Source organism: Cibotium barometz, chromosome 45 (assembly GCF_041138505.1).
Source record: "Cibotium barometz isolate CiBa-2024 chromosome 45, ASM4113850v1, whole genome shotgun sequence".
Taxonomy (NCBI): domain Eukaryota; kingdom Viridiplantae; phylum Streptophyta; class Polypodiopsida; order Cyatheales; family Cibotiaceae; genus Cibotium; species Cibotium barometz.
This window is the reverse complement of record NC_141090.1, coordinates 36,591,599-36,654,773: the sequence shown is the minus strand read 5'-3', so window position 1 is coordinate 36,654,773 and position 63,175 is coordinate 36,591,599. Positions and strand designations below refer to the sequence as shown.

At 43.6% G+C, this 63,175-nt stretch overlaps 1 protein-coding gene across 3 annotated transcripts; it reads left to right on the top strand.

Annotated features, from left to right (window-relative positions):
• The first annotated feature begins 13,322 nt into the window (after positions 1–13,322).
• Positions 13,323–45,003, top strand: LOC147612705 (protein PHLOEM UNLOADING MODULATOR-like). 3 transcript variants are annotated; one of them, XM_086783280.1, is made up of 6 exons: positions 13,325–13,719; positions 38,570–38,657; positions 38,766–38,791; positions 43,716–44,110; positions 44,243–44,448; positions 44,534–45,003. In XM_086783280.1, exons 1-6 carry the CDS (start codon positions 13,352–13,354, stop codon positions 44,597–44,599), a joined length of 1,149 nt encoding a protein of 382 aa, XP_086639406.1. In that variant the 5' UTR covers positions 13,325–13,351; the 3' UTR covers positions 44,600–45,003. The 3 variants fall into 3 exon arrangements, with proteins under 3 accessions (XP_086639405.1, XP_086639406.1, XP_086639404.1); XM_086783278.1 differs by having other exon boundaries at positions 44,530–45,003; XM_086783279.1 differs by lacking the exons at positions 38,570–38,657; positions 38,766–38,791 and having other exon boundaries at positions 13,323–13,719; positions 44,530–45,003.
• The last annotated feature ends 18,172 nt before the right edge of the window (positions 45,004–63,175 follow it).

Sequence of the window (63,175 nt, the reverse complement as noted above, 5' to 3'; positions counted from 1 at the left end):
CTTTACTTGTGCTTCACTTTTACTTCACTAATTTCTCATCAATCTACTTTGAGTGTGTGTAAGTGACCTTATTATGTAACTTTAATTGTGCTTCACTTTTACTTCACTAATTTCTCATCAATCTACTTTGAGTGTTATGCTTCTATTTATATTTCCTTGCTTGCTGCATCTATGTATGTGTTGTTACATTGATCTCCACTTCTATTTATCTTTCCTTGCTTGCTGCATCTATGTATGTGTTGTTACATTGATCTCCACTTCTAAAAAAATGCATAGGTATTAAAAGGTGGAATGCATACGTGCATGAGAGAGAGAGAGAGAGAGAGAGAGAGAGAGAGAGAGAGGAGTGGAACATTCTATTTATTTGTGCTATTTATTTTGAGCTATTCTTCTTTTAAGAAAAAGACAATAGAGCATTTAGAACTATCTTTCTATAAAGGCAAGTTGAAAAATAAGGCACATGCATGCAATTTGCCATCACTGTGCCTACATCGATGCAACGACAATTAACAAGTTATTCTCTCATGAAGCAAGGTACCTTTCTCAAGCATTTTCAATTATTGTGGTGGCCTATTTGGAAGCCAGGGGTTTGGCTTCTAGATTAGCCACCATGGTGCCCCAATCCTTTCCACCTTAAAAACTTAGTTTTTCATGGTGCTTCTTCTTCTTTTGATTGTTGACTGATCCTAACATCAAGTAAGTCATACATCAATGGTGGTTGATCGAGTAAGTCATATAGTAGTGGTTGATCGGTGTTTTTGGTGCTTCTTCCATGATTGATGTTGATGTGAAATGAGGGTAGTTTTTCATGGTGTGAAAGACTAGAGTTTTTCATTAATGTTCTTCCATGATTGATGTTGACATGAAAAATGATGGCAGTTTTTCATGATGTGAAAGGCTATAGTTTTTTCACTATGTAAAATATCCCTGGGGAAATGGTTAAATGCGATGTGGAATGTTTCCCTTACACATCAATTTTTGTTAATCCTTACCATTTTTATGTCTTTCTTAATAGCATGAAAAACTAGTTTAGTTTTTCCACACGATCATGAAACTAGGTGATTTTCACAATCATGAAACTAGGTGATTTTCATGGCATGAAAATGAAGGTCACTTTCGGTGGATTTGAGTTGACCGATGAGGCGGAGAAGTAAGTATGATTTGTAGATTTCCATCAACTTAATCTTCAACTTTATGACAATTTTCTTGGGCATGAAAAATCATTTGTTTTCCATGTCATGAAAAACTTTAGATTTTCACAATGGTTGACTTTTTAAAGGTTATTCTTACAATGTATGATTTGTAGATTTCCATCAACTTTATCTTTATCCTTATGACAATTTTCATGGGCATGAAAAACTTGTAGCTTTTCATGTTGTGAAAAACTCCAGATCTTCATAGTGGTGAAAACGTTGACTTTTTCTTGCCTGATTTTGGAACATTGAGTTTGATCTACCTTTGTTGAATATGCCCAATGATAACTGAATGTTGTCCCTCTTGAATTAGAAGAGAAGATGTTAGTGTACATTATCCCATTTAGCCATTATAAAATTAAAGTTATCTTCCATACCATCTATCAAAGTACCATAGACATTTTGATAGGTTCTTATGTGCACATCTGAGTTGTGTTCTTGTAGGGCTATCCTCTTTTTTTTTTTTTGAGAGAATGGGTTATTATGTTTGTTGATAAGTTTATGTAGCTCTCTCAAATTTTGCATGTGGTTAACTCCATAATAGATGGGATAGGCAAGGATGTTAAAGCTTGGAAGTGGCCTTCATCAAGTGGTGAGGAAATAGGTAAGTATCCCACCCTTTCAAAGTTGAGTGCAAGCTTGTGGTTCCTCCATTTTTAGGAGAGAGAGTTCTTGTGGATTGCTTATTGCTACTTTGGCCTCCAAACCATGTGAGATTTTGGCACTTTTGCCACTAAGGTTGATGGTGAGGCTTTGTATACACCAATGTGAAGGAATTTCCTTTATTATACCCTTGAGCATGTAGTAGGTGCATGTTGAAACCTTCTAGATTAGGAGTTGTTTACATTGTTGTTGAGGTTTCTTCTTTTGTGCACTCTTAAGGGGTCTTATGGATCTCTTTGGAATCCACTCTTAGCATTACCTTCATATTATCCCTCAGTTACAAATAAGTTCTTGAAAGCCCACAATGCTAGTTCCTATTGGGAAATCTAGCCAAACTTTGATAGAGCCCTCAAATGGAATCATACATTTTTTCCCTATTGAGAAATCTAGCCAAACTTTGATAAACTCCTCAAATGGAACCATAGATGTCCTAGTTTCAACTTTAATTTCAATTTCAATTTTAGTTTCCCATTCCTTTCAAAGATAAGCATTGAATCTTCATTCCATGCTAGTTCACTCATAAAGACTTGGTCAAAAGCATAATTATCTTCACTCCTCTCTTAACATTGTCAAGAGTGCTTGATGTAGTGTCTAGTGTGTGTACAATGGCATTGTAGGTCCACTCATCATCCAGTTACTAAGACTTGTTCAAAATCTTGTGAATCCTTTTGGAGGTTCACATGTGGTATTAGGATACCCTTTTATATAGCCTTTTAGGTTTAGGTAATTACAAATTGTTAAGCTTAAAATTATTCTTTCTTGGATTCCGAAATGGTAGTATTTAAAAAAGGTAGCTTCTTTCACTTACAAAATAACAAATTTAATTAGTTAAAATATTATTTTTGCACAAATTCATTGAAATTAATTTAAAATAATGATTTTTACATGTTTTTTTGTAGATGAGATTCCACAAAACTACCCACTTGGATTCTAGCATCCAACCAATGGGTTTGTTGGATGCTAGAATCCACTTGATTAGTGTTGGGACTTGCCCAAAGGGAGGGGGGACTGTAGGGGTTATTTGACCCCCCTAGCTTGTAGGGCCAAGATGGTATACCCTACTTTAGTCTTTCATAGTGTCCACACTAGGAAATCTTTTCAATTGGGCTACTTTGGATGCCAAAATCTAGAAACTTGGATTTTGGTAGCTAGTTGAGGGGACTACTAGTATCCAACTATACCCACAAATGGCTATTACCAGTATCCAACTTTACCCACAAGTGGCTACTACCAAATTTTAAACTTTTTTGTATGTATGCTAAATTTTTGAACTTCTTGCTTTCTTCTTCACAACCTTTTTTGGATCTCAACATCCCAATAGTGTAAGTCTCGACATGCCCATGTAAGTTTACAATTTTCTTAGTTTTTTTGTTTCCAGTCTTCTTCTCATCTCTCTCTTTTGCTTAAACTTTTCTGCTATGTCTTCTTCCCTTCGCTTTTATATTTCATTGCTTGCCTTGCTTTTGTCACAATGGTTTCCATCATCACATCCTCATCACCATCAAGGTGTGTATCTAAAAAAAACGTTAGGCCCTACCGCTGCCGTTGGCAAAGGACATCACACAACATGCTAATGACTAAGTAAGTGCATGGCACATGTTTCCTTTTATGAGATCTTCTCTTTCATTCATGTGCTTCTTCTCATTTGAATGGATGCAAGCATACCATCTTATCACCTCAAAAAGTCTAAAAATTGAAAACCCTAACCAAGAAAAAAACATGCATACATGTGCATTCTCTTCTTCATGGAAATATTGACTTTACACACCATCATCACTACCAACCCTTAAAGGAAATCAAAGAAAACACTAACATGCTAAGCTATGGAAATTCACAAACCTGAAAAACTTGACTGTTTTTTTACATCCAAATTAATTCTTCCAAAGTGGTCCAAAACAAAATGTGATTTGGACATGCCAATTAATGATTTCAAGGCTAAAATCCCACCATGAAAAACAAAGTTTTTCATAGCTAAGGTATTTTACTGGTTTTCCATGCCATAAGGCATTTTAGTGGTTTTTCACACCTACTCAATTTGATAAAATGCAATCAAAAAACTTATTTCTTTACTATGTTACATTATGCTAAACCATTAATGAATGTAAATCAATCTGAAGCTCACTATTCATCGAAAAACAACTGGTTTTTCACGCCATGAAAAAGCAAAAAAAAAAATCATGTCACAAATTAATTACCTTTTGAAATTTATGGCTATGTCCTTAGAGACTGATTTAAATTTGGAAGATTGGAGTGTAGACTTTACCAAGTATATCATCCCATGCTTGTGTGTAAGGTTCCTCAAGAACTATAACTAGGGGATAAAAGGCCTCTTCCATTTCATGCTTCTTCCATGGAATCCTCACTTGATGATGTATATGTGGATTCAGCGCCCACACATGATGACTTAGTTGTGTTTCCCAAGAGTACACTGATCCTACACTCTATTGGTATAAAGATCTAGGGTAATTTGAAGCACTATCGTCTAGGTCAATCTCATCCCCTATAATGTATCCTGACCTTAGGAGCATCAAAAGGTGAAACCCCCTTGGTCTTACTTGCTTCCTCCATGGACTCCTCACTTGATGATGTATTTGTGTATTCACCACTCACCCACACATGATGACTTAGTTGTGTTTCCCAAGAGTACACTAATCCTACACTCTGTTGGTATAAAGATCTAGGGTAATTTGAAGAACTATCCTCTGTGCTAATCTCATCCCCTATAATGCATTCTGAACTTAGGAGCATTAAAAGGTAAAACCCCCTCGGTCATTAGATTGTACACAATAGCTTAAATTTCTTTCTGTTCTAATATCAAAAGGTGAAACCCCCTCGGTCCTCACATTGTACAAGCGCTTGAATTTTCTTCCAGTTCTAATATTTTTTTTATTTTCTTTGTTTGTTTTGTTTTTTTTTTTGTGGCTTTCACTTGGTTTGTTAAGAATCCTTCTCCTAGTCCTATGAGGGTTTGTCTAGTATGAGGGGTCGATTGGCAAGGTTTTTGTTTTTGTTTCATTTGTTGTTGTTTGTGCGGCTTTCACCTAGTTTGTTGAGGATCTTTCTCCTAGTCCTATTTCCATTGCGAGGGGTAAGTTATTAGGGTTTCCATTGCAAGGAGTCAGTTGTCAAGGTTCTTGTTTTTGTTTCATTTTTTGTGGTTTTGCCCATCTATCTAGCTTGGAGGGACAATTTTCCTTGGTTTATCTCTCACTAGTTAGCTCAGTTTGTTTGTACATTAACCTAGGTTAGTATTTAGTCTTTAAAATTATCTCAAGCTAAGCCTAATTTTCAACTAAGCTACGACACTAATTTGTTTACTAACTTGCTAACTATAAGGATTACTAATTATCCTTTGAAAATTAATTAGACTAGACCCTATCTCAAATGTGCTTGCAAATTTCTGGATCCAAAGCACCTTGCGAATCTAGCATTATCTCGTTTGACCATGTTATTTGATTTGTCCTTAATCACCTAGAAAGTTTGTTTCTTGACTGATTGTTTTTCACTTATCCTTACTATGCTCTTAGCTGGGGGGACAAGCTAGGAACTTAGTATTAGTGAAGGTATCCTTTATGTGTTTTAGGAATATTATGCTAGACATCTTAAAATAATTGAGTGATGAATCAAGTACTATTCTCACCACTTATGATAGCTTCAAAGGTGTAAAAATCATGTTTGGCCTCCTTAACCCTTGTATTGAGGATGAGTCATCCCCACCTCCGATGAAAAGACCCTCTCTGTCTCCTGGAACTCCTAACTCTTTTACCTCCTTTCTCACCTTGTCTACCTCCTCTAATAATAGCTAACCATCAGATGAGTCTTTTGTTAATTGCCTCTTTATTAATAGACTTTTTTATTTTATTCATCCCAAAGATGTGATAATGGCTACTTTTGATTGAGTGTTGCATAGTTGTGATATGATTAAAGATTTACGCTTTGGTTGGAAATATACTAACTCGCTCAAGAAATTTCTCACTAAGAATGATTTCCTAGGGATGCTAACATACCACAATGCTTTTGCATAGAATTCACTAAGTTCCGTAGGGACTTTGATGAACTTCGTTTGCATGTATGCACACCTAACCTTAAGATAATCACAAATACCAAAATTAGGAGATTATTGAGTAGAGGTTTAAATTATATTCCTCTTGAACCACTTAACCCAAATATGGCCATTGCAACACGAATTGATTACTTGGCTGACATTGCCAAAAGATTCCAATTGGAGTATAATTTCCATTAGGACTTAGCCCAAATTCTTCCATTTATATTTATGGAAAAATTAAAGGGCATTCCACGCAACTGGCTAGATGAGGAATTCAATTGGATGACACATGACATCCTAATAGAATTATCCAAGATTATAGATAAATTTATGATTGTTGGTGGGCTGGAGAAAGCACCCAACAATATGTCACTTATATGCAAACAATTGGCATATAGGGCGGGTTTGGCAAGACTAAAAGGTGAAGAATTTTACCAACTATCGGGCACACCATTTGATAATGCATAACATCTTGCTGAAGGGCTACAAAGGATGAGAATCCCAATGCTTAATACAAGATTACCTATTATGTTTTCTATCTTTAAAATCCACAAAAATAAACTTAAATGGATCTCAAATGCCTCCTCATGTTTATTCACGGATGTAAATTTAGTCCTTGTTGCTGACTTTCATGAAATTTGTGCTGATGATAAATAAGGGCATATTAGAGAACTCCTTGCCATAAACACTAACCCTTTCTAAGTCACTAAAAACATTATAGAAGTACTTCTGAATTTACCGAATCGAATCACTAACATATATACCACGGATATTACTCAATGTTATGAGAATATCCCCTTGGTGGACCAATATGGCTTGATTAATATCTTAGAGAAAATTTGTAGCATGATTTTAAAGAAAAGGTCACTATATAGCTTTAACAAAATATCACCTCAAAAGATAGATCCTACATGGGTGAAAAAATCTACTTGTAGATTTTGCTCTCCTATAATGTGTAATCTTTACTTTGCATTTTTTGAGTATAACATCTTTGCCACACATGCAGACATTAAACACAAAGCAACACTAGAAAGGTTATTACACTCTTTCCGCTATATGGATGATATTCTTAGCATCAATAACCCATAATTTCATCATATAATAAAGGGCATTTGATAAAAATAGAACAAACATCAGTTGAAACACTAATGATTGGAAATGAAACTTTTGTGGTTACAACAAAATATCTTAATCTTTAACTAAAACTATGACCACCCTTTATAGGACAATTCTCAATGAGGTACTCTTGAGAAAGGGATAAAATTTCTATTGTTCCTACTAATTTGTCAAAAGAAAGAGTAACATACCATTTTCTCAAGAAATTAACACAATCATTGGAACATTACATTTAATTATTTACTCTTCTTATGACCCATTTGCGGCCTTCAAAGCCTCGATTAAACTCATAAAGAAATTTTGTAACATTTAGAAAGAAGGATGTCATAAACTTACTGACTAACACTCTGGCCCTAAATGATTAGCCAAGACTTAATTTTAATCCGTTCTTTACTCATCTCTCTGATGAGGAAGTAGGCCCATACTCATGGGGCCTACTGCCTCATTTTGAGTATGGTGCTTGGGTTGGGGTAAGCGCGTGTGCACGCGCACACACACACACACACACCATTTGTGCTCATAATATGACATATATAATGGCACAAATTGCATGGTAGCCTAACTATATATTAACTAAATAAGGCTCATTGGACAAATCACTTGGGCTCATTAGGCCCTATGGAAACTTGACCTTGAAACTTAGGCTCATTGGGCCTTAGGGAAACATAATAGCGGTTTTTTCTGATAATAACTAGGGTTCTTTACTTCTGTAACTTTTTCACATTGAGCCTTTGGATTGCTACGACTCTGATGTGCCAGTCTTTCTGACTCTGTACACGAGTGTTCATCATAATCCTATAAGGGATAATGGTGGGCAGTAATGTTTTTGTGGCACCTCCTATTATGGTGAAGATGGAAGACTCATCCGCTCTACCTTAGTCCATGACCTATATATTAGAGTGGAGGTGAGTTCTTTAACTCACTTAGCATGTCTGCCTTCTTATTGAGCATTACACTATGTCTCTCACCCTTGCCTCTACGTAGGGTCCTTCTGCCCAAGTACACAAATACTCAACACAATATCTCTCACCCTTGCCTCTACGTAGGGTTCTTCTGCCCAAGTACACAAATACTCAACACAATTTTTTCATACTTTGTTTACTTGAATAAGTTGGGATTTTGCAAGTAATTAAACTAATCTATGGAACTATATTCATGGGCATCATTATGTGTTTTAGCTCTGAATATACACATAGTGTATCATGTGGATACATTGGCATATACAAGAGGCATGATACATAAGCGTTTATATATATCTTTTGGATCCCATGTAGGATTGATGAAATGAAATACTATTTACAAAAATTGAGTTGCATGTTGTATAATATGATTTTTCCCACTGCTGTGTTGCTATGATGGATTTAACGTGGTGCTTAGAAATGTAATGGCTAATGATATTGTGTGATGTAGTAATTGTTATAATGCACTAATGCCACTATTAATGGATTTTTTGATCATTAAGCAGCCTGTTTTGATTCTCTAGTTGAATGGGTAATGCTTGCATGTTTATAAACTTTGGTTTGTAAACTTTTTTGCAAAAAATGAGTGTACTATGTACTATGTAATTAGCTAGTTTTGATTCTCTGTGTGAAGCTTTACTATATACATGGGGATTAACTTTGGTTTGGGATGAAAATAGTTGGACCATCTCCTTCGCAAACAATGAGCATGTTTTGTCTCCTGGGCTAAAGGTTTACTGCTTACATGGTTATAAACTTTGGTAAAAAAATATTTCACCTAAACTATATTTGGACTGCTAACCTTATTATCCTTCTCTTTTATGGCTTAGACATGGGGCATTGGTTTCCTTGATAAAAATTTTACATGTATGAAAATTTTACTATACTTACTCCAGGATATAATAAAACTAACCTGATCCAATAAAGCAAAAAACTTTAATAAAAGGAATGAAAAGTGGCTCTGAAAATCAGTCATATCATCATGGCAAGAATGTTACAAATGTAGGGAAACCCTTTTCTCATTGTTTTGCAAGCTTGTGTAACTCTGCATTTATGATCTAATGCTAGATTTGCTTGATGGATGTAAATAAATTCCCTTAAATATGGAGAGTGTCAATTGGTGATGCTAGGAAGATCTTTTTGCATAACTGGTACTGTAAAAACAATACATAGGAAAAATTCTTTAAGTAAGATTTGTGTTTGATCTGTTGGGCTAATGGATATTGGGCTGCATAATTAAGGCTTTTAGTTGGAACCATGGCTCTAAATTTGACTCTGAACTATGTGAACTCTATGCATTTATATGTTGATCATAATCATAGCTGGCCTATATTTAGCCCTTGAATTCTCTATAGGAACCATGACTGTGCTGTTTTTATTCATTGTAGCTGCTCACTTATGAGGACTAATGTGTTTTAACTGAAATTAGAATACTGTACACATGATTGTTCTACAATTGACAGGTTGATGATAATTAGGTAACTCAGATTATACATATATTACTAGCCTCGGATGTTCTCTGCTGCCTGGCCTAGACGTAACCCTGAACTCTATGTAGGAACCATGTTTAGGCTGTTTTCTACTCATGGTAGCTGTTGTATACTGGTTTGTTCTGATTGAATTTGGAGACTCTCTTAGCTAGGATAAGATATTTACTTTATATATGAGTATTGGTAGCATGGGTTTTTGACCCTGTTGCCCTACATAAAGATGGGTTTTTACACAAAGCTATGGCCTTGACTCGGCCTTGAAGACTCCAATTTTCTAGTTGTTTGCTACCTGGCTTTGATTTTCAGACTGGGCTTTTTCTTGATATATAATTATGCTAATGCTCTCTTTGGGGCTGCATTTGGCTCTTGTTATGGGGATAGCTTTCCACGCAAGTTGTAGGAAAGTCAACCATGGATGGCAACCTTACTATGCTTCCACATGATGGGTTGGTACTATGTTTGAATGATATTTTGGCTAATATGATTTTATTGCTTTGCAAATGATTTGATCCTCCTTAGGCTGCTCTAAACCTTGATTATACTCTTTAACAGGGTCTGATGGCTTCAAAATGGAATTGTTTTGGCTACTAATTGGATTTGGTTATTTAGAAACCAAGCTATATGGCTACTTTGAATTTGGTTTATATATAAGACTCAAGAGATTGTAAGTAGATTGCCTTTGCCTAGATAATGCCAGTTGTCCACTAACAATCTTGCTGTATGGCACTATTACTTGGTGTTTGGATTATCTAGGGTTGGTGATTGGGCTGGTCCCGTGTTTTCTGATTATTGCAGTCTTACTGTGATTTGAGAGTTTGTTTCATGTTAACATCTTATTGAAACCTACAGAGTGTAGCTCTAGGGGTGCTTCTCCTTAGAAACTGTATGTAGCTTTTCTAGTTACATAGCAATGGATACTTAGCTATCTTTAGCTCACTTGGTCTACTCTTATTGAGAGGCAGTACACTCCCCTTTCACCTATTCGATCTGGTTCTGTTAAGGTCCTGATTTGGTTATGTTTTGTCCCGGGTACCAGGGAAAAGAGTTCCCAGGCCCCCTAGCTAGCGCTTCAAGCAAACTTCAAGATAGTCACACCACTTACACACCCAATATGAAATTGCCTGTTTCACAGATTCAGCTGCAAAATAATCTTTTAATGAAACCATAGTATCACTGATCATAATCCTCCAAAATATCCATCTTGAATTCTAATTTCCAATCATTCCTTCATCGGTGTACCTATGGCATCATTGGCAACCAGGTATCTCACCACCTATTCACTCAGGGGCCTTTTCAATAGTTCCTAGTTCATAGTACCCGGCAATATAATCACATAAGAAAATCCAGATGGACTATCCATTGAAGATCAGCAAGCTCAACCAACATATCCATATAAAAGAGCCATGGACTCACCCGTTGAGGACCAGCAAGGACAATCAACCAGATCCATGCCCGAGTTCAAAAAACAACTCTAACACCTTCTTCCATTTTCTTCCTCGGCGCACACGTGGGTATCTTCGGTGGCGATCCTCTCACTACAGTGGTTGGGCAGTTGGCTACTAACCCATGGGATTGGATGGGGTTACGCTGGACTGATGGATCCCTAAAATGAGACTCAATTCTGTTATGTTACGATAGATGAAGTAAATCTCGGATAGTCTTTGTTCTATGGAAAAGAATCAACGGCTGTGCCTCTTGATGAGGAAAAAAGCGTTGGTCTCTATGATCCAAGTGCAAGTCTCTTCCTTGATCTAACCATGTGACTTACGGGTTTGGTCGGATCAGTTTGGTTAGTTAAGGCTCTTGACTACGTTAGAATAAAAATATCCTAGAGGAATCGCTTATGTCTGCTGGGCGAGGGAAGTTTTTATGGGTTCGGTTTTGGAAGAACTGAGGGATTCGTCTCTTGTCCGGATATCCATGGGCGAAGCCCCGAGAGCGAGGTTCTGCCCTGCGCAAGAAGTGCTACTTCCACTGCTAGCACCCCGGAATTCGTTGCGTGGAGGGGGCAGGGATCTTTCGACAAGAAAAACCTTACCAACTCCTTTTACTGGATTACAAGGAGTTGTTTGCACATGTGACCGTTCCTCCATGAGGAGCAGATTGAAGTGAGGAAAATAAAGCACACTAAGAAGTAATGTGCTTCTGACATGCATGCGTCGTGAACAAAAGAACCATATCTGTAGTGCCCAATGAATGCCCAATCATCCTGTGTATAGTTTTGCAAGTGTGTACAACTGCTATGGTTGCCAATAGATAATTGATGTGACGAAGGAAACCTGCAAAGTGTATGAAAAATTGTAGAGTGTAAAGTGTGAAAATGATGCTTAGCAAGAATGCAAAAAAATCAATAATAATGTCGATGATGGTGTTGAAGATAAGCTCGAAGATGCGATGTCGAAGATAATGACGACCCTGTCTGCACGTTGCTGTGTAGAAAACCCAAAATCAAACAAAAACAGTTTGAACTAACACTCCCCCGAGATGCCTGCAGAAACCTTATATCATTTGAACGAGCCTCAAAACGCGCCTGAATTGCTTTAAAATATGCCAAAATGCTGTTAACAACACACTACATGGTATTCCATCTCCACCTAAGAGGATAGCCCAATCGAAGGTAATCAAAGGGAAACTCGAGGAGAAAGATGGCAAGGGGGTGAGAGCCAAGAGAACCTACTCTGATACTTGGAGAAAAATGTATCAACACACGTGTTGATGCAATAAGCAAGGAGAGAGATAGAAGCACAACACTGAGAAAGTAGATTGATGTTAAATTAGTGAAGTGAAGTGACATAATAAGGTCACTTACACACACTCATAAGAGTGCGTATATACGATCAGGTGTCTTGGCCCATTAGCCTATGTCCACACATCACTACCATATAAATGGCTACATTTTTTCGTACATGCAACATGGTGGTTGACCTTCTACATTCTACCTTAGTTCAACACAAAAAGCTGCAAATAAACTTTGAGGCCTTGAGCTTATTAGACATTCACACAATGTCCTCGCCAGACCTATAAACCAATAGGACTCATGCTCGTCAATTCAATAAAAAATCACCAAATAAAAACAAATGGGCCTTACTGTCTTTGTAAGGGTAGGTTCAAATGTAATTTTATGTGGCTTTAAAAAATCCTTTCAAACAATCCAAGGATTCCAAAGCTTTTGTTTGAGGGTGCCTTGGCATCACCGGAGAAGACCTCTAGCTCTTGCCACCAAAGGGTGTGGTCTATCTATTTATTTGCTCAAAATAAATCGACAAATTGTGAGAAGACAATGCGGCATGATTAAGCAACAATGTAATAAATGATTACATATCGTACCAAGTTTGATAGGATTGCGGTTCTTAAACAATTTAGCAAAAATAAAGGCATAAAGACATGGATTGGAGAGGAATTAATCAAAGCAAAAGAATATATAACGAGGTGACGTCAAAGCAAAAGTAAGCAAGTGGTCTACTTTGAAGGAAGAGCTCTCATTGTGGATTTGAGACGCTCGAATAAAAACCCAAACCAAAAAAACTCAAAAACCACATCCGAATGATTGTTGGCTCATTAGATTTACTAGTTGATTAGTAGGATGTTCTCTTTGCTAGACCATGGATTTAGCTTAAGCCCAACATGGTCTTTATGATATGTACTTGGTCTCATAGGTCATTTTGGCGTGTCGTAGATGGTTATATAATTTTCTTTCTTTCTGTCTCCTTCTCTTGCTCTCTCTCCAAAAGAGATGTTCTCTTGTTGGTGAACTGGCAACGCTGTCCGGCCAATCAACCATTTTAACCGTCCATTGCATCCAAGTGTGAAAAAGATATTATAAGTCTCTTATTGAAACGTTTATTGGGGTGTACCGCCTTGCCATCAACGACGACAACAACGGCCATGGCGAGGCAAGGGCTGCTACCGCAATTCTTGCAGCCGCTCATGGGGAGAAGAGGGGGGGAGCAGCAGAAGGGCAACTCTATGTCGGGGCAGCGCCGTCACCTGCTTGGTGTGATGGCGGTGGTGTACGTGGCGGTGGACTACCTGCGGGTGACGGCGCCGGCGCTGCACGCGACTCTGCAGCCGCTGCTGTGGGCGTGCCTGGCGCTAGCCGCCGCCTCGCGAGCCCCCTTCTACACGCACTGGTCTTACGAGCTCCGCGCTGCACCCGCCTTCCTGGCGTGCCTCCTCTTCATGCTGGGCGCCTTCTGCATCGAGGCCATCGCGGTCCAGTTCGTCACTGCCGTGCTCGGCCTCTCTTGGCACGGGTAAGTTTTGTAAGTTTACTTCCCGATCTTTTCCTATTCTGCGCTTGCCTTCTATGAATGTCTCAGGTTTTAATCGCCAGAGATCACAAGCGAGCGGTTCTTGTTCATATAATTATCACTGTGCGGCCCGGCACCGTAAGATCTGTGCACAGTTCGGACCTCCTTTGTCACGTGCACAGCTGTGGACATGGCTAACCAAAGGCTAATCCCTGATTGGGCAGCAGATTAACATAGGTTTAGGGCACTAGCAGGGCCCAGGATATGTCCAGAGGACATCCACAAAGGCAAGGAACAGGTCCGCCGGGGTGATGTCGGCCAGAATATTTATTTGGATTTGTCCTAAAAACTGGCAGACAGCAGGTCGCCCATGTGATGGGCTGGTTTGGGGCCTATATAAGTCTCCTCCACAGATGGGGCAGATCATAGATAGGCTTTATGTTTCCTCTTTTGGAAGACCAAAGGCTGCATAATCTGTACACCTTTTTGTACCATATGAATATAGTGAATACACAGCCATTTCTCTCTCTCTTCTCTCTCTGTCTATTTGCGTTTTGCATCAGAATGTTTCTATCTCAGTGTTTAGGGTTGAAAGAAGACAGAAAGCTTCCGTGCATGTAACATTGGTATCAGAGAGCTTTTTAGGCTAATTCCGAGATAGTGTTGTTGCCCATGTCCCACCCACCCTTACTACATCTTGCATGGATGAAACCATCGCCCGTGTTTTGATATTTTGGTGGTGTGGTGACCATGCAACATTGTATTAGCATCAGGCTCAGCAAGGCTAAGTGCTGAAAGTGTCCTAGGAACGTGCACAGGTCCAAGGAAAAATAACTCAGCATGGGTCCAAGGAAAAGTAACTCAGCATGTGTCAAGACCCCTAGAAGCTGGTTGGGTGCCAGGAAAAACCCAAGGGAGGGGTTTCATAAGAGTCGGTAGCCATTTGGGACTGCCAAGGAAGGCTTTTATGGAGCAACTCCAAGATGATGATCATCCAAGAGGTGGAGCCAAGGGTGCCATGATTAGTTTCAAGAAGAAGGATTCATGTTTGTATTTAGGGATATGGCAAGAAGGCAAGGAGACAAAGTGGAACATATGTACAAATCTCAACATCAGATTTGGAGTGGAAGTAGAATTTGGCAAGGTTTTCAGTGAAAAGGTTGCATGGAAGGAATGATGACAAGTTTGGGAGTCTACAAGGAGACAAAGGGATGATGATAGTCATCCAAGGTCAAAGGTTGAAATCCTGTCATCAAGTTTAGCACGAGGGGATGTCATGTGCATAGCCGTGGACATGGCTAACCAAAGGGATGATGATAGTCATCCAAGGTCAAAGGTTGAAATCCTGTCATCAAGTTTAGCAAGAGGGGATGTCATGTGCACAGCCGTGGACATGGCTAACCAAAGGCTAATCCTTGATTGGGCAGTAGATAAACATAAGTTTAGGGCACTAGAGAAGGGTCCAAGATATGCCCAAAGGACATCCACAAAGGCAAGGATCAGGTCGGCCAGCATTGTGCGAGCATACTGGTGATGTTGGCAAGAATATCTAAAAGCTGGCTGACAGTAGGTTGGCCATTTGATGTGCTGGTTTGGGGCCTATATAAGGCTAGGCCAAAGCATTCTTTTATTCATCTCCCCCCAGATGGGGAAGATCATAGATAGCTTTATGTTTCCTCTTTTGGAAGGCCAAAGGTCGTAGAAATTTGTACACTTTTTTTTTTCCCCCATGAAAAGATCCTTTCATTAGTTATAAAAAGAAAAAAGCCCACAAACCCTCTCCTGCTTATAAGAAGGCAGAGGAGAGATCCAATCAAGGCAGCTAGGGAGACTCTCCCTAGGTGCAGAAAAGTATAAATAACTGAGAGGCTATATCATACAATAGGAGGGGGGAAAATCCAAACAGGTGGCCTGTAGTGCCAACGGGGGTACCCGCGTGCAGAGTATAGAAATGGCCGCTGCGCCAAGTAGTGTGGAAGGCCTGGCGTCGCAAGATCGCTCGATCCGAGTCGCCCCGGATGCGGTCATACTGGCCTCGCAGGGTGTGAATCAACTCCTGCCAGATAGCCCGAACAGTCTCTGCTTTCAGTCTCCCCTCAAAGGCCCTGAAACAACGGGCTCTCCAGGTGAACCATATGGTAAGACTGCTGAGGAGCTCCCATTGTAAATCCCTCTCCTCTGTCCAGCCGGCTGTCGAGAAATCCGGTGAAGGAACAAGGCGAGGCTGGCCCCCAATGAGTCTGATGGCCTGGCTAGCCTGCTCCGTCTCGTATCCCAGAGCTAGCCCTGAGGAAGTTGACCAAGCAGCGGCTCCCCACGTATACATTCCCTCTGGAGAGAGGGGGGCCAAAATGCGCAGAATCCTTAGCCAAATCTGCTGCGCCTGTGGACAGTCCCATAGGCAATGTCGCCGTGTCTCCAATGGGTGGCCGCATCGGACGCAGGCCGGCGGAAGGCTTGACACTCCCTCCCCCTTAGGGATAAGAAAGATCAAGCCCTCTGAAAAACTCTGTGGCATCACCCTAGTGTCCAAAACATGCTGAAAACCCCTGCGGAGGCCTGGCCCCAAAAGGTCCCAATAGCGCATAAAAAAGGCAGGCGTCAATCCATCCTCCCCAGGGCAACTATGACGCGGGAGGGCCCTCCAAGCCTCACCAAGCTCATCCTCTGAAAGGGGCTCACCCAAAGCTGTGCGCATACGATCTGTGACCCTCCTTTGCACATGGGCCCACACAGTCTGTTTGCAAGCATCACGTGCCTCCGTGGTTGGCTCCGCTGAAAGCAGGTCTCTGTAGAATTTAGTGGCAATAGCTCTAATCTCCTCGGGCTCAGTGGCTAACGATCCGTCCTGCCTCCTGAGCTATCGTACTCCTGCTCGAGCATGGCGGGGTCCGGTGATCTCAAAAAACCCCCCAGTCACTCTATCACCAAGCTGAGTCCACTGAGAGGCCTGGCGATGATAGTAAAACTCGTGTCTCTGCTCCTCTGCCTCTCTAACCTCCTGGCGTGCCTGGCTCAGCTGGGACGCCACCCACTCACATGTAGGCTGCTGCTCCTGAAGGCGCTGGAGCGAAGCAAGGCTACGTCTCAAGCGACGCTACCTCTCTCGCGTCTCTCCCCGCTGTGTCAAGGCTGTAGCGTGCAAAAAAGAGCTGAGCTCGATGAGCCCGTGGGCACACTGGCTTGCTGCATCCAGGTCAGAGCTCTGGCTATCCTGCCATATCCTCTCAATGTCCTCAAAAAGACTGGGGTTTGTAAGTATCCTCTCTGGGATTCTCAACTGCAAGCTGGTCTCCCGTGTCCTCTCCTCAAGAGTCAAAATAACTGGCGCATGGTTTGAGAAATAGGTGCCAGCGAGAATGCCAATGGAGCCACCACGCTCCCCGAACTTGTTGCCCACATAGAAGCGATCATATTAGTCCCTCCCTGCCGGCGATCCGACCGAGAAAAACTAAGACTGTCCTGAGAATGGGAGAAAGCCTCATGCTGCCATGCATCAGTGATCCGCAATGTCATACAAAATCACTCCCAAGCTGCAAGCTCCGTGCCGTGCACTGTAACATGATTGCCTCCCACCCTAGCGGCCGGGTCCTCAAGCATGTTGAAGTCTCCCCCAACACACCAATGTGCGACCTCGGGCAATGCATGTGTAACAAGGATCCAGAACTCTGCTCTGGCACTAGCATGATTGGGCGCATAGACATTGAGCACACCAATGTGCTCATCGTGCATCCTCAGAATAACATACTACGCACTACCAGGCACAGTGACCCCGCGATCCACAATGGACTGCCGCCATGCATCCGCAATGACCATACATACTCCTCCCTGCCCACCCAAGGGGCCAAAACCTGCAGACCAAAAAGTGTCCCATCTACCAAGCATCACCGAACCATATCTCCGAATCCTGCTCTCACTCAAATGGTGCTCCTGCATCATCAGAATATCAATACTGCCCCCAACCAGGCATCTCTGAAGCTCTTGCCTCAAGCAACCACGATAACGTACATAGTGTGCACCGCCAAGGCCCTGTACATTCCATGAGATGATCCTCATGGATGACCTGCGGAGGTGGAGGTTGTCTCAGCCATACGGCGGGCCTTCGCAAGCGGCTTGGATGGAGAGTAATCCCCATCCGAGCAACTACGAATCTGCCCACCCGGTGTGCTACAAGAGTCTCGGACCAGGTGCCAGTGGCTGTGTCCCATAGCGCTCGGAGAAAGAATCCTCATGTATGCATACATAGCCAGGGTCTCGCGCTAGGTCTGCCACTATGCGAACCACCAAGTGTCGATTCTCGGAGGCATCCGCACTCCCGGTATCAAAGAAATGTGCCCACTCCCAGAGTCGGCCTACCATGTTTGTAATCTCCAAGTCGCTCACACGGTGAGAAAACTCAACTGCCTGTCTGCAAAATACTAAGAGCAAGATCCAGAGTCCACTCCGAGTCGCGAGTGCCGCAAAGAGGGAAGGAGAAGGCCACTGCTGAATCAAGTGCCTCCTCCCCTCGGGCCAGAAGTATCACCACATGAACTCTGATAGGTGCTGGCTCATGGGGGCCCTCCGCTCCAAATAGGCGTGTAAAGGAGTAGTCGAAAGCCTCCGAGCGCTGTCTAGTGTCGAGACTACTCAGCCGACTGCGGATAGAGGATATCTGTGAAGCACGAATCGGCATGGTAGTCTCCTCTGCGGTACACGAGCAAGGTCGGTGCTCAGTGCCCGCCGGACTGCAGGTGAGCGCCAGGGCACTGCCAGTGCCTCCGGAGGAGCTGAGACGAGCGGAGGGGGAGGGGGGGGGGAGAAGGGTGTGGGGAAGGAGACGCTGAAAATGCGGGAGCGGGAACGGGAGGAGGCGAGGGTGGAAGCGAGGCGGGAGGGGGAGATGGGGGAGGGGGGGGTGGAGGTGAAGGGGGGGGGGGCGCTGGCATCTCCTGATCCTCAGTCTGCGCTGGGGTCTCCTCCTGGAGGGGAGCAAAGCTGTTCCTCACTGGAACCCAATGATGTTGAGGCTGTGTCTGCTGCTGCGTCGGTCTCTGGGCATGCTGCTGTGGCTGTCTCCCTCTACGGCGCCCCTGTCCAGGCTGCTAATCAGAGGTATGTCTGGGCTGAGCAGGTGTCCCGGAGGCTGCCTGCCGAGCCGCATCTGTGGACGGGCCATCGGAGGTCTGCTGTTGCGGTGAAGGTCGGGGTCTCCTGCGAGGGCCGACCTGCCTGCATATTAAACACTGGTTTGGGAGCCCCGAAAACTCCACTCTCTGATCGATCCATCCCCCCCCCTATCCTAGGTAACTGAATGACCTTCGGAAGGGAGGAGATGTCAGGAACCAAAACTCTGACCGAAGGAAGGCCAGCTGCTCTAGCCACCAGTGAAGCTGCTGTGGGGCCAGTCTCAAGCACCCGAGCCCACCAATGATCCTATCCTGGAAAGGAGCGGAAGGTACTCGCGGCGAAGTCCAGGAAAGCAAACTGTGACATGGAATAGGCGCTATCCGTGCTCGGCCGTTGCTGGGTCGAAACCATGTTGCCAATGTCTGAAGAAGGCCCGAGCGCCCCTGATGTCAAGGGGACTCATGGCTAGGACCTGGGCCACGCTCTGGGCTGTCTCGAACTCAATCTGGTAGTAACTGAACGTCCAGGATCTTGCCCACATCTGCAAGAAGGCGGGCCTGGAGAAGATCCCGGATCTCCCCTCTGCTGGGGCGGGTGCCAACTATACGGCAGATGGTGGAATGTACCTGGAGGCGTTCCACCTTTGCGGCGAGGCTTGCTTCCTCTTCTGGCGAAAGAGAAAGCCTGATGGGGGTATCCTCAGGGGCGAGCGAGGGGGCTGCGGAAGAGTCCCTCTGAGGTGGGGGCCTCCATCAGAGTCTGAAGCTGAGTCGAGGGCGAAGCGGAGACGGAGGCTCCTGCAAGAACCAAGCCGCACGAAAACGGGGGGAAGTGCGGAGCGGGGAGGGAAAGACCGAAAGCGAGGGGGGGAGGGGCGGATGACAGAGGAGAGAAAAAAGGGGGGGGGAGGCGAGGGGAAGCGGGGAGGGAGCGGGAGCGGGCAGCGGGAAGGGCGCAATAGGGGGCGGGAAGGGGCGTGAAAGGGGGGGCGAAAAGGGGGGGAGAAGGGCGCGAAAGGGGGGCTGGGGTAGGGGGGCAGGCGGGCGCGAAAGGGGGGCGGGGGGCGCGAAAGGAAGAGGGGGCAAGCGGGCAGGGGCGGGACGCAGAGGGGGGGGCGCGAGCAGGCGGGGACGAAGGAGAGGGCGAAGGCGAGGGCGAGGGCAAGGGTGAAGGCAGGCAAGAATGCAGGCGGGGGGCGAAGGCGAAGGCGAGGGCGAAGGCGGGCAGCAGGCTTGAGCAGGGGGGGGCGAGAGCTTCAGCGAGCTGTGATTTGATAAATTTGTACACTTTTTTGTACCATATGAATATATTGAATACACAGCCATCTCTCTCTCTCTCTCTCTATATATATATACATATATATGTGTGTGTGTGTGTGTGTGTGTGTGTGTGTGTGTGGTGTGATGTGTGTGTGCGTGTGTGTGTGTGTGTGTGGTGTGATGTGTGAGGCGGTAGAGACCTGCTCGCTTGCTCCCTCGATCTGCTCGCCTGCTCCCTCGATCTGCTCGCCTGCTCCCTAGACTATCTGCTCGCCTGCTCTGGGTGAGTACGTGTGGTGAGGCGCCTCTTCCTGGACTGTGTCGGGCTCCTTCCTGGTCTGTTTTGGCCCTGCAGCTCTCTTCGCTCCCTTCTCTCGTTCCCAGTTGCGCTGTCTTATCATCATCGATCTGCTCTTCTTCCTGTCTTCTGCGACCTGCGTACGTGTATAGGACTGCCTGTGTGTGCGTGTGTGTGTGTGCGTGCGCGCTCCTTTAGAACTGTGTGACCTGCACGCTTGTGCGCCTCTGTGACATGCACGTTTGTGTGCTTGCGTCCTGCCAAGCTGCGACCAACAACTTGTTCTACTACATTCTTTGCGTTTGATGTGTGCGCCTGTATCCTGTGTCTAGCGTCCCGTGTGATCTGCAGTTTCTCCTGTCCTTCTCTGTACATCCCTCTGTGTGTGTGTGTGTGTGTGTGTGATCTCATTCCAAAAAAAAAAAAAAAGTGTGTGTGTCATCTCTGAGAGAGAGAGAACATCATGGCTTCTCCTACAAAATACTATGCTCATAAAAAACAAAAGCAAGCTGTGGATCAGAATGACCCTGTGCATGAGACGCCCGAGGCTGGGCTGATTTATGAGGTAATGCATGAAGGATTTTAGGATACACGCAAGAATTGGAAAGATCCTGTTCCTATGGTGGGGCTTGCAGTGGATGTGGATGAAATCATAGATCCCATTCGAGAATATGCGAAGCATGCTGTGATTATCTTTTTTCCAGGCAGGATGCCCGTTGCTGCTGATGTCGGGAATTGGTTAACACGGACATTGGGTGGTTGTTTTGTTAGCAAAGTCCAGTATGTGGCAAGAGGTTTCTTTGAGGTCATTATGGTGGATGAGCACCATAAACAAACGCTTTTAGAGCACTCCCCTCTCTTCTATGGACAACAGATGGTTCATGTATTGCCATGGTCCCCCACCAGAGACTATCAGGCTTTGATTAAGCATCGCTGTCCTGTTTGGGTAGAAGTGGTGGACTTCCCTCAATGTTTGGCCTCCTTGTTACCTAAAATTGCAGCATCTCTAGGAAAGGTTGTATGCCCTCCTAGACCAAATGGCAACTCAAATCGATTCTGTATTTTATGGGACACAGATCAGCCCACTCCGGAATCTTATGCTGTTACCATAAATAACGTTTCCATGGGGAGTGCATTTTTCAGACTCAAATGGGGTCTTTTTGCAGGTGCATGCTTTGAGTGCAAAAAGTTTGGACATATGGCATCTCAATGCCCTCTGGTCCTCCATAAGATGCCGCTTGATGCCTTGCCCATCCCAATGCAAAATAAGGACACTCCTGGTCCTTCAGGGATTAAAAACAAAAGTATGAAGACTCCTGTTATGCCTCAAGAAAAAGGCAAAGTGCCAGTCTCTTCTGATATGAATGTAGCTGTGGCTAATCCCTCTACTTCTTCACCAAAAGGAAAAGAAAAGATACTTCAAGAAACCTCTCAGCCACCACGCAGGACAATTATCCCCAGGCGTCCTTTACCTTCTAGAACTTGGAATGGAGCCTCCTCCAGTGGACATACCCCGGAAGAAAATTCTGGAATTGGCATCACCTGGGCTACTGTAACTGCAGGTCGTACTCTGTTTCCCGAAGAAGAGGCTGCTAGCTTGCTAGCCACCCGTCTCATAGATATTCCTCCTCCTGATCGAGGTGCAGACCCTGTGGAGGAAATGCAAGTTTTTTTTTTATATTCATGCTGTACATACACTATAAATATGATGTCATATATCACAGTTTTGACTCTCAATGTACAGGGTTTGTGTGACCCTAAAAAGTGGAAGATGGTTTGGGCATATTTGAAGCATATGCAGCCAGATATCGTTGCTCTTCAGGAACACAATCAACATCACTATGCTGGACAGCAAGGCCATTATGCTGGTTATGATATTTTTTATGCAGGCCACCATGCCTTTTCGGGTGTACTTTTTCTTGTGAAACATCATTTGCAGCCAGTCATGGCATTTAATGACTTCCAAGGCAGATGGATGGTTATGCAGTGCTTTATTCAGGGTGAAATCTTTGAATTTGCATCGATATATGCACCTCAATCCTCTCAGGCTAGAGGACAGATATGGCAACAAATGAAATTGTACCCTTGGAGACAGAAAGCATTCATATGTGGAGATTTCAATAATGCCCCTCAACCTGGTGATAATACATCCGGTCGTACACATATGCTTGCTACTGAGAGGTCTTCGTGGGCAGATTTTGTAGCAACGCTTAATCTGATTGATATTTGGAAAGAATCTCAGCCTCTGATGCCTGGGTATACCTTCCAACATAATGCTCAATCCACTTACAAAGCTCGATTGGATCGATGGTATCAGCTTGATCCGTTTCATTATGATACTCTCACAACCAAATTGTGGCTAGATTATACATTTACATATTCAGATCATGTACCCTTATGGCTCAGAGTTCATCTGCATGACATGCCCGATGACAGATTGCCACTTCGAAGGTTGCTTATCATCAATAATAGTTACTTGGAGCATGATGCATTCAAAGCACTGATACTTGAGGCCTGTCAGCCACTCTTTCCTCAATCTTTCATTGACTTGGATTATGCATGGACAGCTTTTATTGCTCGCATGCAATCAGTCATCCGTGATTATGGTAAACAGTATCTGAAAGGTTGGAGACAGACTGTTGCTTATGCTAAGCAAACATGCCAATCGTTAATTGAGCTTAGTCATCTTCGCTCTCTAACTTTGGCTGAAGCCACTTCTTTATGTCAAGCTCGTCACTGTATTCAGGTAAATGATCATCGAAAGCTTGTCAAATGGGAGATACGGGCACGACAAAAGGCGCTTTTGGACAAAGGCTGCTCTTCCAAAAAAATTTTCAACGAGTTTACATTCCAGAAAACAAGCTGCATCTATATGTCGCACTTTAATTTCAGATGACACGTGGACCTCCACCCGAGCACAATTGGCTGCGACTTGTGTTGCCCATTTCTCCTCTCAATTTGATGAGGATGATTCTCATGCCATGGAAGTGTATGATGCACGTCATCAGTTATTACAGCATGTATCCCCCATCCTTTCTGCTACTCAAGCGCAACAACTAGAAACAAAATTCTCTGAACAAGAACTGTCTGATGCAATCAGGTCTTGTGGCCGATGGAAAGCTCCAGGATGGGATGGCCTTACAGTTGAATTTTTTCTTGCATATTGGGACACCCTCAAATTACCTTTGCTGCGTATGGTAAACATTGCCTGGGAGACAAGGCAAATGCCAGCTTCCTGGAAAAAAGGATTAGTGAAGCTGTTGCCTAAAAAACACTTATGTCAGTCTTTGGTAGACTGGAGACCAATTACTCTTATGCCGGTGATATACAAGATTATCAGTAAAATGGTTGTCGATCACGTTAAGGGTTACTTGAATGATGGACTTCATTCTGCACAGTATGGATTTATTCCTCGCAGGCACATTACAGATAACATTGCAAATGCTTATATCGGCATAGAATATGCCAAATACACGCAGCAGGATGTCTTATTATTGCAAGTGGATATTGCTAAGGCTTTTGATACTATTAAATGGGGGTTCGTTCAAGAAACCATGCGTGCTCTGGGATTTGGAGAAAAAATGCAGAATATCATTTACTAGCTTTATGCTGATAGTCAGGCGGCTTGTATATTGTCAGGAGATCTCTCAGAATCATGGACTTTGCATCGTTCAGTTAGGCAGGGATGCCCTTTAAGTGCTCTTTTGTATGCTATAGCGACACATCCCATGCTTCTTTATATGGATCATTTGGTTGATACTGGCAGTCTTCATGGATTGGACATTCAGAATAGACGTCAGTTGGTTGCTCAAGCTTATGCTGACGATTCTTTTTTTCTTCCTCGCAATACGCATCAGGATCTCTCTACTTTGATGCAGGCTCTTTCTTTGTTTGCACTTGCGGCTGGCCTACAAATCAATTTTCAGAAATCTAAATTGCTGCCTTTGCATTCAAAACAGTGGCATAATTTGCTATGGCCAGGGGAAATAGTTCACTCCACTCATTTGCTTCGGCATTTGGGATATCCTTTGGGATGGACAGTCACTCGCCGTCAACAAACAGATTGGGTCTTGGCAAAGCTCAAGAAAAAGTTGGAATACTGGAAACTTGCAACATGGCCTTTGCATGTTTGTTTACGAATTCTCCAATCCATCTTAGTTGCTTATATTCAGTTCTACCTTCCTCTCATCAGGTTTTCTCAGGGGGAGCTGAAATTCTTTATGTCCACTATCTTGGAGATATTCTGGAGATCGAAGCAGGGGAAAAAGAGTGTACGTTTGCTTTCGGCAAATCGTTTGTGTACCCCTAAAATGCATGGAGGCTTGAATATCCTTAATTTACAGGTGCATATTCTTGCCCACAGAGGTAAACTGATGCTTCAATTTCTGGAAGGCACTCAGCCTTGGACAGCGATGATCCGTCATTTATTACTTCATCTAACGACTTCGGCTTTTGGCCATTGGCAACTTACTCATTGGGAATTTATTCTTGGTTACATTACTGGCAAAATTAAGGGCTGTCCTCTCATTTCTGGCTTACTTGTTGATTGGAAGCTTGTCCTTTCAAATTTAAAATGGAATGGTCGTGACTCCTTACAAGGCAACTCTCTCCGCGCTGAGAGCATCCATTGGTCCAAAGCATTTTCAGTTCCCCTGGCGGTGCAAGAACCCCGGCGTTCATATTTTCTCCACTCAAAGGCTGTTACCTCTGTGGGAGATGTCATCCATCCTGATGGCTCCCCTCTTTCTTTTCCATAGGCTGCTGCACATTATGGCTTGGGACCTCACTATCGTCGTCTTTGGCGTGATATAATTCAGATGCTTCAGCCTTTTTTGCCGATTCCAGTGTTGGAAATTCGAGATCGCCTACAGGATTGGACTATCTCCTCTTTTGATTCTTCATGCCATCCCTTGAGGCTATCTGATATTACAGTTGCTGGTCTGTATAAACATTTGTTGCCATTGCCTTGGGTTTTTGAACGGGCAAATCTCTTTTGGCATATGCATCGATCGTCTTTGTGGTGGAAAAGACGATTGCGATCTCTTTGGCATTCGAAGCTTCCTCTTCGACAACAGCTTTTTTGTGGCGCGTTCTTTTGGCTGTTGTTCCCTCAGGACAATTTCTGGCACGCAGACATATATCCTCATCCACTTGCCATAGATGCTTTGCTTCCAGGGAGACAATCATTCATATTTTCTGGAACTGTCCTTCTTCTCGTCAGTTTTTTCTTCCTATCATCCAGCTTCTGCGGGCTAGATTTCCAAATATGAAATTTGGAAAGTTTTTCTGGCTATTTGGTCTTCATTTGCCGAGACCAGAATTCACTCTTTTCTTTTCATGGGTGCGCTACTGGGCTTTATGGACACTATGGAAAGTTCGCAACCATGGAGTTTTCGGTGATGCGGCTTTTTCTGCTTTTTCTTTCTTTCGGTACTCCCTGCATCAATCTTTCTTCGATTGCATGGAGGTTGACCAAATAGATCATGATGTATATTTGTCTTATATTGACATCTTCAGTTGATGTACTTTGAGACTATCTACTTTGGATAGTCATCTTGTAAATCTAATATACTTATGATTCCACAAAAAAAAAAAGTGTGTATTTGATGTTCCTATCTAGGACTGAAAGAGCACTCAGAGTTTCCGTGCGTGTAACATCCTTTCTCATTGGGCCATTACATCATGACCTAGATTGAGGGTGGTCTGTGCAATGGCTCTACATGGGAAGGAAGGAGTATATACATTGAGTTTAACACAAAAGTTCAGTTGTTGTACTTTGACATGAGTATAACATGGACATGGTAAGGAAGGACGCATGGAGATACTTGCAGAAGGTCATTGCCATCTGGAGAATGGTGGCTAGTCCTGTACTGGAGAGAATATCATGTGTTGCGAGGAGCATGTGTATGTTTATCCAGTCGAGATGACGGATACGGATATAGACATGTCAAGAAAGGTTGCATAGTATTGCTGTTGGGAGTTTTAAGACCTGATTGTACAGCTACCATCTTGCAGCTGGCGATGTAGGTTTGATTCACTTCATATTTGCTGTTTAGCAGAGGCGACTAGGATTCAGCCCAAGACACCTGCACTTGGCAAGTCGTATGGTAAGTATTTTCAGGGTTTAACAGCCCATAAGGTCAGTCCATTTACTCATACAGCAATACAATAAGATACACCTGTGGGTGGGGGGACCTTTTGTTCTTGGTCATAAAGGAAATGCTTTCAATGTTTCAGAATTATTGTGCGGAGTTCTTGATCATAGACCGAGTAATTCTTTTCCACGGGCCGTAACTTAAGAAACATGTAAGCTACTAGATGGCCATTTTGTTGTAACGCAACTCCAATCGCGATGTTGCTCGCATCGGTGATTACTTGGAACGGCTTGTCCAGGAGGCAAGCACTAGACAAGGAGCTTCTGACAAAGCCACTGTCATGTGCACAGAGTGTATCTACCGTGTGAAGCATGCCCACAAGACTAGCTCCAAGGCTTGGGGTAGCTTGGAGCTAGGGAGGTTGATTGGCGAGCTGGGCTAGGGATGGATTGACGGGTGGGCGCCTAAGCGTGGACGCTTGGTGACCGGACAAGAGCCTATAAAAGGGTGGCCAAGGTCAGTCAGTCAGTCAGAGTCACGCGAGTCCATGTGAGAGCTCTACGGTTAGGAGCCTGGATCCAGTGTAGATGTGCACCTGCTCCATGCAGCCGAGGTCGGCAGCAGTCTTGAGGCCTACGAGGGTAGCTACCTGGCAATATGGGACATCACAGGGTAGAGATTGGTCGGTATGTCTAGCTAGATAGCTCAGCTCATGGCTCGGTGGGGATAGCCAAGTCTTGTGGGCTTTGCTCGCGGCTGTCATGGTTGGGTGGTGAGTCAGGCCTGCACCCCCTTCATGATTTATGGCTTTGTTTTGCAGGTTTTGGGTCTTGTTTTAGGATTGCTCTACGAGGAGACCCTTGGGGACTTGACAAGTGGTATCAGAGCGAGCCTCAGAGAGTGATCAAGTTGGTAGGTAGGAAAAGAAAGAAACACTGCTGTTTTACTGTTTACTGCTGTATTTTTTTCAGATTTCAGCGTGTTTTTTTTCTTTAGTTTGCATCGCTGGAACCCAAGTTGGGTTGTGGTCATGGAAAGGGTTGACTTGGACAGCATGAAGAGAGTTGGCCAAGGTGAAATGACAGCCAAGCTTGTTGGCTGTGCGTCAGAGAGAGAAGAGGGAGAGAGCTTGTCGGCTGTGTGTTAGAAAGAGAAAGCCAAGCTTGTCGGTAGGTGATGGGCGGCGACTTTTTTTTTTCTTCACTGCTGTTTGCAAGTGACGAGCGGCAATCTTCGTTGCTATTCGCAAGTGGCGGGCAGCCCCGGGTGTGGTGTTTTTTAAAGCCCCACTTTTTTTAAAGCCTTACGTTGCTTTCTCGTTTTTTTAAAAAAAGGAACTTTACATTAAAAAAAAAAACATAGCGAAACAAAAAACTGAAACGCATCCAACGTGGCTTAAAAAAAAAATGCACGTAGCGTTGGTTTTTCACCACGACCAACGTGGTTTTTTTAGCATGGCTTTTACAACATGCATCTAGCGTGGTTAAAAAAAAAAACAAGAACGCAGTAAAACAAAAAAGCCATCCAGCGTGGAGGTTTTTTGTTTAAAAAAAGGGAAAACAAAAAGCTATCGTGGGCTTACAAAAACCAGTGTGGGCTTCTCAGATTCAGCACGGGAGTTCTTTTAGAGTTCTCTTGCACGTTCTCTTAGCCTTCGGGAGCTTTTGTTTCTCGAAGACTTAGTTGCTCCTTGTCTCTCCTCTTCCTGCATGTCAACCCAAGAATCAGAGATGGAGCTTGTTCCCGAACACGAAGACCTGCCGGCTCTTGAGGTCGTTGATGGCGATCTTTTCGAAGATTTCGTGACTAAATCTGATTTTCGGGAGTTTAAAGTTACTTACGAGGCTTCTTTTATGGAGCATCAGGCACAGGTCGCCGCGCAGATGCAAACTTTGCAAAATTCCGTCTCTATTGACTAGTACTGTGTCTACTCTCTGGGGCATGGATACCTTGGCGTCTGCTTTAGGCCCCAACATCACTCCAGAGCAGTTTGGGGGCGAGCAAAAGTGGAGATTGTGGACACGTGGCTACATAAGTGGCAGGTCCACTTCTAGTTTCATCCATATGGCGATGACAAAAAGATTCAGTGGGCAGCAGGTTTCCTCTCGGGCAAGGCTTTGCTCTGGTGGAAAGAACTCAAACCTAAACCAACAACGTGGGCTTAGTTTGAAGAAGTCTTCAAGAAGGAATTCCTCAAGGAGGAGGATGACTACGGCATAGTTGCTCACTTTGCCAGTTTGACCACGACCTCGCAGAACCTTGTTAGCAGTCATCTCCTGTCTGTATATTTACACCAAGGCCTCTGTTTTGTGGGTGTGCGCGCCCGATTTAGGTGTTTTCTCATTTTTCCCCACACTCCATATTTTTCCCTATTTTTTTCCCATTTTATTATGGTGTGGGAGGCTGTCTTGTGGCTCTTGGTTGATCCGGGTGTGGTGTTGACTGCTTCTGCTAATCCCCACCCCTCTCTGCAGCAGCTGGCCGACTTGGTCTGTAGAGCTGGCCGACTTGGTCTGTATGCTGGTCGACTGATGTTGTAGCAATCGGGTGACCTACAGAGGGTTGTCGGCTGGTTTTCTACTGGCCGACTGGATCATAGGGGCCATATAAAATGGCCCCTAGCCCCCACGCACATCGTATTCAATATTTCGGGATTCCTAGTGTATATAGCAAAGTTACACGCTTCTCTCTCCCCCTCTCTATTGCTGTGTTTTTTCTGTAGTGCATTTGCTCTTGTGTTTTCAGATCTTGTCTTCATCTCCGCTTCATATTTTGACATGGTATCAGAGCTCTAGGCTCTGGGAAGATATTGGGCTCTGTGTGAGCAAGAGGGGGGCTGTTTTGTTGTTGATTGGTGGACTGTTTTAAACCGTACGAGAAGAGGAGAAGCAAGAGGAAGGCGGACTGATTTGCTGGACAGCCACTTGCAAGTTTAAGTTCTTCATTTTTCCCACCCAGTTACACCCCCGCAATGGTAGATTTACGTGAGATGGCTAAGAAGCATGTGAGGATCCCGACACTCCCCACGTTCCCAGTGGACCGTCAGTTGGACGGGAACAACTACGGCATATGGAAGGTAATGATGGAATCTGTTTTGGAGTCTTATGACCTTGCTGATTTCATTGTTGTTGGGGTTCCACGGTCGAAGTTAGAGGAAGGGGAGTTACCCTCGATTCGGAAGGAACGTGAGGCACATGCACAGTTATGGGATCGTGTCAATGCCAGGGTCCGTTCTTTCATTTTTCTCAACTGCACACCGTAGGTAATCAATCATATCAAGCATATGACTTTGGTGAGAGGTATATGGCAGCATTTGTTTCTCTTTACAATAGGGTATCGCCCATGAAGAGGATCTCCTTGGAAGTACAGATGCAGGTGATGAATCTTGGAAAGTCGTCGACGATGCGAGAGCACATCAACAAGCTACAGGCTCTTCAGCAGGAAGTTCTCCAGGCTGGGAAAGAGATATCATCGGAGAATATGGCCATCACGTTGCTGTCACACTTGCCCTCTTAGTACTCAGCATTTTACTCTTCTTTGATTACTAGTGGCAGGCTCAGCGCCATCACATGGGAGGAGCTTGTGTCCATGGTCTTGGACTAGGAGGAAAGATTCTCAAACCCTCCACAGGGCGGAGGTTCGGAGGCCTTAACTGGCCAACGATCGAAAGGCTGGAACAAGGGCAAAGGAAAGGCTTCATCGGAGAAGTCTTCTCAGAAGAAGTCCGGTGCAGACCGCGAGAAACTGAAGGCAGAGAGGACCTGTAATGATTGTGGCGAGAAAGGCCACTATTGGAGGCAGTGTCCCAAGCGGAGCACCGAGAAGGGTGCAGAATCCTCAGCAGCAATTGTGAAGACTCTAGCTTTTGTGCACATGGAGGTTATGGACACCGATGTTTCACTTTCTTCGTGCAGGGAGGAGGTTGGAGGACTCTCCGCTATACGGATACTCAGGAGTGGATTCTAGATAGTGGTGCTTCCAGGTACATGACTCCTCCCCATTCGGCTTTACAGGATTTTGGTCACATTCTTATTGGGGATACATCCACTATCCCAGTTCACAGTGAGGGGGTGTGTCCGCCTAATTTAGGTGTTTTCTCATTTTTCTCCCCTCTCCATATTTTTTCCTATTTTTTTCCATTTTATTCTTGTGTGGAAGGTTGTCCTGTGGCTCTTGGTTGATCCAGGTGTGGTGGCCGATTGCTTGTACTACTCCCTGCCCCTCTCTGTAGCTAGCCGACTTGGTCTATATGCTGGCTGACTGATGTTGTAGCAGTCGGGTGGCCTACAAAGGGCTCTCGGTTGGTTTTCTACTGGCCGATTGGATAGGGGCCATATAAAATGGCCCACACACATTGTATTCAATATTTCGAGATTCCTAGTGTATATAGCAGAGTTATACGTCTCTCTCTCTCCCCCTCTGTATTGCTTTGTTTTTTCTGCAGTGCACTTGCTCGTGTTTTCAGATCTTGTCTCATCCACTTCATATTCTGACAAACCTCACTTATGAGGTCTACCTCCAGAAATTTAGAGACTTGCAAATGAAAGCTACGAAGACGGATTCTACTACTCTATTGGGTTTCTTCATAGTAGGATTACCCAACTCGTACCGTTTACAGGTCAAGAATAACAAGTGCAAAACTTTGGATGAGGCCTTTCACTTTGCGCGTATTTATGATGATACAATGGTTTTATTATGATACAATGGTCTCTTCCAAAATCAAGCCCGTAACCGAGCAAGGGAACAAGCACAAAAGGAAGTTATCTGCGCCGATGACTAGCATGACAGAAGGAAAGTCTTCAGACCAACCTTCCAAGAATTCTAACTCGACTCTAGCGAAGAAAAACCGTCTCCTGAAGGCTTTGAAGCTCAAGGAGGAGGGATGTTACTTTATCTGCGAAGAAAAAGGACACATGCGTAACGAGTACCCGAAGAAGAAGGGTGCTAAGACAAACGCAGGACCCAAGACGAAGGCAGCCAACCAGTTGTACTTTAACAAGTACTTTAGTCAATGTGCTTTCTCGTCCTAGTTCATGTTCTGATTGTCTGTTTAACTCTAAGGTTTTCGGCTTGCACGATCTTCTTCGAGTTTATGGAGAAGTGAATGGCCATAGAATCTACATTCTTCTGGACCTTGGAAGCTCACACAACTTTGTCAATTACAAACTTGTGCAGAAATCGGGTCTGGAGTATGGACACGACACCTAGTGATCATACCTATGAGGTACGCCTACCTGCGAGTTGGCCAATGTGGGATCAAAAGGTGGAGAAGCTACCAATCCGGATTCAGGACCACAGAGATATTCTGGAGTGCTATGTTATGCACCTAGAGCACGTAGACTTGCTATTAGGAATTGAGTGGTTTAAGATCCTTAAGGTCCAGATAGATTGGTCTAGTCATTCTGTTTCTTTTGAACATTGGAACACCTAGTTTTGTATCCAAGGTGATTGTATACATCCCTCTCAGGGACCTCTTGTAAATACAATTGATGTTGGAAATACAATGGATTCTTCTTTGTATATTACTTTCCACCGTGTCTTGATTTCACTTTCTTCATTTCTTATACTTACTATGGATGTTAATGAATTAAGTGTGTTTGAAAGCAAAGAATTAAAGAAGTTACTTGACTCGTTTCAAAATGTATTTCCTAAAGAGCTGCCATTGGGCTTACCACCCGAAAGGACAGTGGATCATCGCATTGATCTAGTCTCTGGTGCTGAACTTGTTCGCATTCCGCCTTATAGGATGAGCTAGGCTGAGGAAGATGAGTTGGCCAAACAGCTCGCAGATTATTTGAGGACGGGCTTGATTCGTCCAAGTAAATCCCCTTGGGATGCGTCTATGTTACTTAGAGAAAGAAGGATAACACCTAACGAATGTGTGTAGATTACAAAAGACTGGACAAAGTGACAATCAAGAACCGCTATCCTCTTCCTAGATCAGATGACTTGATTGATTGTTTAGTGGAGAGAAGTATTTCACTAAGATAGATTTACGTACTGACTACCACCAAATACGTATTCATGAAAGGCATGTCAAAAGAACTGTCTTTTGGACTAGGTATGGCCATTACGAGTTTCTCGTATTACCTTTTGGGTTGACTAATGCTCCAGCCACTTTCTAGCAAATGATGAATAATCTTTTTTGTGACCATTTGGGGAAGTTCGTGGTGGTTTTCCTGGACGATATTTTAGTATACAGTCGTACTCTTACACCTCACAATTGTCTTGACTATTTTAAGATAGAATCGACTGCATGCTAAATTTAGTAAATGTGAGTTTTTTATGATAGAAATCATTTACTCGGGACACAAGATCACACAAGACTTGTTGAGCATTGACTATGACGAAGTGCAGAAGATTTTGGCTTCGCCGATACCGCAGATGGTAAGACAACTTCGTCCTTTTCTCGGTTTTGTTGTTTTTCTTCGAAAATTTGTGCGGGAGTACTCTCAACTCACACTACCGATGACCAACTTGTTGAAAGGTCGTGGACGTAAGTCTCATCAGCCTATCCCTTGGAATAACGATTTGGATATGACCTTCAGACTTTTGAAAGACAAAGTCAAGGAAGCCTCTACCTTAGCACTACCCGATCTTAGTCGGCCTTGAGATTGATACGAGTGACTATGCGATTGGGACTGCGCTATTCCAAGATGGTAAGACTTGTTGCTTTCGAGAGTCGAAAGCTGGACGACACTCAATCTTGTTTGCCGACCCTTGAGAAGGAGCTTTACATTGTCAAGGTTTGGAGGTATTATTTATATGGCTGTAAGTTTCTGGAATTGACTGATCATCAGTCAATCAAGTATGTGTGTGATGCGGATGATTTGAGAGAACGAAAAGCTAGATGGGCAGAGTTAATGCAAGATTTTGATTTTGAGATACGCTATCGCAAGGGGTCCATGAATAGTGTAGGAGATGCGCTTAGTCGGATAAGAGAGGTGAATACTTTGTCGTTCACCGAGATTTCCATTGACTTATTTTAGTCATTGAGAGGGCTTTGCAGGATTGATAGTTATTTTGGTCCATATTGGCAGGGAATTTGGGACGGGAGCTTATTGATTGACCAAGACTTGGTGACTGCGCAGCCTACGATTCAAGCTCATGGTTTACTCTTCCATAATGACAAAATTTGTTTACCATAGGTTTCGGACGTTAAATCCAAGATTCTTAAGGAGTGTCACAACGCCCCTTCTACCGGACATCTTGGGGTACACAGGACATTAGCTTTAGTGAGACACACTTTCTATTGGCCAAAGATGAAAGGGTATGTAGAAGATTATGTTGTGTCAGATTTGTCAAGCGAATAAAGCTGGACACTTTAGACATGCTAGGATGTTGCATCCTTTGCAAATCCTAGGTAATAAGTGGATTTTATTACCGGATTGCCAAGAAAACGTCAAGGCTACGATTCTATTTGGGTTGTTGTAGATTGATTGACAAAGATGGCTAGATTTTTACCTACACGGACTTTGAATATGAGTTCCTTATATAATCCTCAATCTGATGGCCAGACTCAAAGGGTGAATCAGACTTTGGAGGACATGCATCGTGCGTATGTCTCCAAAAGACAAGGTTCATGGGAGGATTATCTTCCTATGTTAGAATTTGCATACAACAGTACTAAGCATATAAGTACAGGTTTTAGTCCTTTTATGCTACGGATTTCAACCTGGATAACCTATTACCGTGGGGTTTTTAGGACTTCAGCATTATGTAGCACGTACTTTTTTGCAAGACATGTAAGAAATGTTACAAGTTGCGAAGGAATCTATTAGAAGCGCTCAAGACAGAGACATATTTTATTCTAATAGACATCGTTCACCGAGAGAGTTCTTTGAAGGAATGATGGTGTATTTGCGAGTTCCGGAAGATTCCGAGACTTTACGGGCAGGCCGATATCTGAAATTATCCCCTAGATACTGAGGATCATTTCGGGTTAAACGCCGGATTTGTTCAATTCATAGTAACATGAAACGTTTCGTCCATTTCGTCGTTTCGTCATTTCGAAGGTTTCGTTTCGTTTCGTTTCGTTTGGTTTCATCTGTTTTGGACGAAACACAAAGGTTTCGAAATGACACTTCTTATATACACACACCAAATTTATAACATAGCCAACAGAAAGATGGAGATACATTTTTTGGGACTAGTGGGTATGAAATTCATGATTTTGGGAGTATGTTTTTTGGTATTTTCAAAATTTGGGCAAGAAAAGGAGAGAAAGAGAGGAAGAAAGAAACAAGTTGGAAGGGAATAGGGAGGCGAGAAGAAAAGGAGAGAAAGAGGAGCGATGGGCCGTGGAGGAGAAGAGAGAGAGAGAGAGGAAAAGGAAAGAGGAAGAGGAGGCGTGAAGGAGGAGAAGTGAAGGAGCAGAAGTGAAGGAGCGAAAAGGAGGAGTGGACGAGGAGAAGAGGCGGAGCAACTGGTTGTGGCCGAGAAGAAGCGTCAGATGCGTGAAGTGGCAAATGGGCAGCAAACAGAGACGGAAACGACGACAAAAATCGTACTTACAAAAAAAAAAAAACCTTCTGTCCGTTTTTTGACGTCACTTTACATTTGGGCGAAACATGGTTTCAATGGGCAAGTTTCTCGAAACGTTTCGTGCCGTTTTGAGAGGGCAAAACGGGTTTTTATGTTACTATGGTTCAGTTGCATATGAATTGGACTTGCCTTCTCATGTTCTCGTATTTCATTCAGTAGACTTAAGGAGGTACTAGGTGGAATAGACCAATTAGTTACTCCTCAAGAAATCATAGATGTCAAGGATATGACATTTGCGCCCCTCGAACCGGAAAAGATTCTTGGATTTTGTGAAAGAGGATTGCGGCATATGTTACTCACGGAATACAAGATCAAGTGGAAGGATTGTGTTGAGGAGGACGCTACATGGGAGACATTGATTACCCTTCAGAGGGATTACCCTAAGTTTTTACTGAGCTCAGGAGTGAGCTCTTAGAGAAAGGAGAGTGTGTCATGTGCACGGAGTGTATCTACCATATGCAACACGCACACAAGACTAGCTTCGAGGCTTGGGGTAGCTTGGAGCTAGGCAGGTTGATTGGCGAGCTGGGCTAGGGATGGATTGACGGGCGGGCGCCAAAGTGTGGACGGCCGGTGACCGGCCAAGAGCCTATAAAAGGGTGGCCAAGGTTAGCAGTTAGTCAGAGTCTCGCGAGTCCAATGCTAGAGCTGTGGGGTCAGGAGCCTGGATCTAGTGCAGATGTGCACCTGCTTCATGCAACTGAGGTTGGTAGCAGTCTTGAGGCCCGTGAGGGTAGCTACGTGGCGGTATGGGATGTCACGGGGTAGAGATTGGTTGGTACGTCTAGCTAGTTAGCTCAGCTCGTGGCTCGGTGGGGACAGTCAGGCCTTGTGGGCTTGCCCACGGCTGTCATGGTTGGGTGGTGAGCTAGGCCTGCACCCCCTTCATGATTTATGGCTTTGTTTTGCAGGTTTCAGGTCTTGTTTCAGGATTGCTCTATGAGGAGACCCTTGGGGACTTGAGAACCACCTTGAGGTTATACAAATATCACCATCAGAGAGAAAGACATAAAGGTTGAATCTAGATAAGCTCTCTCAAAGCCAAGTGAAATCAAGAAGGCATCAATCTTCTGATACCAAGCATGGGGTGCTTGTTTGAGACCATATAGAGTCTTCCGTAATAAGTAAACATGATCTGTATGTCCCTGAATCTCAAATCTTGGAGGCTGCTATACCTCCTCTAAATCTCCGTTCAAAAAGGCAGATTTGACATCCATCTGAAAGACATGCCATCCAAAATGAGCAGCCAAGGCTAAAACAATCTGAATGGTAGTATACTTGGGTGTAGGTGCAAATGTCTCATCAAGTCCTCGCCACCTTTCTGAGCATAACTACGAGCAACTAAGCGAGCTTTGTACTTATCCAAAGTATTATCAGAATGAAACTTGACTTTGAAAATCCATTTGACACCGAGGACCTTCCGATGTAATGGATGTGGAACTAACTCCCGAGTTTTGTTTCGCTTGATAGAAGACATCTCTGCTTCCATAGCCTGTCGCCACTGCGGCAAAGCAAGGGCCTCCTCGGGATTCTCGGGCTCATCAATATCGTGTAAGGTACTCAAAAGAACATAATTCACGGTATGGCCGGAAGAAGCAAGCCGAGAAGATCTCCGAGGTCCGGACGATGCCTGAGAATGCAATTGGCTATTAGAAAAGACAGAGCCAGATCTCCTCTCAAATCTGAAAGAAGAAGAAGGTACTGCTGGAGAAATGGATGCATCAAGGACAACAAGGGATGAAGTGTTACGACCCTGTGTTTTCCTCTGGACAGTATGCAGGTGGGCACGGGGATAGGATGGACAGTGTGAAAATGGCATCAGTTAGGAAACCCATGTGTGAACAGCCCCAAGTGTGAAGGGGACAAAAAGAATTAAAGTAGAAAGGTTTTATAACGTTTGGGACAAAAGGATTTAAGTTTACAAGGTTTTATAACCTAAGATGATTTAAAATAATAATGGATGCGCTTTTTGGGCTATTGCTTTTATTTGGAGAAAAGCGGGCTGAGGCGCCTCCTTATTAAGGGAAGGGTGGTGGAGTCGACGGTGTGGTGTATGAGAGTCGGATGAGGGAGTCTGTGAGGAGAGTGGTGATTTGTAGAGGCCTCCATCATGAACTCCATTGGCCCCTTCTGTCCATGGCCTCAACCACCTCATCATCAAAATAAACTCCAAGTCCCTTCCGAGCAGCCATGTGAATTGAAAACAAGTTCTTTGAAAGCTGAGGCACATGTAAAACTTCATGGAGAGTAGCAGAGAAACATTTACCAATACCAATAACGGGTAAGGAAGAGTCATCTCCAATGCGAATCAAAGAAGAGAGCGACTGGTAATCCTCCAAAATATGTTAAATGTTTGGTCATATGGGCAGAAGCACCATTGTCACTAACGCACTCAACCTCTGTGGGTGTGTCACTAACCTCTGTGGAAGAAGTTATATTTGTGATCACGAGGAAGAAAGCTCCTTTGAATCTCAAGCCACATCTGTCGGGCACTCCTTGTTGGTCATGTCCACTCTCGGCTAGTTCAGGTGTGAACCCAGCTTACTCACGGGCACTTTTTCCTTGTGATTGGACTTAGGTTTTTTCCCCGTGTGAACACACTTATGTGTGTTGGGCACTTAGCCCTAGGCCTTTTAGTACTCATTTGTACTTTCATTTCATATCATTATTGAGTACATCTTTTCCAGCACTCTCACGTTTCTTTGTGCTTGAGGTTGTGTGTGTGTGCAGGCTAGCTTCCCTCCTACCCAACATTGGTATCAGAGCTTGGTTAGGGTTAGGGTTTGCCCGTTCTTGCCCTTCAGCCTATTGGCATTAGGGTTTTGCTGTTTAGGGTTAGGGTTTTGCTCTCGGTCGCCTCTGCAGGTCGCCGCCCTCAGCTGCCCGTCGCCGCCGATCAGATCCATGCTATGCGACGCCGCCGCCGATAGATCTGCCTTTGCCGTCACTGTGCGCTGCTGCCTGCCTTAGAGCAGTCGCCAGTCAAATCCGCGTCCGCCTTGTACCGCCGCTGTTGCAAATCTGTGCCACCCTCGCTGCCCAGCGCCGCCCGTCGCCTTGTACTGTGCCGACTGCGCCAGATTTGATAGATCGCTGCCGTCGCCTGCGCTGTCCTCTGTACCACCTTACGCCTCAGATCTGTGTGTCCTATGTCACCCTGTACTTGCGTCGCCGCTTGCATCTCATACGCCTCAGATCTGCGCCGCCTTGTCTAGCTGCCCTCCGTACAAATCAGCACCACTCCTACAAAGTGTACATGTACACTGAAAAATTCGAGGTATTTGAAAATTTTCAAAAAATTTTCAATTCCATATAGATTTCTAGGTTAACTTTGTGAGATTTGTAAATTTTTGACGTGAAATTGCACAAATCGCCTGTTGAAATTTGGGGCTTTTCACAATTAAGCCTGCAATTGCTACATTGGCACACATTGGCATTGTTTCCAGCAGATTTGGTGCATAATTGCATTAGAAATTTAGGGATTTTGTAGAAATTGATACTATTTTACAGAATTCGGCACTATTTGTTGGCAATTTTGGGTATTACAGGCACATTTGGTTGGCATTGGGGCATTTTCCCCGATTTTGGACATTCCAATATTTGGTACAGGTGACAATCGCATTAGCAGATTTACAGGTGCAGATCCGGTTCAGATATGGTCTAATTGGCTACCTAAAAATTAGGGCTTTTCTACATTGAGCCCGTTTTTGGAGCATTCGACTAATTTACCTTTGATTTTGCTAGGATTTGCGCACTTGCAGCTTTTACAGGTGCCAGTTGATTGTGTTTTTCACGGCACATGTATACATTTGTGGTTTGTTGCAGTATATGTATGCCATTGTGGACACTTTGACAGATTTGCATCATCGTGTAGTACACTTGCAGATTTGGAACATGCATATGTATTTCTCGTGGTGAAGGAGTTTCCTTTCAGTCCATTGATTATCCTGCTATTTATCTCGCGCATTCTTACGGTTTTGCTGGGCATTGCCTACTCGTGGTGACTTGTGACTGATTTGTTGTGCTATCATGGCCAACAATAACAATGACCTCTTTGGAATGCTATCTCAAGAGGACAAGCTCAATGGAGATAACTACCCTATGTGGGCTTATATGATGCGTCATGTATTGGTCGCCAAGAATGTATGGCTATATGTGGTTGGCACTGAGGAGCGTCCTCTTGCACCTGCTCCAGCGGAAGGTGAAGTGATTCTCGCTCATCCTCCTGCAGGTCCACCTCCTACTCAGCAGCAGCGTACTTGGGATGCTAGGGATGCTCAGGCCCATGCATTGATTGCTCTCTTGTGCCGCAGGCATATCATTCCGCACATTCGTTCTTGCACCACTGCAAAGGGTGCTTGGGATACCTTGGCGATGTCGTATTTAGGTCGCAATGAGGCTCGTGTAGCTTACCTTCGGGGCAAGCTTGAGACTGACCGCATGCTTGAAGGTGACTCTATCGATCAGTACCTTACGCATGTGAAAGACCTATGAGAGCTTGACAGATAGTTATCTTGTTCAGACAGTTTTGCGTAATTTGCCTAACTCTTATCAGACATTTGGTACCACTTTGCGGTTGTTGGCTGGCAATGCACCTAATGCGGTCACTTTTGACAACCTTGTGACTCTCTTGCTGAGTGAAGAGCAATCTCGTTCCAAGAGGAAGAACATGATGTCTGCTGAGACAGTAGTGGCTGCTCCCTTTCGTGGGAATAGATCTGGGCCTAAACCTAGCCCATCGGATCCTCCCAAGACAGAGAACAAGCCTGAAAAGAAAAAGCGTTGTAACTATTGCAGGAAAACAGGACACACCATAGAGGAATGTAGGAAGCGTATTGAGAGTGAAAAAAAGAAGAAGCTGGCATGTTCTTCCACAGGTGCAGATCAGGCCAATTTAGCTACATGTGTTAGCCTTGACCCTTACATCTTCATCACCTGCGGAGACGTCTTCTGATGCCGTTGCTTTTGATGACTATGCTCTATAGTCTGTACTCCATGGTATGCATTGTTTGGTAGATGCATTTCAAGGGGGATTTTACTTGCCCACATGCAGTTGATGATGCCTCATGGTCACTTATGCTTGTTGACCCTTATGCTAGTCTATGCTAGACGCTTTCTCTTATGTGATGTCTACTGGAGATGCCTTTTATGTTGTTTTCCCTTGTAGTGGGATTGTTTCTACAGTGTTGACATTGTCACTTTCTCACATGTGATGTTTACTGGGAGTGCCTTTTACACACTCGGCCAGTGTTGGTTTGCTCTCATGGTTTTGACATGTCACATGTGTATTATTCATTGTGGGACTATGCATCTTTACACTTGCCATACATGCCACTGATCATGGCATCGCTGAGAGTTTACCTATCCTCTCATCACTGTGGGATTATGCATCTTTACACTTGCCATACATACCCGCCTCGAGCCCCCACTTTTTCTCCCCATTTTCAGCTTTTCCCATTGCTAAATTTTTGCTTTTATCAGCCCTACCATTGCTGATTTTTCCTCATCGGATCCTCCATTGATGAGATTCACTTTTGCAGCTTACATTGCATGTCTCAAAGGCATGACTTTTGGATCCTGTTGCCTTGGCATTTGGTACTTGCCTTCAGGGGGGTATTATGCGATGCCTCTTGATTTGATGTAGTTGATATCCACATGATCTTTGCCATGCATTTCTGGTGAACTACTGTGCTCTAGCATTAGCACTATGACATTGGGGATTCTCCTTTTCCGCGTCATATAGTGCTTGCTTTTTCCATTGGCACTGCAGTTCACTCTTACTGTGGAGCATAGTGCAGGGCAGCAGTCACAACTTTATCACCTGCTGCTACCCGTTCACACCATTCACTTGAGGGGGGTTTGTTGGTCATGTCCACTCCCTGCTAGTTCAGGTGTGAACCCATGACTGATTTTTCCCGTGTGAACACACTTATGTGTGTTGGGCACTTAGCCCTAGGCCTTTTAGTATTCACTTGTACTTTCATTTCATATCATTATTGAGTACATCTTTTCCAGCACACTCACGTTTCTCTGTGCTTGAGGTTGTGTGTGTGTGTGTGTGTGCAGGCTACCTTCCCTCTCCTACCCAACACTCCTTGTAGAAATAAATTGTGCTTGTATGGCAAGTGTCATGCAATGAATGATGATGAGGGGTGCGCGAAAATCCAAAACTCCCCGTAATGTTGGATCCACCAAGGTAGGTGTTATAACTGATGTCTAGACACCAACACCTTCCCAGCACCTTCAAGAAGCAACTGGATATAAAAGGACCAAGTATGATAATTGGTGGCTGTAAGCTACATGGAATCACTGATTTGGGGAGGAGTGTAGGATGGAACATGAGAGAAAGAAGAGAGGATTTGTGGGAGGAGAGAAACAAGAGAAGAAGTGGTTGCAGGTTAGGATGGGGGGACCACCAAAGGGGTGGAGGGAGAGGGTACCGATGAAGTGGTAGCCTAAGAAGTAGGGGATAGGATTCCCTGTGAGGAGAAAAGAAGTCCAGAGAAGTTAGAATATTGATCTCTTGAAGCCATATCCTCCAAACGCAGAATCCCTCTCTTCAAATAGGGTTAGAAGCACTAAAACTAAGCACAATAAGTATGAGGATCAAGAAGGAATGCAGGGTGGGAGGGTGGGAAAAAACCAGATGGGGAGAGAAGAAATGGTTCTCCAAGGTTTAATGTCATCATAGATGCTGAAAACACAGCTCTGTGAAGAAAAACATAGCATGAATGAAGAAAAAGCAGCACCACTAAGAAAACGCAGCTCTCTGATGTAAACGCAGCTCCCAGATCTGAAAATGCAGGTCTTTATGTGCCGAAATCTGTAAACAACAGGTTCATGAAAAAAATGCAAGTCCTAGAGGAATTCTAGGCTCTGATACCATGTGAGATTTATGTGCGACTGCTGTAAATCTGAAAACAGAGAATAAAACAGCATATATGTGTAGATAGTAGATTGCAGATGATCAAGAACCTAAATTAGGGTGAAGGTCTAGCACGAGGGAGGCCCGTGAGTGCCGGTATGTACAAATCAGGGCTAAAAAGGGGGATAAAAATGATGTGGACTGAGGCACCTATTATATAGGTCCTCAAGAGCTGGTCGGGTAGGTCCTATAGGCCGACCTAGACAAAAGTCCATAAAATGCAGAAAAATACTAAAAATGTTCCAATAAATGGTGCAAAAATAGCAAATAAATATGCAATGCAGGGCCTTATAAATGGGCCAGATACAAACATGTAGAGAGTCCATCTGGGGATGAACAATATTTCCAACAGTCTTGACACCCTTAAGCAGATCTATTAGATCTGTCGAGAGGTCAAAGAATCTGTCAATGTGGGTGGAGTATGCTTGGCAAATGCCCACAAAGGATTGGATATCATATGCGGTCTGTGGTATCTCCCAATTGACTATGTCGGCCACCTTGGCCAGATCAAGTCGGATGCCCTCGGCACTGATTATGTATCCAAGGTAGTGAACATCGAACAGATAAAATTCTGACTTCTTCTCATTGACATAGAGCACGTTACTTTCTAGCAACTTCAAGACTTTGTCCACATCAATGTCATGCTGCTCAACCGTAGTTGAAAATACCACTATGTCATCCAAAAATATTAACACACTTTCCAATCAAGTTCCCGAATATCCGCATCATCATGCGGTTGAATGTGGCTGGGATGTTCATCAAGCCAAATGGCATGACCACAATAAAACCATCCACTGTGTGTTTGTTCCGAAGTTCGTTGTTCTCTCTCTTTGTCGAAGCTTGCCATAGTGGGAATATGCAGTTCCTTTCCAGAACGCAATAAAACCATCCACTGTGCGTTTGGGACTTTCCGGAGGCTAAAAACCAACCGTCCTTCTAGGGACAAGAGAAGGGGTGGTCCTCCGGAGTCTAGAAACCAACCACACAGGCGAAAAGAATTTCTTTTCTTTTTTTTGGTTTTCTGGCTGAATCTTAACACTTGAGGAAGGCTATGTTACCAATATAACATGTGGAAGCTCGGTGGATAAAATCGGTAACGTCAATGTTCAGAATTCAGCAATCTTTCGCAACGAAGATAGCACACAACATAGAGAGAGATGTACAGAAATAGAGATTAAGGAGACCAAGAAGATGGGAATTGGGATTAGGAAGAAAAAAGAGATGGGAGAAAAGAAAAGAAGAAGAGGAGGAAGAGAAGACTAAGAAAAACAAGGGGAGGAAGTGGAAGAAGGGAGGAAGGAGAAGAAGAGGGAAAGGAAGGAGAGGAGAGGAGGAGAAGGAGAAGGCCCACGGGTACTCAAGTTGCTACTATAGAAGGATCTACTCAAGGGTTAAAAAAAAATGTAAAAAAATTGTGATTTTTTTTTTCGAAACTTCCATGGCCAGAAACTTTTGGGTTTTTTTAGGAAGGTTTTGTAGGTTTTGAAATGATGTAACATGGGTTTTTGTGACTATGTTCATACTTCATATAGTTTTTTATTTTTTTGGGGCAAAGGGTTGGCTAGCCATGCACTACCTTGTCCTATCCTATTGGCAAGTTGAAATTTGGCTATAGAAAGCAGGCAGGTCCTCACAGTCCAAGGCCAGCTTGTGAGGGTCTTGACATGCATTTCTCCTACTTCTAATTAGTGCGATTTCAATTAATCAAGTCACTTGTTACGTGCTTTTTTCTTGTCTGACTGGCACTTTCTGCTTTATGTAACTTACAGGACAACTGCTCCCCTGCCAGATACAGGTCAATGGTTTCTGCTTGCCTTGAATGAGCAGCTTCCTTCCGTGTTTGTGGAGTTTCTGCGAGCGCATCTCTTTGTTCTGCAGCACTATCTGATGCTGTTCCTGATGCTGGGATTCTCTGTGTTGTTCGATTTTGTCAAAGCTCCCGGATTAGGCCTAGCTGCCAGGTACATGTTCACCATGGGTATAGGGCGGCTTTTGCGGGTGATGACTTTTGTGGCCACGATACTTCCTTCTGCTCGTCCTTGGTGCGTCCAAGAAAGGTTCAAGATTCCTGATCATCCCCACCCATGGGTGCAGAAATTCTACACACCATATGCAAATAATGCAGACAGAATTAGAGATCTTCTTGATCAAGACATGGCATATGGCGAGTAATTGCCTCTTGCTTTGAGAATAGGTGTTTGTTTACTTGTCAGGTTGTTCTGTACATCTTGTGAATGGTGAGATTGAAAGTTTCGCCTTCTATCCTTCTAAGGACGAACTTGCCTTCTTATTGCAGCTCCTATTGGACAATTCCCCTCTGAGTACACTCCAAATTGGGGCAGTATGCAATTCTTAGTTAACTTGTTGAGACCACAAGAACCAGATGTCTCTAGTGGGGAGGAATCTTGGTTTACTACTCTTAAAAGGGCTGGCGGTGGCTGCAACGACCTTATGTTCAGCGGCCATGTTCTAGTGTCCTCATTGACGGCAATGGCATGGACGGTATAAAGCTTTGCTGTTTTCTGTGGTGAAATTCTAATTTTTGTTTCTTACTAATCATGCGACTTTGGTTTTGCTGTTTAGGAAGCTTATCCAGGTTGGACAGCTGGATTGCTTTGGTTCTTTGTACTGCACACGGCGCAACGTGAGATAAGAGAGCGGCACCATTACAGTGTTGATGTCGTGTCTGCCATTTACATGGGCGTATTGCTTTGGAGGTCAACAGGCTTTATCTGGACTTCAAAGGATAGAGCTCAAGAAATTAGGCTACAATGTCTTGCTAAAATTGAAGGAAAGATAATGCAAGCTGCAAAGGATGGAGATGTGAGTAAAGTGAGGCAGCTTTTAAAGCAGGTAGAGGATGATAGCAAGGAGAAAAGGCCATCTCAATTTGTTGTAATCATTGCATCATCTGTGGTGACAACATTTTCGTTAGGCATTGCGCTTTTAGCTTTTGTTTGGACAGTAGACGGGTGAATTATGGGACAGGCATGTTGGTCATCAAATTTTGGCTTTGGAATTAAGCTGAATGGAAAATTTATGCATATAAAATTTATCTATGTATTTGCTTTCATAGTTTGAACCACCGTTATGTACCATGACTTTATTGTCTATGATGCTGTCACTTCCTTGAGCATGGTGGCAGGCATCGTTTTTTAGAGAGAGGGAATGCTAATGTGCTGAATTTGCAAGTAGAATTAATGAAAATGAAGATATTTTAATGTATTGACTGGCTGGCCGCCCTTGGAAGGAGGTTACATGTGAAATTCCCGTGATGGGGGTTGAGCACAATCTTGTCACACTTAAACTATTCATACCAATAAACAAGATGACATATGGCACATCACAAACCAAAATAACAGAAGTGGAAAGTGGTGATGGCTCCGTTGGAACCTAAATTCATGGGCACCTTGTGCCATATTTCCATTACAAGGGTAGAAATGAAAAAAGGTACCAAACAAGGTGTTTGTAGATTTAGACTCCAGCTAACTACCAAGGAGCAACCTTGTGTATAAAAAGCTCCACTAGCCTCAAAGCAAAGCACGTGAGAGTTGGGACCGAGTGGTAGAAAACCGTGTCATGCTAAATGCATACTATTCTTCACTGACCTTTGGGCAAAGTGGTGACACATCCATTGGAACCAGAATGCTCCTTGTCACTATTCGATTTTCTTTTTGTAGCTTTTCACATTTTGCTACACAACCGCTTCCAACCACAATTGAACCGACCATTAGTCCGTCTCGCAAAGGCACATCTTTACTTATACAATCCAATATGAGTCACTTTTATGATATTGCCGCACACAAGGATGCTCACCCACGAGATGATGCGTTTACTCACTCACACCTTTCCTTTTAGCATAAGAGACAAAGCATCACACACTCAAGATATCCACTAGATATGTGTTGCGGGGATCTGTTCCTTTCACTTAGAATACATGAGGGCTGCAAACACATAAGCAAGAGACTCATACACAGAGGACGCACTCACATAGTGAAAACCCCTTTTATTATTTCTACTACCAAGATTTACAATGTGTATAGTAGACAAAAGCTTATGCTTCAAAGTCTTCAATGGTATGTGTGTCAAGCTGGTCTGTGGGACAATGGCAACCCATTTGCTTCCGAGACTCCAAGACGGCTTCTTTTACTCCAAGAGAGAGTGCACCAAACAATGGCTCAAAACCATCGAGACCGCAAGACCGCATGGTGATGTTACCTTGGTCTCACTTTGTGTTTCTGTCGATTGTGTGTGTGAGGCCTAGCCCCTCACTTCGTGTTGCCATCTCCGATCCAAGTTCACCAAGGAGCCTCCGCCTTCAAGCTACACCGTGTACGTATCTTTGTTTTTGTTTTTCGAGCCAAGGTCAGAGACGAGCATGCTCGTCTCTAAGACTCAAGCAAAGAAATGCTTTTGTCATTAGTTTCGTCGTTCAGTTGTGAGAACGGTTTCACTACTTCTTTAAGGCATGATCTCGGAAGACCCAATAACTGGGCACGACAGCGACCAAGAACTCCCGAAGGAGCCCAGGTACTGTGTGACTGGATCAAATGCTAGAATCAACATCATTAACAAAGAGATTAGATGATAATTAACACGTGATTAGTGAGTAATTAATTGATAGCTTAATGTAGGCATGGATAATAAAAAAACCAGCAAATTCTCATAAGGCCAATGCCTCAATTTATAAAGTTTACATCCAAGCATCTAATCCCACTGATTTCTCCTTGATTCACTCCACCTCTTTTGCTTGATTCTCTCCGTCTCTTTTGCTTGATTCTCTCCACCTCTCCCAGAATATCTCCACACCTCCTAAATCTTCTCATGCTACCCTTTATTCTCTCCCAGTAGATTCTTCTCACATTTACAGATTCTCTTTTACAGCCTCTAGCCAAGGGCTTGTTTTCACACACACCCTATTCACTTGTATATTTCAACACCTCTCCTCAAGTGAATACTCCTAGCACACTTGGACCCTATACCAAGTTTTCCTCTTACTTGATAGTCCGCGACCAGTGCCTAGCACACCTCCCCTCAAGTGAACAATCCCAGTACACCTGGACCCTATACCAAGTTTTCCTCTTACTTGATAGTCCGTGACCAGTGCCTCAAGTCTCTAAACTCAGTCCTTGACACTCTCTCTCTCTCTCTATGTGTCCAAGGCTACTATAGGTGCCCGTGACCTTGACTAAAGTGCTCACACATACATCTACCACATGGCCTACATCATCGGTGGCTCAGAGGTGGTTTTACTCTGTTGGGGCAGGTTACATTGGGTTGTGGGATTTCTCTCTCTCTCTCTCTCTCTCTCTCTCTCTCTCTCTCTCTCTCTCTGAGATTTTCACATGGCTCCTCACTCTTTGGAGCCTCACATCTTCTCTTGTCTTCAATCTTCTTGTCGTGGCAGCTTCTCTTCACGCGTCCGTGTCTTCCTCTTCTTTCAGTCTTCTTGTTGTGGGACAGCTTCTCTTCACGCGTCCATGTCTTCCTTTAATGCTTCCTTTAGCTTTTCTTCTTGTTGTGGATCTTCCTCTTGGAAAGAGATGTTCTTCTTCTTTCATGGCTGGGGCCATGAGCTTGTCCGTCAGTTCTTGCTCCATGTGAGCAACATGTTTAAATGTTTTGTTGACAGTTCTTTTGGACTTTTGATGTTTATCTTGTGTCATTATGCAATGCAAACCCAAATCTATGCGGGAGGTCTTACCTCTTGCCTTATTCTGGACAAGGGCAGTGTCTGATCCCATTTTTACACTGATGTAATGTGTCCAATACATAATGCATATAGCATTCATTCTTATGCACATAATGATCCCATTTTTACACTGATGTAATGCAAACCCAAATCTATGCGGGAGGTCTTACCTCTTGCCTTATTCTGGACAAGGGCAGTGTCTGATCCCATTTTTACACTGATGTAATGTGTCTAATACATAATGCGTATAGCATTCATTCTTATGCACATTTTCAAATGCAACTCTGGCTGTGAATAATCTTGAATTTGAGTGTGATTTGCAGGCATTAACCAAGGGTTAAATGCAAAATGATGATTACCATAAATTTATCAGCATAATTTTACCAGAAATTACATTAAATCAAGGGTAACCAATTTGTACGGAATGGTTGGAGTATCAAACCATCTCCGAATTGCAATCTGAAGTTATAAGAATCTGTATCAGATACCTAATGGTTAATTTGAATCCTCAATTGTATCAAAATATAGTGATTAGTATTGATTAATCATTGATTAGTAAATTAATCCTCTATTTTGTGTGTAGAAAACAGAGTATGTGGGGAGCCCAAATCTGAGGCCTTGAAAAGATGCAGGGGGGAAGAGAGCTTGAGCTCTTGCAAGCACACACACACACTCACAAAACCCTAATAGAGAACACACAAGGTGAGAGGCTGAAAATCTTCTTCTTCTCTACTCAACACTCAACACACCATATACAAGAATAAGAGTACACACAATATGAAAGGTACTCAACCATTACATACACGGGTTCTCTATAGTGTGAACCCGACTAAATGAGCTGGCGCTATAACTATGCCAGTCTCTAGAGTGGCTATCACATAGCCTGTCATCCCACTGGCCGCATATCACCCAAGATCTCACCAACCATGCCAGTGGTGTAAGTGCGGGGCCTATCCCCCAGGCGGGTCATCAGTGTCCACCGCCTCACTAGAGCTCGATATCTCAACACTCCCCCTCGAGCTCAACTCCATCTCATGTACACCAAGCGAAGCCCTGAATCTGCGGAGCTTCTCTGTACCCAATGCTTTGGTGAAGATGTCAGCTACCTGATCCTCTGTGCTGACATAGACAAGGTCAAGGTCTCCTGCCAAGACCTTCTCTCTGACGAAGTGGTAGTGGACCTCTATGTGCTTCGTACGAGCATGAAAGACTGGGTTCCTGGCCAACTGTATACTGCTAATGTTGTCACAGAAAATGACAACTTGTCTATCCACTGATAGACCCAAATCTGCAAGTAGCTTTCTCAACCAAGCTACCTCACATGCTGCCATAGTAGCAGCTCCTCTGTACTCGGCCTCTGTACTCGATAGAGCAACCGTAGGCTGCTTCTTGCTGCTCCAAGTCACAGCAGCACTCCCCAAAGAAAACATGAATCCACTGGTAGATCTTCTGTCTGAGATACTACCAGCCCAATCAGCATCTGTGTACCCATGTACACATATCTCTGTCCCAGTCTCATAGAATAGTCCACACTGTAAAGTAGACTTCACATACCTCAGTATGCGTCTCACAGCATCCAAATGCGGTTTCCGTGGAACCTGTATAAACTGACTCACCAACCCAACAGCATAGCTCAAATCTGGTCTGGTGATCGTCATGTAGATCAAACTTCCTACTATGCTCCTGTACATAGTAGGATCCTCCAATATCTCTCCTGAATCTGCACTCAACTTGCCATTCTGATCCAATGGCACAGAAATAGGCTTACAGCCTGTCATACCATACTTGGACAACATGTCCAAGCCATACTGTCTCTGCAGTAATCCAATACCATGTGGTGACCTAATCACCTCAATGCCCAAGAAATATCTGAGCTCCCCCAGATCCTTCATCTCAAACTTCTGTCTAAGCAAGATCTTTACATCAAAGATCTCTGCATCATGGTCCCCCGTAATGATCAAGTCATCTACATAGATGACAACAAGCACAACCCCTCTATCACAATGTCTCACATACAATGAGAAATCTGCATTGGCTACATGAAAGCCAATAGTGACAAGATATTCAGAAATCTTGTCAGACCATGCTCTTGGTGCTTGCTTTAAGCCATACAAGGCTTTCTTCAACCTGCAAACATGCTCGGGGTGACCCACATCTTCATAACCAGGTGGCTGCAACATATACACCTCTTCTTGCAAATCCCCATGCAAGAATGCATTCTTTACATCCATCTGATGTAAAGACCATTGCTTTGATACAGCCACTGCTATCACAACTCTCACCGTTGCCATCTTGGCAACTGGGCTGAAAGTTTCCTCATAATCAATCCCATATGTCTGCGCATATCCTTTGGCTACCAATCTAGCCTTGTACCTGTTTATGCTTCCATCACTGTTATGTTTAACTTTGTACACCCACTTGCATCCAATGGCTTTCTTGCCTTCTGGCAATTGCACTAAATCCCAAGTTTCATTTCCATATAGTGCATCCATCTCCTCATCCATAGCTTTCTCCCAACACACATTTCCAACAGCCTCATCAATGCATGTGGGCTCAACAACCTGCACAATCTTTGCCATATATGCATAGTGATGTGCCACATAACCATCATATGTAAATCTCTGCACAGGGTTCTTCACTCTCTGTGATCTTCGCAGCTTTTCATTCATGGCTTCCATAGCCTTCTTTACACCAGGTGTTCTCATAGCTGGGATCCCAAGCTCCTCATCAAGGCTCATATCTGAGCCACTAGACTCTCCATCAACATGAGAATGCCCTGCAGAAATGTCAGGCATACCAAGGGGCTCAACCATTTTCTCTTTTCCTTTACGTGATGTACTAATCACATTTGCAGGACTGGTATTATGACGCAGCCTGCCACTCCATGGTCTATCAACAGACCCACTAGATGAGGACTCTCCTGGTCCACTCAAAGACTGTGATTGCTGACCTGCATTCTGTGCAACCACACTTCCACTCACATCAGCCCCAACAGCTTCTTTTTCAGCAGCATACCAGCTGCTCATCTCATCAAAAACGACATCCCTGCTTACCCTCAACTCACGTGTAGCAGGGTTATAACACCTGTATCCCTTTTGCTCAAGGGAATATCCAATAAACACACATTTTTCAGCTTTCGGATCCAGCTTAGTTCTCAGCTCATCTGGCACATGCACATATGCAATGCATCCAAAGACTTTCAGATGAGACAAATCTGGTTTTCTGCCAGTAAACCTCTCCTCTGGAGTTACATCATGTATGGCTGCAGTTGGAGTCCTGTTCATAATGTATACTGCTGTAGAAACAGCCTCAGCCCAATAGCAATGCGGCATATTCTTCTCTTCCATCAATGCTCGCGCAATCTCAGCAATGTGCCTGTTTTTCCGCTCAGCAACTCCATTTTGCTGCGGAGTATATCTGCATGTGAACTGTCTCCGAATACCATTCTTCTTCAAGAATTCAGAGAACTCATTGGAGAAGTACTCTCCCCCTCCATTTGACCTTAGGCACTTTACATATTTCCCTGTTTGCTTTTCAACCAAAACTCTGAAATTTTGAAAGTGAGTGAACACCTCACTCTTCTCCTTCATGAAATATACCCACACTTTTCTTGTGTGGTCATCAATGAAAGTGACATAGTACCTGCAGCCTCCCATAGACACGGTCTTCGTAGGACCCCATACATCTGAATGCACAACATCTAGTGCATTTCTGCTCACATATCTGTTACGTGGAAACACATGCTTTGTTTGCTTCCCAAATTGGCATGCTTCACAGATTTTCTGCATACCTTCCACTTTGAATTTTGGCAGCCCTGTCACAATTCCTTTTGTCTGCATAGACTTCAATCTCTGCACATTTACATGTCCAATTCTTTTATGCCATATGTCTGTGTCTACAACAACTCCTGAACCATTTGCAAACATCGCAGCACTCATTTCAGGCATGTCTACATCCAACGTAAACATTCTGCCCACTCTGTTGTCTTTTGCAACCAACCTGCACTTGTCTTTAAAATCTTCAACATAACACCCATCAGGGTTAAACCGAACCTGCAAACCCTGCTCAATCATCTGGCCAACTGAAACCAGATTCTTTGTTATGTTCGGTACATGAAGTACATCTGCAAGGTACTTCACTTTGCCATCCTGCATAGACAATGGCACATCTCCAACGTGGGCAATTGGATGAGCAGTGTCATCCCCTGTTTCCACAAAACCTGGTCTTTCCGGGTTTTTCATCTCCTTGAACCACTCCCCATGACTCGTCATGTGGTTCGAAGCGCCTGAATCCACATACCATACATTATCTTTTTGTGCTGCATCAACATTTTCAGACATGGCATTCACGACATGCTGCATAACAAACAACCTTTCATTATCCTCATTATTTCTGCTTGAGGATGCATAGTTGTTTTGCTGCACTTTCCCATTTTGCATGTCAGCCTGCTTCTTATAACATTCTGACTGCACATGTCCAGGCTTACCACAATAATAGCATTCACGTGCATCATTATATTGCCTTTGCCAATTTCCACGGCCTCTTTGGCTCCCCCTGCCTCTGAATTTGCCTCTTCCACCTGCGTGTTGTTGTTGTTGTTGATTCTGGGACTGTTGTTGTTGCTGCTGCTGCTGGCCATAATTCTGATTACCTGTTCGGCCACCTCCTTGACCGCGTCCACGGCCTCCTCTACCTCGTCCTCTTCCTGAACTCGTGTAGAAAGCCTGTTGCTCTGAACTGTTTTTGCTTTGTGAAGACTGTTGGTCTTCACCCAAGTTCTTCTCTTCGATAATCAGCATAGACACCAAGTCTGTAAAGTTGGGAATGTTTTCCCGAGTCTGAATAGACGTCTTAAACGCCTTGTATTGTGGCCCGAGACCACGTAGACAGACTTCCACCTTGTCATCATCATCTACTGACACACCAATAGATGCAAGGGATTCCACAATACCCTTTATCTTCAACGCATAGTCATTCACAGACATGCTCTTTTTCTCCACAGTATGAAGTTCATTCTTCAACTGTATCTTACGTGCCTTGGTATTTGTTTCATAAAGCTTTACCAAGGTGTCCCACGCCTCCTTGGGGGACTTGGCATCCTGAATGTGCCCAATCATGGTGTCCTGTATACTAATGGAAAGCCAATACATAACCTTCCTGGCTCCTTGGTTCCAGTCTTTAAACTCTTTCACATTTGCAGCAGTCGGATTTATATCCGGTATCTCCGGTGCCTCTTCATGATCACCTTCTATGTAGTCCCAATAGCCTTTTCCCATCAGGAAATTCGTCAACCTGAACCTCCAAGCATGGAAGTTATTCTTGTCAAGCTTCTCAGCCACAATCTGTGTTATGCCATCATTAGACATCTTGCCAAACACACAATTTTACCAGAAACTGCACTCTGGTTTTTCCTGCACAACTGCTGTATTTTCTGCACAGCGGTACTGCAGTACTCTCAAATGTCACAACCAGTGACTTCAATGCACATACATACACCCAATGGCAACTGTAGACCTCTTTGCAGCACCCACAGTGTCTGCACAGTCAATCTGTCTTCCTGCAGATCTTAAAACAGAGTTCTGCAGAGAATCGATGACTTACCCGCAGTGCTCGAAATCGCCTGATTTCTGAAAAACGGAGGTCCAGACGCGCCCGAAACGCGTTTTCGGCCCGGAAATTGTAGTCCGTAGGACTGTATAGTTGCCCTATAGCTTCACTCCCGCGAAGAAAGCTCCTCAATCGGAGATCGTTTGCCGGTGCCTCCCGTAGAGCTCCCGACAAGGGTGTAGTCACCAACACAATAGGGAAGAGTAGTTGAAGCTCTTACCCTCGTACCGCTTCCTGTGGTTCTCTTGCTTGCAGCTCAGCCCTTATTAGCACGAACCAGGCTCTGATACCATGAAAAGATGCAGGGGGGAAGAGAGCTTGAGTTCTTGCAAGCACACACACACACTCACAAAACCCTAATAGAGAACACACAAGGTGAGAGGCTGAAAATCTTCTTCTTCTCTACTCAACACTCAACACACCATATACAAGAATAAGAGTACACACAATATGAAAGGTACTCAACCATTACATACAGGGGTTCTCTATAGTGTGAACCCGACTAAATGAGCTGGCGCTATAACTATGCCAGTCTCTAGAGTGGCTATCACACAGCCTGTCATCCCACTGGCCGCATATCACCCAAGATCTCACCAACCATGCCAGTGGTGTAAGTGCGGGGCCTATCCCCCAGGCGGCGGGTCATCAGTGTCCACCGCCTCACTAGAGCTCGATATCTCAACAGGCCTTAGAGTTCAAATGAGCTCAAATCCTTCAAGGCCATCAATAGCAATTTGTCTAGTAGAGGATTAAGTAAAGAAACACAAGATTTGACCAAACATTGAATGCTTAATCTCTGTTTTACCAAAGTCACATGCAGATTTGATGAAGAGCTTGGATCTCACTGTAGACTTGATCAAATCAAATTCTGACTTCACCAGCTTGTAGAGCATGCTTGAAAACCCCTGGGGACCCACTGCAGCTGGAGAAGACAAGATCTCATTTTTCCTCAGAAAAAATGGCGCCTGTAAATCTGCGAAAATCGTGAGCTGTGATCAACGGTTTGCTGCGCTGATTTGATGGGCTGGAGGCACAACCGAGTTAGCTATGTTGGGCTAGAAGCATTTGAGCTAATGTTGAGCCTACAAGGAGAGGGAGCTTCTCCACTGGCTGGGGGTACAGTGGGCTAGTTGAAAAAGAGGTGAAAATATTAATTTTTTACTAATCTTAATTAGCTAGGTGATTAGCAAGATAATGAGCTCACAAATTGATGGATTCTAAGCTAGGCTCTGATACCATGTTAAAATTACAGCAATGTGATTAGCTATGGTGGATCAAATGCTAGAATCAACATTATTAACAAAGAGATTAGATGATAATTAACACGTGATTAGTAAGTAATTAACTGATAGCTTAATGTAGGCATGGATAATCAAAAACCAGTAAATTTTCATTAGGCCAATGCCTCAATTTATAGAGTTTACATCCAAGCATCTAATCCTACTGATTTCTCCTTGATTCACTCCACCTCTTTTGCTTGATTCTCTCCACCTCTCCCAGAATATCTCCACACCTCCTAAATCTCCTCATGCTACCCTTTATTCTCTCTCAGTAGATTCTTCTCACCTTTTCACAGGTTCTCTCACATTTACATATTCTCTTTTACAGCCTCTAGCCAAGGGCTTGTTCCCGCACACACCCTATTCACTTGTATATTTCAACAGTGTCCGCGTCATGTAAAAATTTAGAGTCTCCTCGAGAATGCTCTTCATGTCTACTTTTGGCAAGGTTGTCTCCGTCATGTAAAAATTTAGAGTTTCCTCGAGAATGCTCTTGATGTCTACTTTTGGCAAGGTTGACCATACTCGACATCCACGTGCTCGTGATGCGCTTGAAGTTTCACGCAAGGGGAGAATGACTTCATTTCCGAGCCTTGAACCTTCACCTTCCGGGGACCAAGCGCCCAACTCTTCTTGTGAGTAGGGCTCACTATGAGCCGGATCCCTCTTCACCACGACTCGTGCGGGTCAAGGAGCACCCAGTACCCTTATAGAGGCGGATTCTTGTTTCACGTTGGCACACCCCTAGGGCACCATACGCTCTGGATAGAACTCCCAGGCCAAATCCCGTTCCAAGCCCAAGAGGGGTTTTTGCCCGTTTTGCACAAGTGCTCAAGCGCGCGCCTTCGTGTGACTCTGTGAGCACCCGGCTGCAGGATCACGTTGGTTGCAGGTTCTCTTGCTCGGCTTCTTCACCGTGTGTCAACCATGAGGCATGAGGCATGAGGCGTCTCATTTAAGGTTGGCGCCTCAACCAACATGCCTGTTCGATTCTCCAGTCCACGTCTCCTCCAAGTTCCACACATTGACGCCCAAGAACCGAAACCGTCCATGCCTAGAGAGACTAAGGTCTTGTTATATTTTTCATGTTGGCTTACACACCCTTGGGGTGAAGGTCTCCCTAGACCTCCAAGCCAACGTAACGTTTTCATGTCCATGCGCGTCTAAGGTGGGACTCGGGAAGTCGTCGTCATGACCTTGCTAGATGAGCATCCTCATCACACTCGCCCCCTCGATTCCAGACCTCCTCTTCTTCTTTGGTTGTCTCTTAGTACCTCCACAATGTGATTGCTTTCTGCGATGTATTTTCAGATGAGTCCCTTCCTTTCCATTTACACAAGTAGACCCAATTCGGGCCTTGTTGGTTCCACCAATCCTTGTGTTTCAAAATTTCTTCCAACTCAAACTCACTCCCCTTATCTACCACTAGGGATGGCCCCCTATCAACCACTACCCTTTGTGGATCATCATCTTTTGGTGCGGAGTGAAGCATTGAGATATGGAAGACTGGATGAACCTGAATATGTGGAGGAAGGTCCAACCTATAGGTGAGATCACTCACCTTCTCGACTATCTTAAACAGGCCGTCAACATTCCGTTATCTCGGAGGGAAGGTTAAACTGTCCTGGATGCATTTTCAAGTAAACCGTTTTCCTAATATATTATGTCCTTGGTATTGCTAGTATATAATGTCCTTGATATCATGTCATTATCAACTCTCTATGAAGATATATACACTTTTTGATTTTTTAATATCTTTTTAGGACAATCGATATGGTTGTATTACAATGCTTCAAATGAAAATGACAAATAATTTTTTTTCTGTTAATGTTAATGTTTGGAATATCTCCATTTTATATATTATCAATGGTTGGAATATCTTTTCCTAAATATAGCATTTATCCATGCATTTACTTTTTCTAAATATAGCATTTATCCGTGTAATTACTTTTTCTAACTTTAGGAATTATCCATGCAAATCATAGCATGTTCTATCTATATATATGACCCTTGGCTCTAACTCTCACCCTCACTCCCATATCTTATTGGCTCCCTCTCTCTCTCTCTCATTACCTCCCTCCATATTTCTCCCTCTCTCTCTCTCTCTCTCTCTCTCTCTCTCTCTCTCTCTCACCATCATTCTCTACCTCACCCACCCTCATTCTCATTCTCATTCTCATTCTCATTCTCACCCTCACCCTCACCCTCACCCTCACCCTCACCCTCTCCCTCATTCTCTATCTTTCTTTGAGTCTCATTATGCTTTACCCTCACTTATCATGTCTTCATCAAATGCCCCAAACTTTGATCTCAAGGATACCCTTGAAGTTGTGTGCAAGGATTTGTGCAAGAAGTAGGGTAGATATGTGCAAGAACATCTCAAAATTACAATAGAGGCCCGTAATCTTTGGAACAAGCTTCAAGTGGATGAGCCCATCAATTCAGGAGATCTATATGTGTGGAACATAAAGATTAGAGCTGCCATTGGTACTTGGCGGAGCTACGACTACATTGGTGATTGAAGAAAAGAAGGAGCCCCTCTAAGAGGAGCTAAAGAATAGAGTAGTTCTTAAAAGCACTTGGGTGTAGGAACCCTTAGAACTCTCTCTTGCCAGCTTGCATCTAGTTATATAGTTATGTAGTTATGTCATGTTATTTTTATGAAACAGTCTATGAGGCTAATGTAATAACTTTTTGGAATAAAATTATCTTTGAATTATAATTAAAATTGTTATTCACCTTGTTAATTTTCCATTGTTTATTGTTTTTAGGAAACAGTACGTAAGTCTAATGTAATATCTTTTCTAGAATAATTATCTATATTATTAACCTTATCAAATTTACATTATTCATTGTTTTTATGAAATAGTATACCAGGCTTATGTAATATCTTTCTTAGAATGAAATTATATTGTACATATAATTGTGTATATTAATCGCCTGGTTAATTTTACATTGTTATTAGAAAGTGAAAGTTTCAAATTTTGAGTTTCATGAATCTTTATTGACATAAAGTGCACGAAACTACATGCAAAAGCGTGCAAAGAGTAAGAAGAGCATGCAATCACATGAAAAGGTATGCAACCATGTATGCAAGGGCATGCAATCACATAAAAAAGACTTGGAATTAGCATGGAATCACTTGTAGGGGCATGTAGTGACATGCAAAGGTATGCAATGACATGCAACACTACGCAAATGCATGCCAAGCTATGTAATGACATGTAATCACATGCAAAGGCATGCAATGACATGCTATACTATGCAAATTCATGCAAAGAGTATTAAAGGACATGCAACATTAAATGACATGCGAGGCTATACAAGCGCATGCAGCGATAAAAAAGGGATAGAAACAGTCATGCAAGGATATGAAAGTGCATCCAAGGGATAATAAAGGGCAAAGACCACTCATTACTTTTTTATGTTGTATTCTTAACTTAAACGGAAACAATTGTATGTACATGGATTCATAAGTGCCATACCGAGAATTATATTGTAGCTATTCCGGCCATCGTAAATGAGTGGCTAAATAACTTCTAATACTTGGATTTCCTATATTTTAACATGGGGGGAAAAGTAAGAGACTAGGCAAGACCTTTGGACTTTGCCCACCACTTTACGACTAAACTTTAAGGGAGACATAAGGGGTGAGGAGCTACCAAAAGATCTAGTCTTTGGGGACATGCACTACCCAAGCTCAAATACATGAAACATAGACAAACAAAATTATCCTTGACATCTATGAGCATTCCATTGTGATCGCCAAATTTTATATAAGTTATGGATTATTTTCTATCAGTTGTGGATCACTCCACCATGCCCACCACTAACATTGGCTAAGGATGACTCCGTTGGGTCGTGGCCAACCACCACCATCGGCCAAGGAACATTACCATAGTGAGGTTATGGATACATTTAGCTCTGAGGAAGTAAACCTAGCCAAAGAGTCACTCCTTATGCTAAAACCTCTTGAGCCGTTTTCTCCAAGTAGTCTTCCCTCATGGCACCATAAGGTAGGGTCCTCACTCACTATAGTGCTTTTCACCTTGCTAATTTCACCTCACTCCATGGAACAAACTCGCATGTATGCAAGCAACAATGACACAAGCTAGAAGATCAACATAATAACCATGCATAATTTTAATTCCAATACTCACTCTTGTAATACAAAATGGTGCACTACCATAGCTGTACCACACCACACACACACACACACACACCAATGCCTAAGCTTAATGTTCTAATGTCTTCCGTAATCCTCTACACTTCAAGCTCCTCTCTTTTAGAGGTAGCCTCAAAGTTTACAAGCGGAATAAAAGGATGAACATCATCATTATGATAAGTCTTGAGAAATTTTAGCCTATATTTGGGCTTTGGGCTTGCAGGTCTCAAAATGCCAATAGAAAGACTACAATAGCACAATGTTGTTTTTGGCATGTAAGGTCCATGAGCCTAAAATTTATAAAACAAAATTAAATTTCATTTTTTTAAAATAAGTGTAAAATTTATGTGCGCTTTTGCCGCACAGGTCGTAGCTGGGGACTTGCCAAACACCGTATGCGAGCCACGAATGGCTGCAAGCATACAACCAGGAAGGCAAGCTCAAAACAGAATGCAAAAGGTGTGTCACTCACCGCTTAACTGCCGCCTTGAAGGATTCCCGCGTCGCAGCCGTGAAGAAGGAGCCGCCGTCGCCGCTCTACCGCCTCTCCGCCGCCGTGCCGCTACACAGTGCTCGATCGCTCTCTCACTCTCTCTCTCTCTCTCTCTCACACACACGCAGGAGAAGGAAACCAAAGAGATAAGGCAAGAGCACTCTTGTATTCACAACACATGAGAATGAGGATTTTAGGGTTACATTTGACTCTTATAGGTGACTTGGCCGTTCACACTTGGGCGCCCATACATGGCCGACCGACCCTAACCCTTATCCTACTGATATTCAAGGTGCGCCTCTCATCGGCGATCACCCAATCCCTTCATCCTTAACATATGGTGCCGACAAGCCCGGCCCATGACTCAGAATATTTAAATTAATGACGTAAAACATAGTACGTCTCAATGTCCGTCATAGGTTAACATGCCCCCCTTCCTGATGTAGATTCCGTCCTCGGAAGCTATGGTATGGTAAGCTCGAGAGGGTTGTTGTGGTAGACCGTCTGCAAAACAAGGAAGTAGAGTGAAGGTATGCTGGAATTCAAAAGATATAAAGTGTATAAATTCAAGCATGTTAGACCACAATGGATGTTGCTATGAGAACTTAGTTTAAGGGTCACATGAATGAGCTAGTGTAGCAAATTAACAGGAGTTTAAAATTATTGAAAGTAAATCAAGAGTAAGCAAGGTGTCAAAGGTTAATCAAGGTTTATAACTAGCCTAAGTCAAGGAAAATAACCAAGCTTAATAAATAAACACATGACCACACTGTGTCTACTCTAAGAACAAGTTAATACCACAAGCCTAGGGAAACAAGAAACATCAGAGTTACAAGAGCTTTTTGCCTTCTTTTTTTTTTGCACGTGACAATTTTTATACACAATGGCGACCTTCCTAAGGCAAAACTAACATCGATCCTGGTACCATGTTTAACACAAGGCATTATCCAGGAATCTATTAGCTCACTTTAGGCAAGGCTACCCCCTACCAACCAAGGCATCGGTCTGGAGTAGAATACTCCTCGCCTACCAAGTGTTAATAAGGCGATAGGCCAACACTAAAGCACATCATAGACTTGTATTACCATTTATTGTAGGCCTTTTTTTTTAAAATCTATTTCTTTTGATCTTCGCTCCTGAACTATAATTTATCTTGCATCCTTTCGACAAAGGGGTAATAGCTATGTCCTAGAGGTCAACACACACATGGCCAGGTGTCAAACATTAAGATGGTTTGACCCTAGACCTAAGACAATCGTATTCCAAGGTTAACTAAAGACGTCATGCTACCTAGGAATATTTCCAATAAAGTTAAGCTCATTAATGATTTACACTAGCATGCAAGCAACTTCAAAAACTAAGTAGTACATTGACAATTTCCATGTGGTCATGCATTATAGTTTATGCCATTAATTGAACAGTAAAAACGAAAGAGAGTGGGTATGGAAGAATTACACCTGTAATTGGAGATCTCCTTGATTTGACGAGACAGCTTGCAATTTGATGTAGATATATTTTGATGAACGTTGCGGCAGTCTCAGGACTTGAAAGCGAACCCACCTCAAACTTTTCAACCTGTACAATCAACTAACAAGCACTATACCTCGAGAGGCACATCAATGTGAAAATTTCAAGACTTGTTTAAGGAATCTAAACTAGAAAAAACTTGAAAACACTAACCTACCTACCAGTCACCACACTACTACTGAGGATACGGTAAGAGGATGTTGTAGAGTCCTGGCTCTAGCCCTAAGGCTAAGCCTCTATCCGCATCATCCAAACAAATAAAGTCAACCTCAGTAGTGCCATGAGTTTCATCCGTCCATTCATCATTGTCAGATATTTCCTTTTCATTTTCCCATCCACATAAACTCATCAAAAATGTAACCATGCGAGGATAGTCATCTTGTGGAAAAGGAAAGCATTGGGCTATCGGGGATATGTCCTCTACGGAGTAGGGGTCAGTCATGGTCAATAGGCGAATTAGCCATTCTAATTCCTCAACATTTTCTTCTCTGGCTAGTACATCTTGATCCCATTCAGTTTCAATTACAGGATAGCACATGTGGAATATCTGAGAAAGGTACAGATGATACCTCTCACCAAAGGTAGGAGTGGATGAAGTGTATGATGATCGAGCATCTGCCATATCTGCAAACACAGATATAGCATCAGTAGGTTTATGACAGGTCAATCTAGTTCTTGATTGTATATGGATATTTCTCTTGTTTTTGTGCTCTTGCTCTTTTTACTATTTTTTGTTTTTCTTTTCTTTGTTTTTTTAAAAAAAATGTATGAAGCTATATATATACATCCCCTTGAATTTGGCAATTACATGGTCAGGGGAGAAGGTTAAGGAGGAAGCATTAGAATGTCGAGCGTGAGTACATGCTCCCCCTTTCCTTGGGTAGATCATATTATTTGCAATGATGTTGCAGCCTCTTGGAACCAATTTGTCCAGCGGGTCATAGGTTGTGATGTGGGCAGATAGCTTTTTATGACCCTTGTGGCCACATCCAATTGGAGAGATGGTAGTGTACGCTCCCATTGACGAATGGAGGAAATGGTTTCCGACGATACTATTACAAGGAGAGACGTAGACTCATCGGTTTTTTGTTGGGTGTTGACAAGAGTAGGTGTAGAGCATGTAGAAACTTCTATATGAGTGTGTGCCTAGTATGAGGAGCTAGAAGCTTCATGTGGCTCCCCCCTTCCTGAGCTAGGTGATAATGATCGATATCGTTTGGGAATCCAAACTAACTCTAGAAGAAGTGGTGCGGAGCACTCTATTACCTTTCCCTTACCATGGTCTTGAATTGTCATTGGGGTGGCAACAATTGGTTTGCAAGGTTTTACAGGTGATGTAGAGGGATTCAACTTATGTTTAGGGACCCAAATCTGGTCATTCCCCTCGTAGTACCCTTGGGCCACTAATAATTTTTTAGGGATCCATCGCGATGTTACATTGCCCTTTCTCAGGTGGGTAGCTGCTTTCCTTTTACGAGGCTTCTTGGTGGCTGAACGAGATTGAGCAGGGGAAGTAGCTGTTAACGAAGCTTTGGGGACCCATTTGTATGTACTCTTTGGCATAGTAAGCGAAGCTTTAGGGACCACCTTGCCTGTTTCCACTCTTGGCGTTGAAGCGTTAGAGGGGTGGCCAACAATCGAAGATGGTTTTGCCACTGGACTTTGTGATTTTTCGTTATCTAATATTTGAGTGGATGACTTAGGTGTGGGATTTTGAGCGGTCAGACCTAGTGTTGGTTCTTGCGTTGTGACTTGTCTGGTTGCCCAATCGATATTGCACTTGGTGGCCATCATCCATTTGCGCCCTAAGATTACAGTTCCTTCCATGGTACCAGCAGGCATAACCAAAAAGCTTTGAATTATGGTTCCCTTGTCATACGCAACCGGAGTGTGTAGAATTCCTGAGACAGGGGTTTTCTTCTTGTTGATTCCTTGAACTTGGATAGAACTCTTGGATAAAGGTGGTTTTCCCAGTTGACACCACACGCCATATGATAGCAAATTGTGTTGAGCTCCTGTATCCAATAATGCATTATACAGCACCTTCCCATAAGGGCTCTGTAACTCAATTGGGTATCTTAGAGGTGGGTCAGATTCCAGTGCATCCTTCTCTGCTTCCTCGAAAAATACTTGCGTAATTCCCAAGTTGGCTTCTCGTTGTCTCCTAGCACGCTGTTGACGTTCTTTGGCTTCGACTCTCGCTTGTATCTTTTTAAGCTCAGCTTGTTCTTTAGCTGCCTTCTTTTGATGGATTGCATGTAACTCCTCCTGGCTCAGGGGATCATAGTATCTTTTGAATTTACTCCCATTAAGGAATCCAATGGTTTCAACTCCGTCGAGAGTCTCCACTCTGATGGTACCTTGCGGGGTAATTTCACATACTCTATACGGTCCCTTACCAGCATATTTGAGCTTTTTCTTTTCGTTTCGCACTCCATACATCAGGACTTTATCCCCAACCTTGA

Excerpts from the sequence above, each read along its gene's own strand:
- LOC147612705 (XM_086783278.1), top strand. The coding sequence starts at position 13,352 with ATGGCGAGGCAAGGGCTGCTACCGCAATTCTTGCAGCCGCTCATGGGG. Across the intron at positions 38,658-38,765 it reads TCGCATTAGCAGATTTACAG|GATTTGCGCACTTGCAGCTT; the intron begins GTGCAGATCCGG and ends TGATTTTGCTAG. Across the intron at positions 44,111-44,242 it reads TGATCAAGACATGGCATATG|CTCCTATTGGACAATTCCCC; the intron begins GCGAGTAATTGC and ends TTCTTATTGCAG.